Source organism: Scyliorhinus canicula, chromosome 14 (assembly GCF_902713615.1).
Source record: "Scyliorhinus canicula chromosome 14, sScyCan1.1, whole genome shotgun sequence".
NCBI classification, from domain to species: domain Eukaryota; kingdom Metazoa; phylum Chordata; class Chondrichthyes; order Carcharhiniformes; family Scyliorhinidae; genus Scyliorhinus; species Scyliorhinus canicula.
Genome location: NC_052159.1, coordinates 58280171 through 58352259, shown reverse-complemented (window position 1 = coordinate 58352259; position 72089 = coordinate 58280171). Strand labels below are relative to the sequence as shown.

Below are 72089 nucleotides of genomic sequence, written 5' to 3'. Positions count from 1 at the left end.
AGGACGCCATCTCCATCCTCTTCCATGCTGCCCCTTCCCCGTCCATTACCCACTTATGCACCATCGCTGCGTTGGCAGCCCAATAGTACCCACAGAGGTTGGGCAGCGCCAGCCCCCCCCCCATCCCTGCCCCGCTCCAAAAACACCCTTCTCACCCTCGGAGTCCCATGCGCCCATACAAATCCCGTAATACTCCTGTTAACTCTCCTAAAAAAGGCCTTCGGGATAAGGATGGGAAGGCACTGGAACAGGAACATAAACCTTGGGAGCACCATCATCTTGACGGACTGCACCCTACCCGCCAGCGACAGCGGTAACATATCCCACCTTTTAAACTCCTCCTCCATTTGCTCCACCAACCTTGTGAGGTTACGCTTATGCAGGGCCCCCCAGCTCCCCGCCACCTGGACTCCCAGGTACCTAAAGCTCCTCCCTGCCTGCTTCAGTGGGAGCCTACCAATCGCCTCCTCCTGATCCCCCGGGTGCGCAACGAACAGCTCGCTCTTACCCAGGTTGAGCTTATACCCAGAAAAGTCCCCAAATTCGCTGAGAATCCTCATCACCTCCGGCATTCCCCCCACCGGGTCCGCCACATACAGCAACAGGTCGTCCGCATAAAGCGACACTCGATGCTCCTCCCTACCCCGCACCAGGCCCCTCGAGTTCCCCGACTCCCTCAACGCCATGGCCAGGGGCTCAATTGCCAACGCAAAGAGCAAGGGGGACAGGGGACACCCCTGTCTCGTCCCCCGGTGCAGCCGAAAGTACTCCGACCTCCTCCTATTCGTCGCTTCACTCGCCATCGGGGCCTCATAAAGCAGCCTCACACAACGGACAAACCCCTCCTCAAACCCAAACCTTTCCAACACCTCCCACAGATACCCCCACTCAACCCTATCAAAGGCCTTCTCCACGTCTAATGCCACCACTATCTCCGCCTCCCCTTCCACAGCCGGCATCATAATGACATTCAGAAGCCTTTGTATGTTGGTATTCAACTGCCTTCCCTTTACAAACCCCGTCTGGTCCTCGTGAATGACCCCGGTACACAATCCTCTATCCTTGTAGCTAAGATCTTTGCCAACAGCTTGGCATCTACATTTAGCAGCGAGATCAGCCTATATGACCTGCACTGCAGGGGGTCCTTGTCCCGCTTAAGGATCAAGGAAATCAGCGCCCGTGACATAGTTGTGGGCATAGTTGATTATTATTATTATTGACTAATAGTTGATTATTATTATTATTGACTAATCACTATATTGATAATGTGAGAGAATTGTTTCCATAGGAGTTCATTAGTGGACTTTCATTGGTCCCAAGTTCCATGCCAATAAATGCCTGTGATCATCGAAGCAATTAACAGCAAGATGGAACCAAATGCTTCCAAACAATGAAAATGAACATACGTGAGTGCCAGGTGTACATACAATAGTTGTACACCCATGCCATCTATATGACTTCAAAGCTTCTTTATGTTTCTTTGTTATGTCTAGGAGCATCCCGGACATCCACAGCTGACTGTGGGCAGCACGGTAGCACAGTGGTTAGTACAGTTGCTTCACAGCTCCTGGGTCCCAGGTTCGATTCCCTGCTTGGGTCACTGTCTGTGTGGAGCACGTTCTCCCTATGTCTGCGAGGGTTTCCTCCGGGTGCTCCAGTTGCCGCCCACAGTCCAAAGATGCGCAGGTTAGGTGGATTGGCCATGATAAATTGCCCTTAAAGTTCAAAAAAAGATTATCTGGGGTTACTGGGATAGGGTGAAGGCGTGGGCTTAGGTAGGGTGCTCTTTCTAAGAGCTGGTGCAGACTCGATGGGCCGAATGACCTCCTTCTGCACTGTAAATTCTATGATTCTATGATTCTATGACTGTGGCAAGCGTTCTCTGGTGGGTCAAGGCCAAAAGGACCGCTGGCTGACTAAGGATCTCCTGTTCAGATGAAGGTACATCCTCCTCAGCCTGACCTGCTGAAGGTGATGGGGGAGGAGAAGTGGAGCCACAGGGCACCCTGGATTATCCTAGCATGAGACCCTTGGGGTGCCTTGCTGGCACTCTTCCTCCCTTTGGTGCCCAGAGGCACCTCCCTGTCTCTTTGAGGGGAACCTGGAGGAAAGTTGAAGTGCCTCATCCCCCTCTCACCTAGACCTTGCTGCCCTGCACTCACGGCTAGAGCAATGGAATGCAGCTCCAAATGCATATCCGGCAGCTACTGCATGTTGTGCTGAACCTGGATCTCTGAGGTAGTGTCATGATATGCAAACATGCAACCAATGAACACTCAGAATAGGACACAACCAATGGGCAGTCAGGACACTCAGAGGTGGCATCACCACAAGGGGGCATGACATAAACACTATAACAGGGATGAGGCACTCACACCCTACCTCTTTCCACAGACAGACATCCAGAGAGTTAGACAGGGTTGATCAGCAGCATCACAGTCCAGCACGTGGCTTAGAGCAAGCTGGTAAATTAGACTGAGTTACTACAGTTAGATTAGCAGAGAGTCAAACTCATTTGAGAACTGTGTTAATAGTTCAATAAACACATTGAACTCGCTTCAGAGTCTGGAGCATTCTTTAGTTAAGACTGCATCAAGTAGCAGCCTGTGTTATCCGAAGCAGGATAACACAACAGGTCGCTGCCACCCTTTCTACGAAGGCACCCAAGCGCTTGAGGTTTCTTTCGCCTCTGCATCCTGCGGATCGCGTTCTAGACGTGCTGGTTTTAGAGCGGATTCCATGCTTTACTTTGGCAGCTTCTTAAGTGTATTAAATTGATGGAACCATCAATTCAGCGAACACGTGTAGTTGGATCTGAACAGAGGCTTTAATACACTTACAATAGAGCCAGCCTATTCGTTGTTGAACTTCAGGTGAACTGGCAGGCTGGCTCGTAAGCACTCATCTTTATACATCGGTCCCAGGGGGAGGAGTCCTGGGCGGAGCCAAGGGAGGAGCCCAGTACAAACTCTCGCGTACTCCCAGAGCGACTCCCCTGGTGGTCGGATAGTGCAACTGCACTTACAATGGGTAGATAACGAACATATATACATGGAGTGATATTGGCAACTATATATAGTGTGAATCACATTCACCACAATGGTAACAGAAGTATTTCCATGGATATAATGATGAAGCAATATAGTTTTAATTAAAATTAAAAGGTAAAATTTAAACCTAGCCCTCTATCCAGCCCCACCACACCACTCCCTCCCCCTAACTGTGTAAATCTGATCCTTTTTCCAGTTCTCTCTAGCTTTCACAAGGAGTAATCCAGAAATGTTAGTTCCCTTCTCTCTCGTCGGATGCTGTCAGACCAGGGCAGCACGGTAGCACAGTGGGTAGTATTGTTGTTTCACAGCTCCAGGATCCCAGGTTTGATTCCCAGCTTGAGTCACTGTCTGTGCGGAGTCTGCATGTTCTCCTCTTGTCTGCGTGGGTTTCCTCCGGGTACTCCGGTTTCCTCCCACAAGTCCCAAAAGATGTGCCGTTAGGTAATTTGGACATTCTGAATTCTCCCTATGTGTACTCAAACAGGCGTCAGAATGTGGCAACTAGGGGCTTTTCAAATTAACTTCATTGCAGCTTTAACGTAAGCCTGTTTGTGACAATAAAGATTATTAGTATTGTTATTAGATTGTCCAGCATTTTCTGCTTTTTTTTAGTTTTAATTAAACTGATTTGATGATTTAAAAAATGTGAACATTTGCCAGTTGCTCATGCTGGTTAAGGTAATAAAGGGCTGAGCTATCTAGACCAGTAAATTCGGGGTTCAAAACCATCTAACGCCTGCTTAATCAGCTAACCTTGGCTTTGGCTGCAGATGGGTTTCTGCAACTGGTCCCGGGGATCCTGAGTTAAAGAGAAGAAAATTAGCCTGCGTTTCCATTCCTAATCCAACAGCCCTGCTGGAAATGTGCATCTGTCGACATTGGGTGGGGACAGGATCAGATGTGATTGAAATCCCACCCACCCAGCCCCACAATATCAAATAGCCTGCAGATATTTGAGCTTCTGCCTGAAGAATAACTACTTCAGCAAAGTTGGAAGGTATCTGTTGAATTATATCTCGGCAAAGAGTCAGCACATAGAAAAAAACATTTTTATTATGAACAGTATGTCATTATGCAAATGTTAAATAGGATGCTATAGGCTTCTAAGTTTGAAACAAGAACAAAGAACAATACAGCACAGGAACAGGCCCTTCAGCCTTCCAAAGAAGGCAATGCCTGGGTGGGAGGGATCTCTGATAATGCTAGTCTGCCTTCCTGAGGCAGCGGGAGGTGTATACAGAATCAATGTGAGGGTGGCAAGCTTGTGTGATGCTTTGGGCTGAGTTCACCACATTCTGCAGTTTCTTGCGGTCCTGGGCCGAGCAGTTGCCACACCAGGCTGTGATGCAGCCAGATAGGATGCTCTCTATCGCACATCTTTGTGAGCGCCGATGCAGACATACCAAATTTCTTTAGCTTCCGTAGGAAGTAGAGACATTGTTGGCCTTTCTTGACTGTTGGATCAACGTGAGTGGACCAGGACAGACTGTTGGTGATGGTGACCCCCAGGAACTTAAAGCTATCGACCATCTTCACTTCAGAGCCATTGATGCAGACGGGAGTGTGTGTCGTACTACGCTTCCTGAAGTCGATGATCAGTTCCTTGGTCTTTCTGACATTTACAGAGAGGTTATTTTCGGTACACCATGCAACCAAGTGATTTATCTCCCTCCTGTAGTCTGATTCGTCAATGTTCAAGATACGCAGTCGTTGCATCCGCAATTGAGTTGGAGTAAAATTTTGCCACACAGTCATGTGTGTATAGGTAGTACAGTAGAGGACTGAGCACACATCCTTGCGGGGCCCCGGTGTTGAAGACTATTGTGGAGGTGATGCTGTTCCTATCCTGACAGATTGCGGTCTGTTGGTGAGGAAGTCAAGGATCCAGCTGCACAGGGAGTGGTCAAGTCCAAGATTGCAGAGTTTGGTTTATTAGTCTTGTCGGGATAATGGTGTTGAATGCAGAGTTGTAGTTGATGAATAGCAGTTTTACATCGGTGTCCTTGTTGTCAAGGAGTTCAAGTGTTAATTGTAGAGCCAGGGAGATAGCATCTGCTGTGGACCGGTTGCGGTGATAGGCAAACTGCAGTGGATCGAGACTGTCTGGGAGGCTGGCAGTGATCCATCTCATGACTAGCTGCTCAAAGCATTTCATGATAACAGACGTCAAGGCCACCGGTCGGTAGTTGTTGAGACAGACTACCTTGTTCTTCCTTCGTACTGGTATTATGGTGGTCCTCTTGAAGGAGTTGGGGACCTCAGAGCAGAGGAATGAGGTGTTGAAGATATCTGCGAATACTCTCGCCAGCTGGTCTGCGCAGGCTCTGAGTGCTCGCGCAGGGACTCAGGGACTTCCCGCGGATTCACTTTCAAGAAGGCAGCTCGATAGCTCCTATACTCAAGAAGCTCAACACCATCAAGGCAAAGCAGCCCACTTGATTGGCACTCTATCTACAACTTTAAATATTCATTCTCTTTACCATTGATTCACAGTGGCTGCAATGCACATAACTTACCAGATACACTACAGCAATTTGTCAAGGCTTCTTCCGAACAACCTCCCAAATCTGTGCCTCGAAGGAAACGAGTAGCAGTGCATGGGAACATCTCTCCCTGCAAGTTCCCATCCAAGTTACCCACCATACTGACTTGAAACTAAATTGCTATTTCTTCTTCATTACTGGTGAACTCTTATTACTGTAGCAATATTGTCACTAGATACATTGCAGCAGTTATGAACTGCTACCTTATCAAGGGCCATTCGTGATGGGCAATAAATACTCACCTTGCAAAGCAGTGCTCATATCCCATGATTGATTAAAAACTGCATGAGAATGTTCTCCTCCATGAAGAGAAGGCTGATCCGAACTGGCAGCATTGTTAATTTCAAGTTGCATCTTCATGATACATTTGTATCCCTTATTGAGCTCTGGGCAGCACGATAGCATAGGGCAGCACGGTAGCATAGTGGTTAGCACAATTGTTTCACAGCTCCAAGGTCCCAGGTTCGATTCCCGGCTTGGGTCAATGTCTGTGCGGAGTTTACACGTTCTCCCCGTGTGTGCGTGGGTTTCCTCCGGGTGCTCCGGTTTCCTCCCACAGTCGAAAGATGTGCAGGTTAGGTGGATTGGCCATGATAAATTGCCCTTAGTGTCCAAAATTGCCCTTAGTGTTGGGTGTGGTTCCTGGATTATAGGATCGGGTGGAGGTCTGGGTTTGGGTAGGGTTCTCTTTCCAGGAGCCGGTACAGACCCGATGGGCCGAATGGCCTCCTTCTGCACTGTAAATTCTATGATTCTATTTATATCTGAATACATCAACTAGCATGACAGAATAATATTATGATCTGATCCACAAACAAAGCAGATGGAGCTAGCACAATTCAAAACTAAAAACTAAAAAGGCTGGAAATACTCATCGAAATTGCCAGCATCTGTGGAAATAGAAACAGAATTAATGTTTCAAATCAGTGGCCCTTCGTCAGAACTTAAAACATTAGAACAATTCAATACACCTTTATGTTTTTGGATTGGACCATTCCATCAAGGATGTATTCTGTCTTTCTCTGGTAAATGAAAATACAGATCTGTAAAAAATGGTTATTTGTACACGATGCTATGCTTATATAGCCTGAAACAGCATGTATTATTTTACAGCAGTATATTTTTCTGATCAATGGTCCAATAATACCAGATGTTTTTATTTTCTTTGTAGTCACACAAAGGGGCATCTTGAGGCAGAGTGCAGCGAGACTGAGTGCTTAAATCTGGGAATTTGGGAAGTAATATGACCATACAAATTAGGAGCAGGAATAGGCCACTCGGCCCCTCGAGCCTGCTTCACCATTCAATAGATCCATGGCTGATCTGATTGTAACCTTGGCCAGGATTTTTGCTCAATTGACTTTTTGGCTGTTCTCTAAATTTTCTTGCCTGTCCATGCCGATACCCGCTGCTGATAGAACTGGAAATTCTCACCCTTCAACCTCACATTCACACCTCCCCAGATAACCTTTCACTCCCTTACTTATCAAGAATGTATCTACCTCTGCCTTAAAACTATTCAAAGACTCTGCTCCTACTGCCTTTTGAGAAGGAGATGTAATGAACTCCAATTGGCTTTATTGGTTGGCCAATTGGAGTATGAGCTCCCTCAATGATAGCTCATTGAGGGGGCCCATATAATCACCTGTGTAGGCTTTGTGAGCAGTCTTAAGTTGACTGGACTGCTAGCAGCACTGTTTGTAGCTGCTCCTGTAATATCGTTATTGTAAATAAATATTGGTGTGGTGACGGAACTCCTGCCTCCCGTGGATTACTACAGTGGCGACGAGGTAAACTACGAATTTTGCGGAGACCAGCTGCCGCACTCGGAGGGTAAGCCTTGCCATTTTAAAAATGCCGTTTTTTGGGAGGTTAGAGGCATTCGACCCGGCTATTGAAGACTGGTCCCAGTATGTGGAGAGAATGTGTTACTTCTTCTGGGCAAATGATATACTGACGGACGAAAGGAGACGGCTTATCCTGCTGTTGTTGTGCGGACCCTCCGCTTTCGCCATTATACGTAGTCTGACTTATCCCGATGCGCCGGACACGAAAACTTTCCAAGAAGTAACGGAATTGGTGAAAGAGCACTACGACCCAAAACCACCCCTCATTTTGCGTAGGTACAGATTCTACACAGCGAAGTGGGAAGACAGGGAGTCAGTCACGTATTTCTTGACCCGCCTGAGAAGGCTGGCGGAAAAATGTGAGTTCGGCCCGACGCTAAATGAAATGTTTCGGGACCAGTTAGTGTGTGGTATAAACGATCTCACAATACAGAAACGCCTGTTGGCGGAAACGGAGCTAGACTGCAGGCAGGCGTTACAGCTCACACTGTCCCTAGAAAAGGCAGCAAGTGGGGCGCAGGAACTACAGGGCATGCCAATGGAGGTAGATACATGTGAGGGGGACTACCACAACGGGTCCTGCTACCAGATAGCCGCTCTCAGGAAAAACCTGAGGAATAGAGGGAAAAAGGAAAACCCCAGAACTGCCCCCAAGTCTGCCAGGACTAACTGGAAACAGAGGGACGTACCGGCTGAGGCTCCCCCAACAGAGAAGGACCGTTTCTGGCACCAGACAGAGTGGGGTAACAACGACAGAAACCCTAGAAGGAGGTGGCAAAAGAGGAATAGCAGGCGGGGACACAGGGAAGTACACAACCTAGACGCCCCATCCTCCTCCGAAGGGGAACAATTATATAATATTACAACGTAGAAAGCAGAATCCATTAGGATTACCCCACGGGTGAACGGGCGGCCGACAATAATGGAAATAGACACGGGTGCGGCCGTATCAGTAATGGGAGTGGCAGCATTTAGAAAAATCAAAGATGGACTCCAGCCACTAACCCTAACAAAAACATCGACGAAACTTAAAACCTACACGGGGGAACCCCTGGAAGTTCTAGGCACGACTCATGTACCTGTGGAATATGAGAAACAATTGCTCAGATTACCGTTGACGATAGTAGAGGGCTCCGGACCGAGCTTAATTGGACGGAACTGGCTGAAAGACCTGAAATTAGATTTTCCAGAGTGGAAGCGGGCAGTTGAGTGGAGTACTCCAAAAATACCCGGAGGTCTTCCAGGATAGTTTGGGGGAAATCATAGGCGCCAAAGCAACTTTGCACGTGGACCCAGAAGCCCTTCCAAAATTTTGTAAGGCCAGGCCGGTACCTTTTGCATTAAGGAAGAAAGTAGATGACGAAATAGAAAGGTTACGGCTTGACGGCATTATCAGACCAGTACAGTTCTCGGAATGGGCAGCACCGGTGGTACCAATTTTGAAGCCAGACGGCTCGATACGTCTCTGTGGAGATTTCAAACAGACAGTAAACAAATACGCACTGCTGGACAAATACCCAATCCCGAAAATAGACGACCTATATGCCAAATTGGCAGGTGGGCTTTTGTTCACGAAACTAGACATGAGCCACGCCTACCTGCAGTTAAAACTGGACAAGGGCTCCCAGAAGTTCGCTACGATCAACACCCTGAAGGGCCTTTTTCGTTATACTAGGCTACCTTTTGGAGTGTCATCAGCCTGCGCTATATTCCAGCGTACGATGGAAAATATTCTACAGGGACTACGGCAGGTGGCGATTTATTTGGACGATGTCTTAATCACGGGTAGGACAAACAGGGAACACTTAAGGAACCTGGAGGAAGTGCTCAGGCATTTCGCAAAGGCAGGCGTACGGCTAAAAAGGGAAAAATGTGTTTTTCTGGCCCCACAAATGATGTACCTGGGATATAAAGTAGACGAGTCAGGCTTACATCCATTAGAAGACAGAGTAAGGGCAATAAAAGAAGCCACAGCTCCCACCACGGTCCAGGAGTTATGATCATTTCTGGGTTGGTAACCTATTATGGAAAATTTATTGAAAATAGGGCGTCCATCCTAGAACCCCTCCACCAGCTACTAAAAAAGGGCAAGAATGGAAATGGTCCACCCGCCAAAACCGAGCATTTAGGGACATTAAGGAACAGCTGTCATCCGAAAATGTCCTAGAGCATTATGACCCAAGGAAGGAGTTGGTGGTCACTTGTGATGCATCCCCCTACAGGGTAGGAGCCGTCTTAGCCCATAGAGGAAGGAATGGGGAAGATAGGCTAATAGCTTATGCTTCGAGGACCTTGGCGATGGCTGAGAGGAAGTATGCCCAAATCGAGAAGGAAGGACTGCCGGTGATATTCGCAGTAAAAAAATTTCACCAGTATCTGTACGGGTGGAAATTCACCATAGTGACGGACCATAAGCCGTTATTAGGGTTATTAAAAGAAGACAAGTCAATACCCCCGATTGCATCAGCTAGAATCCAACGCTGGGCATTGCTACTGGCGGCATATAGATACGTTCTGGAGCACAGACCGGGAACGTGAGTAGAACATGCAGATGCTTTGAGCAGACTTCCCCTCCCGGACACTCCGCCGCAAATACCAAAAGTAGAGGAGACAATAATGACTCTAAATTTTTGGACACCCTACCAGTAGACGCAGAACATATTCGGTTGTGGACGCAAAAAGACCCAGTTTTAGCCAAGATTAAGCATTTACTGCTAACAGGGGAACTGGAAAGACCAGTGGAGCCCCAGATGCACCCATACTGGAGCAGAAGGGACCAAATAACCGTAGAAGATGGTATCCTATTATGGGGAGCCCGGGTAATAGTCCCAGCTCAGGGCCGTCAGGCAATCTTAACTGAGTTACATCACGGACACCCAGGGGTGTCTAAAATGAAGATGCTAGCTCGAAGCTACGTTTGGTGGCCAGGTTTGGACACAGACAAAGCAGCCTTGGTACGTCGGTGCCAGGAGTGCCAACAGGGGCAAAGAGTGCCACCAGCGGCGCCATTGCACCCGTGGGAATGGCCAGGCAGACCGTGGACCCGCCTGCATATTGACCACGCCGGCCCTTTCATGGGCTCAATGTTTTTGGTGAGAGTGGACGCCCACTCCAAATGGTTGGACGTCCACCGGGTAAAAACGGCAAGCACAGCATCGACAATTGAAAAGCTCAGGGCCTCGTTTGCAACACATGGACTTCGGGAGGTATTGGTGTCGGACAACGGAACGGCATTCACAAGTGGGGAATTTGGAAAATTCCTGAAGGAAAACGGAGTCCGTCACATCAAAACGGCCCCTTACCATCCAGCGACCAACGGCCTGGCAGAGAGAGCGGTCCAGACACTTAAAGCGGGACTCAAGAAGCAGCCGGCAGCATCAATAGACACAAAGCTCTCCCGCTGGCTGTTTGATTACAGGACCACACCGCATTCCACAATGGGCATACAGCCAGCTGAACTCTTAATGGGAAGGCGGCTGCGAACGAGGCTCAGTCTCCTTTTCCCAAATTTAACGGGGAAAGTGGAGAAACAACAGGAGGCCCAATGCAGGGGGCATGATAATAGTCGGCAGCAGAGACATTTCCAGGTGGGGCACTGGTTTGGGTCAAGAATTATGGGAATGGACCAACGTGGGTCAAAGGCACGGTAGAGTCCCAAACAGGGCCCATATCCTATGAGGTTTCAATAGGAGGTAAGGTGCTGAAGAAACACCTAGACCAAATAAGGGCAGCGGAACCACACCTGGACGCAGGCGAAGCAGGACCGCCTCAAGCTGGGATAGCCCAAACGGAAAGGATACCCACACCCCAGCCCCGAGCAATTTCCCCAGACCTCGTCATCCAGTCATCAGAGTCTGAGATGGACACACTCGACGAGGCCGCCGCGACACCTCTCCCCAAGGAGGAGGAAGAACAACTTCCAAGGAGGTCGTCAAGGAAAAGACGGGCACCTATAAGGTACACCCCGCCCACTTCGGAGAACGACCCGGCGAACGACACAGAGGTGACAGACCCAGACATGAGGAGCAGGAAGAAGCTCAGAGGAATGCCAGCTGGCAGGAATTCCTCGGACCTTGGGGGGGAGGGGTGTAATGAACTCCAATTGGCTTTATTGGTTGGCCAATTGGAGTATGAGCTCCCTCAATGATAGCTCATTGAGGGGGCCCATATAATCACCTGTGTAGGCTTTGTGAGCAGTCTTAAGTTGACTGGACTGCTAGCAGCACTGTTTGTAGCTGCTCCTGTAATATCGTTATTGTAAATAAATATTGGTGTGGTGACGGAACTCCTGCCTCCCGTGGATTACTACAGGAGACTTCCAAGGACTCACGACCATCTGAGAGAAAATATTCCTCCACATCTCTATCTTAAATGAGCGACACCTTATTTTTAAGCAGTGACACCTATTTCTAGAATCTCTCACAAGAGGAAACATCCTCTGCATATCCACCCTGCCAAGGCCCCTCGGAATCTTATATGTTTCCATTAAATCACCTCTTACTCTTCGAAACACCAGTGGATACAAGCCGAGCCTGTCTAACCTTTCCTCATAAGACAACCCTCCTATTCCAGCTATTAATCTAGTAACCCATCTTTGAACTGCTTCCAATGCATTTAGATCCTTCCTTAAATAAGGGGAACAATACTGCACACAGTACTCCAGATGTCATCTCATCAATGCCCTGTACAACTGAAGCATAACCACCCTACTTTAGAACCATAGAATTCCTACAGAAAGAGGGCATTTGGCCCATCAAATCTGCATTGTCTCTCTGAAAGAGCGTCCTAGCTAGGCCCACTCCCCCGTTCTATCCCCGTAACCTCATATCCTCACCTAACCTGTACATATTATGACACTAAGTGGCAATTTAGCATGGCTAATCCACCTAACCTGCACATTTTTGGACTGCACAACTTTGTAATCCCCTGGCAATAAATGATAACTTTCTATGAGTTTTGCTAATTACTTGCTGAACCTGCATACTAGCTTTTGGCAATTACTGTAATTGGACGAGTGTACGGACAAATGAGTTCACAGAGTTTTGGGTTGCACGGGGGACGAGGCAGCAGTGTCTGCTGTCATTGTTGTTATTCACACCGCCGATAGAGTCCTTGACGATGACCCTTAAGGATCAGTACAGTGGCTGGGGATTGTGAGGGGGAGTAGGGAACACCGGGTGTTGCTGTACGCAAATGACCTGTTGCTGTTTGTGTCGGACCCACTGGAGCGTATGGGCATATTGGAGAGGTTCAGAGCCTTCTCTGGTTATAAGTTGAATGCCGGATATAGTGAGGTATTTCACAGTGAGGAGAAATCCCCCACCAGTGTATGGAGCATTGGACTAGAAGTGGCCGTGTCAGGAGACATAGTCAAGCAAGGAAGACGCATGCAGAGCCCGCAGCGCAGGAAAACATGGCGGACGTGCAGGATCCTGGGGTGGTGGCACAGTGGTCGACAGTACAGCTGGTGAAGTTCTTTGAGGAGAGCTTCGCCAAGCTAAAGAAATATACGCTGGACCCGATTAAAGCATCGATTGATTGGGTGGAACAGGGTCTAGAAACCCACAGACGGACGATTCAGAAGATGGAGGAAAAGGTGTCTGAGCACTAGAACTATCTAACCGCTTTGGAGGCCAAGGTGGGGGTGATGAAGAACCACCAGAAAAGGTTGCAGGAGAAGTTGGAGGACTTGGAGAACAGGTCCAAGAGACAGAACTTGAGGATCGCGGCCTCCCTGGGGGCAGTAAGGGTTCGGACGCGAGGGCATATGTAGCAAGTATGCTGGAAAAGTTGATGGGAGATGGGGCATTTACGCGGCCCTTGGAAGTGGACAGAGCGCATGGAGCTCTTGCAAGGAAGTCGCAAGCTAATGAAGCGGCGAGGGCGATGGTGCAAATGCACCGGTGCCTGGACAAGGAACAGATATTGCGGTGGCCAAACAAATACGGGGCTGTGTGTGGGAGAGTTGCGCATCTACCAGGATCTGAGCGCGGAACTGGCCAGAAGGCGAGCTGGATTTAATAGGGCAAAATCGGCCCTCTTCAAGAAGGGAGTGAAATTCGGGATGTTGTAGCCAGCGCGTCTTTGGGTCACGTTTGAGGGCCAGGAATTTATTTTGAATCACCGGACGAAACAATGAACTTTATCAAGGACAAAATGCTAGCAGGGGATTAAGGTCACTGAACCCTGGGGGAGGACATTGCGGTGACGATTTGGTCAAAATCACTTCTGTGTTGTTTTGAATATGCCGTGCTCTCTGTAACAAGGGGTTTTTTTTTGTTTGCCCCTTCCTTTTCTCTTTGGATTTCGTTGTGATAAGATGTTTGAGCAGCTGCTCAGAATTATAAGGTAACTCTGTTCCGTTGGAAGTTGGGTGAAGGGATTTTTTCTACGGTTTGTTTACTGGGGGTTGTGGTGCTTTGAATATGTATGTCCAAACAGGGGGGGGGGGGGAACAATGGGGAGACAGGATGTCTCGTGCCATGGGAGGGAGCTACCAGGCTGGCTAGGTTAGCTAGCTCATGGAAGCACAGTGGGGGGTAAGCAGGTGATAGGTTTGGTATGGGGGGTTGGGTTTCTGGTGCTGTTACTATGGGGAGGGGTGGGGGGAGCTGCTCTGCTGACAGGGGAGGAACTGTTGCTAGGGTACAAAGGGGAGGTCGTGGACAGCAGATGCCCGAGGGCGGGCCCGAGGAGGTGAGGGACGCGAGCTGGCAGCTGGCCTAAGAAGGGTGATGGCTAATCGGCAAGGGGGCGGGAAGCCCCCCGACGAGGCTGATAACTTGGAATGTCAGAGGGCTAAATCAGCCGGTTAAGAGGGCTCGCGTGTTCGCACATCTGAGGTGATTGAAGGCGGACGTGGCAATGTTACAAGAGACACACCTAAAGGTTATAGACCAGATTGAGGAAGGGGTGCGTCGGCCAGGTATTTCATTCAGGGCTGAACTCTAAGACCGGGGGGGGTCACGATCCTGATTAACAAATGGTGGCATTTGAGGCAGGGAGAATCGTGTCAGATGCGGAGTGCAGGTACATTATGGTGAATGGGAAGCTTAAGGGGATGCGGGTGGTACTCGTGAATGTATATGCACCAAACTGGGATGATCCTGAATTTATGAGGCGGGAGTTAGGTAAGATCCTGATCATGGGGGGAGATTTCAATACAGTCATTGATTCAGGATTGGACTGGTCAAAATCTAGGACAGGGAGGGTGACAGCCATAGCGAAGGAATTAAAGCAATTTATAGAGCAGATCGTGGGAGTAAACCCATGGAGGTTCGGACGGCCAAGAGTGAAGGAGTTTTCTTTTTTCTCTCATATCCACAAAGTATATTCTCGATTCGACTTTTTTATCCTGAGCAGGGCTCTACTGCTGGGGATGGTTGATACCGAGAACTCAGCAATTATGGTGTTGAATCATGCCCTACATTGGGTGGATCTACGGGTTAGTATGGAGAGAGGGCAGCGCCCGTTATGGAGGCTGGATCTGGGACTATTAGCAGATGAGGGGGTGTGCGGGCAGGTGAGCAAATCCATCCAGAACTATTTGGTAATCAATGATACGGGGGAAGTCTCGGCAGCAACGGTGTGGGAAGCTCGGAAGGCAGTATTTAGAGGGGTGGTAATTTCGATATGGGCCCATAGGGAAAAGGTGGAACGAGCAGAGAGGGATAGGTTGGTTGGGCAGATACTCCAGGCGGATAGGAGATATACAGAAGCCCCGGATGTGGGGCTACTGAAGGAACGGCGGAGGTTACAGGTGGAGTTTGGGCTGTTATCTACAGGGAAGGCGGTGGAACAACTGAGGAAGGCAAGGGAAGCAGTGTATGAGTATGCGGAAAAGGCCAGTAGAATGCTAGCACACCAGATGAGGAAAAGGGAGGCGGCCAGGGAGATAGGGAGAGTAAAGCACAGGGGTGGGAATGCGGTCCTGGACCCAGTGGTGGTGAATGAGGTGTTTAAGGACTTTAATAGCAAGTTATATGAGTCGGAACCCCCAGCTGGGGTGGAGGGGAAGAGGCAGTTCTTGGGTAAGCTGAGGTTCCCAAGGGTGGAGGAAAAACTGGTGGAATGGCTGCGAGCCCCAATTGAAATTGAGGAAATAATGGAGAGGCTGGAGGTCATGCAGTCGGGCAAGGCCCCGGGCTGGACGGCTACCCGGTGGAATTGTACAAGACGTTCTCTTGAGATATTGGGCCCACTGCTGGTGAGGATATTTAATGAGGCAAGGGAGAGGGGAGCCCTTCCCCAACAATGTCGCAGGCCTCGATCTCATTGATTCTGAAGCGGGAGAAGGACCCTGAGCAATGCGGGTCATACAGGCCGATCTCACTATTGAATGTGGACGCCAAACTGCTGGCTAAGATATTGGCCACAAGGATAGAGGACTGTGTCCGGGGGGTGATAGGGGAAGAGCAGACGGGGTTTGTAAAGCTTACGGCCAATGTTAGAAGGCTCTTAAACGTTATCATGATGCCCTCAGAGCGGGGCGGGGGGAGATGGAGGTGGTGGTTGCGATGGATGTGGAGAAGGCCTTTGATCGGGTGGAGTGGAATTATTTTTGGGAGGTGTTAGGAAGGTTCGGGTTTGGTCAGGGCTTCATTCATTGGGTGTGGTTGCTGTATCAGGCACCAGTAGCAAGTGTGCGTATGGATTAGCTGATGTCGGGCAATTTTAAATTGCACCGAGGGACAAGGCAAGGGTGTCCCCTCTCCCCACTGTTGTTTTCTCTGGCCAAAGAGCCATTCGCTATGGCGTTAACAGCTTCCAGGAACTGGAAAGGGATGGTCCGGGGGGGGAGGGGGTTGGAGCATCGGGTCTAGCTTTGCGCAGCCGACCTGTTCCTGTGCATTACGGACCCGATAGAGGGAATGGGGGAGATTATGCAGATCTTAGAGGAATTTGGCAGGTTTTCGGGGTAGAAATTGAATATGGGGAAAAGCGAGATGTTTGTGATCAGGCGATGGGCATTAGAGGAGACTGGGAGAGCTGCTGTTTAGAATGGTAGGAAGGAGCTTACGCTATCTGGGAATCCAGGTGGCCCGGGAATGGGAGATACTGCACAAGTTAAACTTGTCCCAGCTTGTAGAACAAATGAAGGAGGACTTTAGGAGATGGGACATGCTCCCGCTGTCACTGGCGAGGAGGGTACAGACCATGAAAATGATGGTCCTCCCCAGATTTCTGTCTGTCTTTCAGTGTCTCCCCATCTTTTTCCCGAGGGCCTTTTTTAAACTGGTGATTACAGTGATTTTGGGCTTTGTGTCGGCGGGTAAAGCCCCGTGAGTGAAGGAAGTGTTGTTGGAGCGTAGTTGGGGGGAGGGTGGGTTGGCACTGCCAAACTTTTGTAATTATTACTGGGCAGCTAATATAGCCATGATTAGGAAGTGAGTAGCGGGGGGGGGGGGGGGGGGGGGGGGGGGCGGGAGGGGTGTTCTTGCTGGCCTGGTACTCCACAAGCCCTGTGGTAGTGGCGGCTCAGAGAGTCTGGGGACAGTGGAGGAAATATAGGAGAGCGGAGGGAGCATCGGTCTGGGCCCCGATTTACAACACCCATCGGTTTGTGTCGGGAAGACTGGATGGAGGGTTTCAGAGATGGCAAAGAGTAGGAATTGAAAGGATGGGAGATCTATTTATGGACGGGAACTTCCCTAGCTTGAAGGATTTGGAGGAGAAATTTGAACTGCCAGCAGTGAATGGGTTTAGATATCTGCAGGTACGGGATTTTCTGAGAAGGCAGGTTCTGACCTTCCTGCATCTGCCACCACGGGGGACACAGAACAGGGTAGTTTCCAGAACATGGGTGGGAGAGGGGAAGGTATCGGATATCTACAAAGAACTTATGGAGGCGGAGGAAACTCAGATAGAGGAACTAAAGGGCAAGTGGGAAGATGAGCTGGGGGAGAGATAGAGGCGGGTCAGTGAGCGAATGCCTTAAGCATGATTAACACATCCTCATCATGTGCCAGGCGTAGCCTGATGCAATTTAAGGTAGTCCACCGGGCACACATGACGGTGGCCCGGATGAGCAAGTTTTTGGGGTAGAGGACAGGTGTGCAAGGTGGGCGGGAGGTCCAGCAAATCATGTCCACATGTTTTGGGCATGCCCGAAGTTTAGAGGGTTTTGCTAAGGCTATGTCCACGGTACTTAAAACACGTGTGGTGCCAAGTCCAGAGGTGGCGATCCTTGGAGCGTGAGAAGAGCCGGGAGTCCGGGGGCGAGAGAGGCTGATGTTTTGGCCTTTGCCTCCCTGGTAGCCCAGAGATGAATTCTGTTAATGTGGAGGGAATCGAAGCCCACAAAATTAGAGACCTGGGTTAATGACATGGCTGGGTTTCTCAGTCTCGAGAAAATAAAGTTCGCCCTAAGAGGGTCAATGTTAGGGTTCGTCCGGAGGTGGCAGCCATTCGTCGACTTTCTCTGAGAAAATTTAAATGTCAGCAGAGGCAGAAATCTAGGAGGGATAGGGGGTGGGGAGGGGGTATTAGGCTATTGTTTCATTGTTGGGGGTCCAAAGAACGTGATCGGGATAGAAATGTTTTATGTACCATATTTATGTTGCTGTCCTCGTTATTCTTATAAAAACTACAAATACCCTAATAAAATGTTTTTTTTTTAAAGTGAGGTGTTTCTTGTGAATGCAATGGGTTGGGGTGCCAGTCTGGAAGTGTTGACATTTAGGGTAGCCACTGACAGGTTCAGGCATTTCGGGGTTCAGGTGACTGGGGAGTGGTTGACGATGCACAAGTGGAACCTGACAATGTTAGTGGAGGTGGTTAGGGGTAATTTTAGGAGATAGGATATGTTACACCTGATATTGGCAGGGAGGCTCCAGATGGTAAAGATGAATGTTCTGCTGAGGATCCTGTTTGTATTCCAGATCCTCCCGATCTTCATCCCTGAAGATCTTTTTCCAGGAACTGGATATAGTGATCTCGGAGTTAATATGAGTGGGGAAGGTACCTCGAGTAATGAGGGCCCTGTTACAGAGGCAGAGACAGAAAGGGAGGTTGACGCTACCAAACCTGCTTCATTACTACTGGGCGGAGAACATGGAGAAGGTGAGACGGTGGTGGGAAGGAGAGGGGTTAGAGTGGATTAAGATAGAGGAAGAATCCTGTAGAGGCTCCAACCTGAGGGCCATGGTGTTGTCTATGATTAGGGTGTGGAACCAGTTGAGCAGACACTTTAGGATGAATGGGATGTCGCTGCTGACACCACTGTGTGGGAACCATGGGTTTAAACCGGGGAGATGAATGGCAAGTATAGGAAGTGGAAGGAGGTGGGGCTGGTGAGGGCGAGGAATTTGTACCTGGAGGAGCAGTTTGCCGGCCTGGAAGAGCTGAGGGAAGGGGTGAGCTGCCGAAGGGAAGCAAATTCAGGTATAAGCAAGTGAGGGACTTTGCGCGAAACATCCAAGAATGACAATCCTGTAGATCACTCTTGAGAAATTAAAGAAACCTCCAAACTAGGTAATCATCACAAGATCTGGGCATACCAGCAGATAACCTTTATACTTTAGAGACTCATAGGTTCATCTGTTAAATACAGTTATGTACTGGTAACTAACCATGAACACTGAAATCAAAATAGTTATACTTCTTTGGAAGGGGGGTGGTGAGGAATGTTGTAATATGCCTGGAAGAGATAGATATCAATATGAGATCACCAAAAGGAAATGTATCATGTGATTCAATCTTAGTTTCACTTTTGCTTTCAGCTGAACACACAGAGCTCTGATGTCTTCATGCTTCATATCCTTGTTTAACTATTCTCATGTGCCTAATCATAGAGTGTCAAGAGATTGTACAGCATGGAAAGTGGCCCATCAGATTCTACCCAGCCATCGAGCATTCATCCACTCCAAAAACATTTTCAGCACTTGGTCTGCGGCTTAATAAATGAACCCACAATATGTTTACCAAGTCCCTTGAGTGATTGGTGCCTTGTGTCTTGTACAGTAAATAAGCACAAGGTATTTTATCATTATAATAGTACAAGTATCAACCTGCAAGCCCTTTCAACACAAGTCAAAAGTAGGCAGAAAGACAGCAACCAGGTCAGCAACATAGAATCATAGAATCTACAGTGCAGAAGGAGGCCATTTGGCCCATTTTGTCTGCACTGGCCCTTGGAAAAAACACCCTACTTAAAACCACACCTCCACCTTATCCCCAGTAATCCCACCGAACCTTTTTGGACACTAAGGGCAATTTAAAATGGCCAATCCAGCTAACCTGCACACCTTTGGACTGTGGGAGGAAACCGAAGCACCCAGTCAAGATCCTCTACCTCACTATCCATAGTTCCAGACTAAGACATGGCACAGAAACTTGAACTCCGACTGAAATGTAATAACGCATACCACCACCAACCCAACAGGAGGGAGGCCCGATTATATAGACATTACTTTCACATGTTCTAATTTGAGAAGCTAAAGCTACAAAGCAGCAACTGGAGTGGTTCTCAACGTCACATTCTTCAGCTTTGCAGCCCCTGTCCCATCCAAGGTCCCTTTCCCCGCCCCCCCCCCCCCCCCGCCTGCGCAGGCCCCGCGCCCCGTCTGCTCAAGCCCCGCCCCCACCTGCTCCGGCCCCGCCTACTGCTCCCGTCCCGCCCTGTCCCCGCCCTGTCCCCGCCCCCGCCCCCAACTACTCCCGCCCCGCCCTATCCCCACTCCGTCCTACTCCCGCCCCGCCCTTTCTCAGCCCCCGCCTGCCCAGGCCCGCCCTCTACTCCCGACCCGCCCAGTCCCCGCCCCCTCCTTCTCCGGCCCCGCCCTATGCCCGCCCCTTCTATTCCGGCCCCGCCCTTTCTCCGCCTCCGCCTGCTCAGGCGCCGCCCAATCCCCGCCCCCTCCTACTCCGGCCCCGCCCCCTCCTACTCCGGCCCCGCCCTATCCCCGCGCCCCCTGCTGTAGCCCCGCCCGTTACCCGTCCCCTCCTGCTTCAGCCCCGCCCTTTTTGCCCCGCCCCTGCCCCAAGCCGGCCTCTCCAGGTCCCGCCCCTTTACCAAGCCCCGTCCTCAAAGTCCCGCCCCTCCCTTTGCCCCGCCCCCTCGCTGGCCCACCCTCCAGGACGCGCGCGGCCAGTGACGTCACCACAGGCAGGTGGGCGCGCGGCCAGGCCAGCGGAAACAAGTTTCAAACGGCGTCAAAGTGAGCGGTCCGGTCATGGCGGTCACGGCTACTCGGCGATTTCTGCTGACTTCCCAAAGTGCGGTGTTCAAGCGTTTGCGGCACCATGATTGTTCTCGGTACTGGGGCCCGAGGAGTTGCCGGGGAGAGGACGGGCTGTCTTTCTGTGGCAGAGTGGGTGCGAGCAGCAGGGAGACGTGGGGCCGACATTTACTGAGCACGGCCGCCCGGCTACAGAGGTGAGAGGCACCGGGGCGGGGCAGTGCAGTACCCAGAGGGGCTGTGCTCATTTCTGCTGAAATGGATGTGGTAACAGATGACTGTGTAATGTGCAATAAAGGAACTTTAACCTATTGATGATTGTCAGATCACATGACATTGCCCAGGTGGGCTGAGGGCTTTCTCAGAGGAGTGTCATGACAGGAAAGTCACGGGGGGCAGAAGCGGATATGAAGAGTTGGTATTAAACCGAGGCTGTGTGTTTGCCTTCGAGCTGGACGTAAACATCCTATGGCACTTACTCTAACAGCAAGGCATATCTCCAATATCGGCTTGCCCTTTAACAAAGATTAAAGTTGATTCTGAGGCTTTTGATCCCATTGCCTTTAGCGCGACCTCGCAGTGTGCACTTTGGGCGGTTCCCCATAGTCCAACAGTAAACAGCATACTGTATCAAGAAATACAGGTATTGGGTAAATGTGATTTATTTTTGATTAGAATTGAGATAGACATTCCAACTTGTGCATCTCTTCCAAGATTCCTGTAAGTATATCTTCAACTATCCTGAGAGTTGGCATGGAGGAAATGTATTTGAAGATTGTATTAGGATTTGAAGAGGTCAAAACGCTTCATAAAACTGTTATAGTTAGCTATAATTTAAAATAATTAGATTGTTAGAACTTTGAATATGTTGAAGTTTTTCATGTGCTCAGGACAAGTACAAGAATGCATATTTCAAATGATCACTGCAGATTATACTACAGGACAGATGGGTGCTGATTGACAAGTCAACTTTGTTTGGCTGAGGCATTACCCTGTTTAAGATAATTAGTCAAGTTTGTAATGTGGCTCATTTTACGTTTGCTGGATACATTGATACACAGGGACCAATTTTCTTCAAGCAAAGGAATATATTTGAGCCTTTTTTGAATTACTCGGCAGCTTGAGGAGCCTGTTGTTCCCTCTTGATTTTGCCATGCCAACATTCAGCCAATAAAATGTGATTGTTTTAAATTTGACATTCTTGCATTTGTTCTGATTGAGTTAAAAAGCTTCCACAAGATGTTCTCTTTTCATCAATCAGATTCAACATTTTATTATTTTGTTTGATAACTTGTGAGTAACTGGGAGTTTTTAAAAGTATATGCAGATTTGGATCCTTCAGCCTCTTTTCGCTCTGTGTTGTCCACCATGTTGTTACGAGCCAAATGGGCCTAATTGGGAATCTAGAGCAAGTTAATTACATTTCTGGTTAGTAAAAAAATCTGCCAGTTCCCCTTTATCCACCTTGAATGTTACTTCATCAAAAAACTATTGGATTAGTTAAGTATGATTTCTTTTTCACAAAGCTCTGTTGTCTCTGCCTGATCACATCGTGACTTTCTAAGTATCCTGCTGTAACTTCCTCAATAATGAATGCTAGCACTTACCCTATGACAGATGTTAGGCTAACTGACCTATAGTTTCCTGCTTTCTGCCTCCTTTCTTGAATAAGGGTGCTACAGATTTCCAATCTGCTGGAACCCTTCCAGATTCTAAGGAAGTTTGGAAGATCAGAGCCAATGCATCTGTGCCACCACTAAGACCTAATCCTGGGGACTTAGTCAGCCTTCAAGTCAAATTGTTTTCAGAGCATTTTCTCCCTTGTAACGTTGATTGTATTAAGTTCATCCCTCACTATCAGTTTGATTTTCAGTTATTTTTGGGAAGTTTTCCAAGTCTTCTACTGTGAGCACAGATACGGAATACCTGTTCAATGCTTCTGCCGTTTTGTTTTCCATTATCGATTTCCCCGTACTCTTTAGGGGATCAACTTGAGTTACACTTTTGCTACTCAAATACTGGTAAAAATGCTCACTCTGTTTTTATATTGCTAGCTAACTTTCTCTCATACTCTGCTTTCTGACCCTTTATTATCTTTGTAATCATTCTTTGCTGGTTCTTCGAGCCTGTCCAATCCTCTGACTTAGACCTATTCTTTGCAATTTAATACTAGCTTTGACTTCCTTATTTCGCCATAGATAATGCATCCTCCTCAAAGAACCGTTCTTTTTCAGTGGGATAAGTCTTTGCTGAGAGATAAGACCATAAGACATAGGAGTGGAAGTAAGGCCATTCGGCCCATCGAGTCCACTCCACCATTCAATCATGATTGATTTCAACTCCATTTACCCGCTCTCTCACCATAGCCCTTAATTCCTCGAGAAATCAAGAATTTATCAATTTCTGTCTTAAAGACTCTCAATGTCCCGGCCTCCACCGCCCTCTGTGGCAATGAATTCCACAGACCTACCACTCTCTGGCTGAAGAAATTTCTCCTCATCTCTGTTCTAAAGTGACTCCCTTTTATTCTAAGGCTGTGCCCCCGCGTCCTAGTCTCCCCTGCTAATGGAAACAACTTCCCTATGTCCATCCTATCCAAGCCATTCATTATCTTGTACGTTTCTATTAGATGTCCCCTCAACCTCATAAGATATTAAATATCTTCTTAAACGACTGCCACTCTGTCTCCTGGCCTACGTTTTAACATAGATTCCCAGTTCACATCTGCCTTCATACCCTCATAGTTGGCTTCATTTAGGTTTAAAACACTAGTCATGAACCCAGACGTCTCGCTTTCAAACTGAACCTGAAATTCTATCATGTTGTGATTGCTGTCACTTAGTGGCCCTTCACTGATGTCAACCAGCCTGCTCCTTGTTTGGGTCTTGAATGTGAATGTACTGTTGTAAGCAATTGCTCCCAAAACATAGAATCATAGATTATCATAGAATTTACAGTGCAGAAGGAGGCCATTCGGCCCATCGAGTCTGCACCGGCTCTTGGAAAGAACACCCTACCCAAGGTCAACACCTCCACCCTATCCCCATAACCCAGTAACCCCACCCAACACTAAGGGCAATTTTGGACACTAAGGGCAATTTATCATGGACAATCCACCTAACCTGCACATCTTTTGACTGTGGGAGGAAACCGGAGGAAACCCACGCACACACTGGGAGGATGTGCAGACTCCGCACAGACAGTGACCCAAGCCGGAATCGAACCTGGAGCTGTGAAGCAATTGTGCTATCCACAATGCTACCGTGCTACCCATGAATACATTCTATGAATACATTTTCCGGCTACCTTTGGAAATCTGATTCTCCCAATATATAGATGATTATTGCAGTGCCTTCTTGTCTCATTTTGATTACTTCCTGTCCTACTGTGTAGCAAACTCCCAATCCAGAACAATGTGATTGACTTGTATCGGCCCTCTGTGTTGAGGAAAGAATAAGCCTGAATCCAACCTGTAACTCGACGGTTTTATTTCCAAGCTTGCAGAGTAAAGACATGGATTCTTCCAATGCCCCCAACACCCAGTAGAAACACCATTTTACACTCTTGTAATGAAGCCCCAATGCTTCGCCAAGTAGGGACAGCTGCTCTTGGTTACCAATTTAAAGCATGTACTCTATTGCAAAGATCAAGCTTCAGATTAAGCCCAAGATGAGGTGCAATGCCTTTTCTTGTCAGGTTGGATCTTGTATGACTCTTGTGGAGACCTTGAATTTTTCAATTTGAATTGTTTTTTAGTGCAAGCAAGGAGATGGGCTAAGATATTACCCTGTCCACACTTTACATTGGCTTTGTAACTTTGAGAATAGAATAAAAAATAAACAAACTCTGAAATGGGCCAGCAAGCTGCTATCAATTGTACCAAGCCTGAAAAGTTGAATAAGAATAAAATAAAAGAATAAAACCTCTCGCGCTGCAGGAAAGGATGTCCTGAAGCGTGGTACATTGGCAAGACCATGCAGACACTGCGACAACGAATGAACGGGCATCGTGCGACAATCACCAGGCAGGAATGTTCCCTTCCAGTCGGGGAACACTTCAGCAGTCAAGGGCATTCAGCCTCTGATCTCCGGGTAAGCGTTCTCCAAGGTGGTCTTCAGGACACGCGACAACGCAGAATTGCCGAGCAAAAACTTGTAGCTAAGTTCCGCACGCTTGAGTGCGGCCTCAACAGGGATCTTGGATTCATGTCGCATTACACCCCCCCCCCCCCCCCCCCCATCTGGCCTGGACTTGCAAAATCCCACCAACTGTTCTGGCTTGAGACAATTCACACCTCTTTAACCTGTGATTATCCCTCTCCCTGGATCTGTAATGATTTGATTACCTGCAAATGCTCGCATTCCAAGCATTGTCCAGCATCTCTGACTTTGTCTATATAAATGTTTCTGGAACATACCTCGCCATTCACCTGAGGAAGGAGCTGCGCTCCGAAAGCTCGTGTTTGAAACAAACCTGTTGGACTTAACCTGGTGTTGTAAGACTTCTTACTGTGCTCACCCCAGTCCAACGCCGGCATCTCCACATCAAGAATAAAATCAGGTATACCACCTGGCATTGACCTATGTATCTGACTTGACAAAGGCAGACTCTGCTGAGTCAGTCCTGTAAACTCCACTATCATCTGAGAACTTGTGCCAAAATTGGGAAAACTGTCCCATGACTAGTCAAACAGCAGCTTGACATAGTCATACTCACATGGTCAGTGTCCCAGACTCCTCCAATCACAGTCTGACCCGTCAGGACTGATCCACTAGCGATGGCAGCACTGTGGTTTACAGTTGGGAGGGATGACTTCGAGCCCAATGAAACTTCATGGCATCAGGTCAAACATAAGCAGAGAAATCTTTTGCTGGTTACTGTCTACTCCCCTCCCTCAACTGGTGAGTCATTGCTCCTCCATGTTGAACACCACTTGGAAGAAACACTTCAGGTAACAAAAGCAAAGAATGTGCTCTTGTCGGTTGCCCATTACCAAAACTGACTGAGCTGGCTGAGTCCTGAAGGACATATTTTGCCAGAGTATGCCTGCAGCAGGTGGTGAGAGAACCAGCTTGAGTGAGAAACCTACTTGACCTTGTTCTCCACGATCTATTTGTCCCAGATGTATCTGTTTGTGACAATATTGTTAGGAGTAACCTTATGGAGACAAGATCCCATCATCACACTGAGGACACCATCCATCGTGTTGTATGGCACTATATGCAATGGATAGATTCAGAGCAGATCTAGCAGCTCAAAATTGGAAACCCATGAGATTCTGTGCGTCACAAATAATAGGATATATTTCGCCACAATCTGTAACCTCATGGCTGGGGGTGGGATCAACCCCTGGATCAGTGAGGAGTGCAGGAGAACATACTAGGAGCAATTATAGCTAAAAATGAGATGTCAGCCTGGTGAAGCTACAACGCAGGGCTGCATGCCAAAAGATGGGAGGGAGCAGCAAGTGGTAAGCAATCCCACAATTAAGAGATCAGAGTAAAGCCCTGCCCTCCTGCCACATCAGTTATGAATGATGTCAGGCAATTAAACCACCACCTGAGGAGGAGTCTCCTCAAACATCTTCCTAAATGCTGGTAGAGCCCAGCACGGCAGTGCAAAAGACAAGGCTGAAGCATTTGCAACCATCTTAACCAGAAATACTGAGTAGGTCATCCATGTATGCCTCCTCCTGCAGTCCCCAGCATTGCAGATGCCAGTCTTCAGTCAATTTGATTTACTGCACATGATATGAATAAATGGCTGACGGCGCTGGAGCTAATAAATGGGCCCTGACAACATTAAAGCCATAGTACCGAAAGCTTGTTCTCAGAACTAGCTACTCCCCTAGTTCAGTCCTTCCAATACTGGCACCTACCTGGCAATCTGGAAAAATGCCCAGGAAATTCCTTTTTCCAAAAAGCAGGACAAATCCAATCCAGCCAATTAATGCTCCATCAGCCTACTCTGAATCATCTGCAAAAAGATGGAAGCAAGCAATCATTTGCAATTCTATCAAGTTGCACCTGGTCTGTAATAGCTGCTTACTGATGCTCAGATCGGATTCTGCCAGTTTCGCTCTATTCATGATCTCATTATGCCATTGGTGCAAATGTGGAAAAAAAATAACACAATTCCACAGGTAAGGTGTCTATGATACCAAGGCAGTAGTTGACTTGTGTGGCATCAGGGCGCTGAAGCAAAATTGGAAGCCGGTGAGATTCCAGGCATTCCTTTAATTCATTGGTGTCACACGTAGCACAAAGGAAGATGGTTGTGCTGTGATGGCCAATCATCTTAGCCTCAGGACATTGCTGCAGAAGCAAGATAGTGTCCTCGGCCCAACCACCTTCAGCTACTTCATCAATAATCTTCCCTCCAACATAAGTTCAGAAGTGGGGAGGTTCACTGATAATTCCAAAGTGTTGAATATCTTTTGCACTTCTCACATCCTAAAGCAGTAGCATGCAGCAAGACCTGAACAATATTCAGGCTTGGGCTGATGGGTGACAAGTCGTAATCCTGCCACACGAGTGCCAGACCATCTCCAACAAAAGTGAATCAAATCTCTTTAAACTAAGACACTTGCTTGGGCACACTACCGTCTCCCAATCCCCCACCATCAACAACCTGAGCGTGAGTCACTATGGAACAGAAACTGAGCTAGACCAGCCATATAAATATAGTGGCTAGAATAGTTGGCCAGAGGCGGGGACTATTGCTGCTAGTAACTCACCTCCATAGTTCTCAAAGCCTGTTTAACATTAGTTAGGCACGAGTCAGGAGTATGATGGAATACGTTGCACTTGGCCTGTGTGAGTGCAGCTCTAATAATACTGAAGAAGCTCGTCACTATCCAGGACAAAGCCCATTTGATTGACAATGAATCAACAACCTTCTCCCTCCACCGCTGGCGCGCACTGCAGTGTGTACCATATACAAGATGCACTGCAGCAACCTGCCAAGGTTCCTTCGACAGCACTTTCCAAATCCAGCCCTAGAAAGACATGGACAGCAGGTGCCAGGGAACACCACCACCTGCAAAACCCCTGCAAGTCACACAACATCTGTCTTGGAACTAAATTGTTGTCCCTTCATTGCTGCTGGATCAAAATCCTCAACCTCCCTCCTTAACAACGCTCTGATTGTACCTACCCCATTTGGACGGCAGCGGTTCAAGAAGACAGCTTACCACCACTTTGTTGAGAGCAATTGGGGACGGACAATAAATGCTGGCTTAGCCAGCAATGTCCACATCCTATGAATGAATTTTTTAAAGTTATTTTGCCTCCGTCTCCAAACAGGGTAATTATTTTTTTCAAATTGTTTACAAATCCATTTTAATCCTTTGTTGTAGATGGATGCCTGTTGCTATCCAGTGAAAGAAAGCCGACAAAAAGATTCTTTGTTTTACATTCCACAGCAATGCTTTATCCCTTTACATGTTTTCGTTTACTATACGTGCATGCGTCAGCACAGATTTTAATTACTTGTTGCATATCTAGTACATTCACCATTACCATTTCACCTCCTGCGTCTTTGTTGATTCAATAATAGTTACTTACCATCCTAAAATAATTAGGCTTGGTTTAGTGATCACCCTAAATCGGAAAGCATGGGCTCAATCCAGAGATTTGAATAGATGGTATTGGTTGGCACTTCTGTGGAACACTGAAGGAGTGTTGCATTGTTGGGTATGTTTTTTTGATGAAATGTTATACCTTTCGGACAGTAGCGTGATTATTAATTCAGAAGCCCAGGCTAATACTCTGGGGACATGGGTTCAAATCCCACCTTGACAGCTGGTGGAATTTAAATTCTGTTAATAAATTTGGAATATAAAACTAGTCTCACTAATGGTGACTATGACAACTATCACTGTCGTAAAAACCCATCTGGCTCACTAATGCCCTTCAGGGAAAGAAATCTCCCATCCTTACAGCAGTGTGGTTGACTCTTATTGACCCCTTTGAAATGGCCTACCAAGCGACTCTTCAAGGATAATTAGGGTAGGCAACAAATACTGACTTTGCCACGATGCCCAGATCCCATGAAAGAATAAAGGTTTTTCTTTTCTATTAGATGGATGGCAGTTAAAGATCTAATAGTTCTTTTTGGAGAAGAGTGTGAATGTTCACCTTGTGTGCTGGTGATCATTATCCCCCAAATAGCAGGATATCTGGTCATTTGCAATACGATTTCAGCAGTCTGAAGCTCTCACCAATCGGAATTCTCCATGAAACAGAATTCTGGGCTCTAAACTTTTATAAATTACTGGTTAGGCTTCAACTGGAGTATTGTGCTCAATTTCCCAAACTATTTATTTGGAATTAATTTTAATTCATCTAGGATTTAATATTGGGCAAGCAATCTGAGGTGATTATACAGTTGAGGTAAGTGAGGGGTTGGTAGAGTTGGATGCCATCAGCATGCTTGTGGAACCTGACCCCATGCTCACAGATTCTGTTGCACTGGAGGGGAGAGGGAGGGGGGGGGTGGGGGGGGGCACATAGCTGCATGAGGAGAAGACCTCCAAAGAGAGGTTATTAAAGAACATCATAATTGATGGTGTAGGAGGAAAAGCTATTGCTGGTGATGTGCTTTACACAGGTTAGAAATGAGACTGCTTTTTCGGCACTGGAGGAAGAAAGTTTGGTTAACTTTTTTTTAAATGCTGCTAAAATAAATTGGAGATGTTTGAGGAGCAATAATGCACAGTCTCTCATTCAGATATCTGGCAATGTAATCTTGGTGCTTTTTATTGTCAGAAGAAAATGAGAAAATACAACATAATAGAAAGGGAAAATATATACAGTCCAACATACACAGAGCTAGTGAAAAATGAAAATATGTTTCAAGTTCCTGACTGCATGTCGTCTTGTATTTGTCTTTAAATGAACTCGCTATGAAGGTGCACAATTTAAAAATCTGATCCATTTACTAATTATTTACATGGCCACTCGTGTATGGGGAACATGTCTCTGGGATTTAATTTGAAAAGGGCTAGTAATTTTCAAATAATGATCTGAAGACAGAATTCTCAAGATAAGGATTGCATTTCTGTGTTGTTTTAAAATATAGTCCATATTTAAGTGTATTTAAATCATGGCAGTAAGTGCTACTGCTGGGTTTAGTGATTTAAACTGAACTCTCAACTGTTGTTGGTTACTACTGATGTGTATGTACAGCAAATAATATTAGGTAAATTGTACTGCAACCTTGTTTGTTTCATCTTACCTGTCTGATACAATTCAATCTCAACATTATTTCCATTTTCTTGGGAAAGTTCTGACAATCATATATATTCTTTATATACACTTTCAGCCATAAAAGGACCATAGAATTACATCAACTTTCAGCCCAACTGGTCTGTCAGTGTTTATGCTCTTCAAGCTTCTTCCTATCTTTCTTCTTTTGACTCTATCAGCATTTCTCTTAAAGTTTCAGAATTCCCCTAAATATAAATTAGTGACAGCAGTGGTGCCAACAGAAATCTATGTGGTACTCAGTAATTCTCCTCTGCTTGTTGCCACTTACTTGTCAACCAACTTCTTATCCATTTCCAAAGTATACGCTCGCATGCTTAATAAACAGCAATTATGTCTGTCATTTCACACTTCTCCACATTTGCAATTTGCAAAAAAGCAGCCAACATCGATGAAATACGATATGTCCATGTGGCCATTGCACAGGTGGTGTACTCTGCAAGACCCACACCTTATTTCCTTTTCCTAACAAGCAATTTGGTAGTTGGAATGGGATTTCTGTTCACTGTCACTGTTCATCTGGAACTTGTATCTGCGAGAGTTCATAGACGAATCAGCATAAATGTTCTTCCTGGTCCCACAAATTACATTTTTCTATTCGTTCATGGGATGTGGGTATCACTGAGCAAGCCAACATTTATTGCCCATTACTAATTTCCCCTGAGAAGGTGGTGGTGAGCTGCCTCCTTGATCTGCTGCAGTTCCTGTGGTGGAGGTACACCCACAGTGACGTTAGGAAGTGAGTTCCAGGATATTGACCTAACAACAGTGAAGGAATGGAGATGTATTTCCAAGCCAGGATAGTGAGTGGCTTGGAGGGAATTTGTAGGTGATGGTGTTCCCATGTGTCTGATTCTGATCCTTCTGGATGGTAGCGGTCATGGGCTTGGAAGGTGCTGTCTAAGGTGCCTTGATGAGTTCTTGCAGCACATTTTGTAGTTGGTGTACACTGTTGCCACTGTGCATTGTTGTTGGGGTGAGTGAATGTTTGCGGATGGGGTGCCAAACAACCTGGCTGGCGTTGAGCTTTGTGAGTGTTGTTGGAGCTGTACTCATCCAGGCAGGTGGAGAGTATTCCATTACACTCCTAGCTTGTGCCTCGTAGATGGTGGACAGGTTTTTGGCCACAGGATACCTACTCACTGAACTGCTCTTCTATCCACATTAATTATTTGGCTAGTCTAGTTCAGTTTCACCCAGCATGTTGCTTGTGTGGGATTCAGCGATGGTAATGTCATTGAATGCCATGGGGCGATGGTTAGATTCTCTGTTGTTGGAGATGGACATTGTGTGGCACTTGTGTGGTGAGTGTTACTTGCCATTTGTCAGCCCAAACCTAGATATTGTCCAGGCCTTTCTGCATTTGGACATGGACTGCTTCAGTATCTGAAGAGCTGCAAATGATTCTGAACATTGTGCAATATCAGCCAACATCCTCACTTTTGACCTTATTATGGAAGGAAGGTAATTGATGAAGCAGCTGAAGAACCTTAATAAAAATAACTTCAGACGCATCATGCAGCTGTCCTTTTGTGGACCGTAAGCAGAGGTGTTTTAAATTTCGAAATAGGCTGCCACGTTTCCTCAAACACTCTTTAAAATATGTGACATCTATTTTAAAGCTACTTGCAGCAAACTCTCTTTAGGGTTCAATCAGAAGTATTGTTTATTCATACATTTGAACATGGGGGATAGTCGTTACAGCTGCATACACACACAAGCACAGAAGAAGGAATTTAGAAAGAAAGAGTTTTACAACTAGGAATAATATTTAAAAAAAAAGAAAAGAACCAAAAAAATGAATGTTAATTCATGTGAATGTCAGTTCAGTAAGGATGTCTTCATGTAGGTGTTAAAGTTCAGACAGGTTCAGCAAGCTGAAAGCAGGAATTGCCAAATTCCTTTTAAAATTGGTGATGTTGCAGCAAAATGAGGTTGGTATCCAGAGACCTGGTCCGATCCACAGGCAAAGGCAGGAATCTTCCAGAAAACCCGGCTTCAATGAGGTTTAGACTTGAGGCAGGCTTGGTTGTGAGCCTGGAATCCGGCTTTGGTGTTGATAGCCTAAATGGGAGTCCAGGAATGTAACATGAAAAATTTCCTAGGGCTGCATGGTAGCACAGTGGTTAGCACAGTTGCTTCACAGCTCCAGGGTCCCAGGTTCGATTCCCGGCTTGGGTGACTGTCTGTGTGGAATCTGCACGTTCTCCCCATTCTGCGTGGGTTTCCTCCGGGTGCTCTGGTTTCCTCCCACAGTCGAAAGATGTGCAGGTTAGGTGGATTGGCCATGCTAAATTGCCCTTAGTGTCCAAAATGGTTGGGTAGGTTACTGGGTTATGGGGATAGGGTAGAGGTGTGGGCTTGGGTAGGGTGCTCTTTCCAAGGGCGGGTGCAGACTCAATGGGCCGACTGGCCTCCTGCACTGCAAACTCTATGAACCCAAAGATGTGCAGGTTAGCTGGGCTGACCACGCTAAATTGCCTGTTAATTGGGAAAAAAAAATTGGGTACTCTAAATTTGTTTTAAAAATGAAAATGTTCAAACCCCAAGGGAGCTTAGAACATGTGATGTTGACTATTGATGAGTTAGTTTCAGGTAAGCATTCAGTTGCTATGTCTTAGGTCAAAATCTGTTGTTTACCTTCAGAGATAGATGGTGGCTATTCGCGCAACCACAAGTATAAAAGTTTTGATAGCTGTCTCTTTGTTACAGTGATGTGGAAATGCCTGTGTTGAACTGGGGTGGGCATAGTAAGAAGTCTGACAACACTAGCTTGAGTCCTGATGAAGGAGCTGCACTCCGAAAGCTAGTGATTTCAAATAAACCTGTTAGACTTTAACCTGGTGTTGTAAGACTTTCTTTGTTACAGGTCAAGGCTGGGGTAGTCAGACTGGTTGCTGCTCTCCTTGTTGTAATGTGTCCCCATAATGATAGGTGTGCGATTCCACAAGGATGAAGGTTGAACTTTGTTCTGCTGTTGCAAGTTTCCAGAACCACAGCCAACTTGCAAATCTTGTGACCTGTAGCAACCATGTTTTTGGTCCAGCAAAGTCCATATTTTAAATAAGCAGAAAGTCAGGTCTGAGTTAAATAGTTTAAGATCACTTTCATGTCTTATGGGCATGACAGTATGTTATAGAGTACTACCTAAGATACAAGAATTATTCTGCAGCATGAAACAAATGGGTGCATGTATTTAGTAATACCAAACAAAATGGCAGTGGTGGGACCAAGCTGCAACCCCTGTCATGTTGAGTGAATGGACTTAATATTGTTGTGATATTTATTCCTTAGAACATAATCTAGTGTAACAATCATAGAATCCCTGCAGTCCAGAAGGAGGCCATTTGGCCCATTGAGTCTTCACTGTTGCTCCGAAAGAGCACTCTACCTGGGTCCATTCCTCCGCCCATCCCACCCTATCCCTGTAACCTAACCTGCACATGCCTGGACACTAAAGGGCAATTTAGCATGGTCAATACACCTAACCTGCACATCTCTGGACTGTGGGAGAAAACTGGAGCACCAGAAGGAAACCCGCAAAGACACTGGGAGAACGTGCAACCCCACACAGACAGTTACCCATGACCGGAATTGAACCTGGGCCTCTTTAAGAGCTGTGAGACAACAGCCCTAACCACTGTGCCATTGTGCTGCCTGGAATCCTGGAAAGATTTCCCAACTTTTCTCCCTGCCACTGTTTTTCTGGAAACTTCGAGTCAATTTTCTGATAGTTGATCTGTGGTATTTTATTCAAGTGGTTATTATTTGTGTATTCAATCACAATGAGTGTCAGAATACTATTTTCACACAGTATTTCAGCACAGCCTGATATTTTCCCTCTCTGACATGTGTACGCGGTCTTCCCATAAGGATTGCTTTTTCCTGTTATGGGTAGCATTCAATAATGCAAAACTCCTTTACTAGTTTTACTCATCTATCCAGTAACACTACTGTTTTTCTAAAACTCCAAGGTAATATGTTGAAATTCTGCAGAGGGTTTTATGATTTATTGGTGAAATCTACCATGAGGAACTTTATCTTCAAAATTCTTTGAATTGTTCAAAGTACTATGGTCTTATGAAAAGAAAGAATGTGCAAGGTTACAGGGATGAGGTAGGGGAGTGACTCTAGGTATAATGCTCTTCCAGAGAAACAGTGCGGACTCGATGGGCCAAATGGCCCCCTCCTGCACTGCAAAGATTTTGATTATTCATATTGGTTTAATGCTCTTTAATCACTAAAACCTCCAATATAATACGCGCATTCTTTCAGTTGGTACATGTCAACATCTTTTCACTTCATTCACCTTTAGACAGCAAAACAAATGTACCTATCATGTACTTGTTCTCATTTTGCAGTTCTAAAGATAAAATAACAGTCGATTTTATTAACCGTGATGGAGAGAAACTTACAGCAGACGGAAATTTAGGCGATTCTCTTTTAGATGTTGTCGTTGATAATAACTTGGATATCGATGGCTTTGGTAAGTTCTATTTTTAATTCATTGATAACTTGGATATTGATGGCTTTGGTAAGTTCTGTTTTTAATTCATAACTTGGATATTGATGGCTTTGGTAAGTTCTGTTTTTAACTCAACAGTATGAATCAATCATTATCTGAAAAACATAGTTATATGGAGTGGCACAGTGGCTAGCATTGCTGCCTCACAGCTCCAGGGACCCTGGTTGAATTCTGACCTCGGGTGACCTATCTATGTGGAGTTTGCACATTCTCCCCGTCTCTGCGTGAGTTTCCTCCGGGTGATCAGGTTTCCTCCCACAGTCCAAAGACGTGCAGGTTAGGTGAATTGGCCATGATAAATTGCCCTTGGTGTTCAAAAGGGTTAGGTGAGGTTACTGGGTTATGGGGATAGGGTGGAGGTGTGGGCTTAATTAGAGTGCTCTTTCCAAGGGCCAATGCAGACATGATGGGCCAAATGGCCTCCTGCACTATACATTCGATCATTCTAGGATTCTAATTCACAATATACAATTCAAATTGAAGAAATATCTTTGTTAAATATATTGCAACATTGATATTGAGAACTAAATGTGTCTTTTGTCAAAAGTATACTTTAGACAGTATATTCTCGGGGCAAAAAATTCCCGCGAAAAGCAAATTTATAATGTAAATTTATTCCTTTTGATTTCCCTTTGTTCCCATTTCTTTTCTTTTATCTTTATTGATTTTTTTGGTCCCGAGATCATTAGCTAAGACTTTAAGTCAAGTGGGAGAAGTACAGAATTCAAAGTTTCAAATAGCTTGACCACTGGAACACTATGTTCTCAAGTTTTTTATTTGGGAAAAGAAATCCCAGATTTCCTGGCACCCAGGAAATTGGCCGGATTCTGTTTGGTTGGTTGGCAGCCATTGGGTTGGCCAGGGACAGTGATTGGTTCCTGCCTGTCAACAAACAGTGATTGGTTCCTCCCAGGTGAGGTTTTCAGAGAGAACCCAGCAGAAGACATGAGATCCTCGAACTAAGAAGGTGTGTCTGGGGCTGGAATTGACCACACACTAGCCCAAGGTATCGTGACAATAACCACTATACGATAGTTTGAATCTAACTTGAAATTAATTCAAGGTGATTACTTTTCTCTTTCAGTGTTTCAATTATTTATATAATCAAACATAATATCCTAATTTTATTTGTCCTGATTTATTCAACTTCGGACACTTCAGTACTACTTCCATGTAAAATTGCTTTTCATGTTAAAACTATTTTTGTAACTACAACTAGCTTCTTCAGTAGAGAAAAAACTTGATTATAATTAACTGTTGGAATGAAAATAAACGTTGCAGTCAGTTGTGCGGTGATTTTTGCCCTCTGAAATGTGACTGTGAATGTTAATTTTTTGCTTGCTTATTTTTCTTACACTATTTTTCTCAGTGTATAAACATTGGAGCTTTGTATATACATATGCGACCAAATAGGATTCACACAGATTGCAGCATAATACAAACTACCATAGGTTAATACCATTTCCGCAATAGTACTTGTGCTTTACAGGCTTCCAGATTTAACATTGAGTTCAACATTTTCAAATTGTAATCGCTGTCTCCATTCTCTTTATGGCAGCTATTGATGATGATTCTACTATTCCCATGTGCACCACCTCTAGACCCATCTTTTGTTTCTTTTTTACCAGTTCCTTTTTGCCTTACAGCACCATTCCTTTTGATTAATTTGTCCAGCTTTAAACCCTATCATAGACTTTCAATTTTGTTCTCCCCTCTCCCTGCCCTACCTCTGTACTTGCATATCTCTTGCCTGTACATCTCTTAACATTTTCAAGTTCTGGAAAGAGATCACCAACCTGACACTTTAACTCCTGTTTCTCTCTCCATAGATGCTCCCTGACTTATTGAGTAATCCCAGAAATCTCTGTTTGTATTGGTACCTCCAATGTATGATATAAATATGATGTATAGCAGGGAATAATGATTAATCAAAGTCATTCCTTTCCTTGGCTTGCCACTTCGCCATGCAGGAGAGGCTTGAATGTTCCAGAAATCAATGCTGTCTGGAGTCTTAAGCGGGGAGGAACCAGACAAAGCGCACTCCAAAACAAGTCTTGAATGGCGGACCAGGCGGACGTTACTCGTATTGTATCAGCGGCTGGGATGGCAGATGAAGTTTGCAACAGGAGGGATAACCCCAGTTGTCGAGGTTCCCTTGCCACTAGAATTGGACCTACCCTCTCTCAAGGACCATGTGTCTGCTGATGTGCAATGGCATACCCACATTAAAAGGTGTCCTGCATCAGGTGTCTACCTCACAGAAACCAGCGCACTCCCAGTGGAGTGGACATTATCTAAAGAATGGAAAGAGAACTTTTCACCTTGACTGGTTGAAATCTAAGAAGAAACCAATGCCACATCGCCCGTGAAACTTCAGTATATGAATGACAGGGCCATCTCCACTCTCTCAGAAGAGAATCGCCATGCCTGACACATTCGCAGAAGCATATCAAGGAATCAATCTCAAATTCAAGAATACTCTAATCCTTACCAATCAACCCCAGGGCAAGGTTCTGTCTCTCCCTCAGTCAAGATCAACTGAGAAAGCCTGCCAAATATGGAACGGTTTCATACCTGGGGAGCCACCTCTCCTCTAAGGCTGACATTGATGCAAAGTTCCAACATTGATGGTACCAATACTAGTATTCCTTAGATAGAAACCGGTTTTTGGAATTAATCTGCAAGTCAGGCAGTATCCGCGAGCACCTCCTTCGAACACCCAAGGTTGAGAGTCTTTGATGACCGCAGCATCCGTGCTGAAGCCAAGGTACTTGTGTACAAGGTGGTCATCCTCCCAACTCTTGTATACAGCTCAAACTTGGACTATGCACAGATGCCACCTCAAGGCCCTGGAGAGGTAGCATAACTCTGTATGAGACGGATTCGCCACATCAGCTGGGAGGACAGGTGTTCCAGCATCAGTGCCCTTGAAGGAGCCAGGAGCCAAGAGCACCTGCAACAAGGCCATAATCATCCAACACACACTCTGCTGGTCAGCCATGTGTCTGGTCGGCCATTTGCTTAGGATGTCAGAGAGTTCTGACTGCCAAAGTAAATCATCTTCACCCAGCTCAAGGAAGGCTTCCGAATAAGAGAGGGACAATGAAAGTGCTTCAAAGACAGCCTCAAGAAATGCAACATAGATATCAACACCTGGGAGACTCTTGCTCAGAAGAGATCTACTGTGAGGAACCTCCTGATTGAAGGGACAAAGTTCTTTGCAGACGCCCGATACAAAGAGGAAGCCCAGAAAAGGAGCCCAAGAAAGTTAATACCAGCAACCACAAGTCCAAGGACCGATGCCACCACCTGGAAACCCCTGTAAAGTGTGCTGTCGAAGATGCAGCTCTAGGATCGGGCTCATCAGCCATGCAAGACCCCACAGAGCCCATGACTAGTAACAGGGAGTTTCTTAGGTGGACAATCGGACTCATTAGTCAGTGATTGCCGAAAGAACCTGTCTTTGATAAATTTTCCAAGTTCATCTTTGTCATAAAAATAAAATGTAATTAAGTCAGCATTTGAAAAACAATACGTTACTAGCATTATAGTCTGCTGCTATCAGAAAGCGGACCTTAAGTGGTGCAGCCTGATGAGCAATGCTTTCTGCTGCCGGTGCCATTGAAGGTGACCGCAACCCTGAATATTTCTAGGAAGTCATTAGGTTGTCTGTGAGGACCTCCATAAAATTAGTTAACTAGCTACACATTGCTTTGTTTGAGGAAGCCAATTTATCATTTTATCCATGGCCAACTGCAGAACCCTGCATTTATACTGAGTAATAGGATTCCCAAAATCCAAGGTGGCATAGAGATTGTATTCTTGTTGTATTATGTATTCTCTCTATTAAGTTCATCACCGTGCCTAATGTCTAGCTTGTTTGAAACCAGTAGCATCAGATCAAACTTTCATCTTGGTGATTTCACTTTTGTCAAACTTTTTTAAATGAAAAAGTGTGTGGTTGCTTAGAAGGTCGTCTGCCCTTAGTCATGGCTAATGACACATGTGTCTTCTGCAGCGACACTTAGAAAACACATTTGGAATTTTCTGAATGCATCTCAGATGTTTGGAATAATTTTGTGATATTCTGCAATATAGTCTGGCTCGAGTTTCCGAGATGGTAACTTGTTCGATCTTAGGATTTTCCAAAACATTGATTTTTAAATGATCAATTAGTGTATTTACAACTACATTGACAATGTAATGAAACATTATAATACAGGTACAGTATCATCTGCGATCGGAAATCAGTATCATCAAAAATTGCACATTCTTATGAGCTACCATGTAGAATAATTTACTGGCTAGGTGATATATTGGTACTGTGGCGCGCTGGGCTAGTTATTGGCTTTGCATGCCAATCTTTTCCTGTGCTCTTGAGTGGTTCAATCGAACCTTGATGCCACTCATCTTGGTTCTCTGGTAGCTTGTCGAGCACACATGCATTTAAATCAAACACCGCCTTTAAGGCAGTCTTACTGTATTTTTTTTTCTGAATGTTATATATTCACTATTATGTATTCTTGCAAGCTTTAATAAAAAATAAACTTAATTTCACATGTCCCTTGTTAATTTAATTAAGGTTACAATTTTAACTCAGTCCCAAGGTTGATGGTTTTGAGATACTGTGCCTATGGAACTTTGAATTTTTCAAATAGAAAAACTCCCATCATGTATATACTTAGTTATTCAAAGGCCTAGTTTATCCCGTAAACTATTTTAAAAAAAATTTGCATTTTCCAAAGGCACAGGAAATGTGATAACCGAGTAGACGATTGTAATTTGTTTGTCTGACCACAAACTAAGGAGTATTGGGGTTTGAAAAGCAGCTGTAATCTGACTTATGTAAATTTTCTGCTTTTTAATATTTTCTATATTATGAATGCTTTCATGTATTAGCTTTTCCCTGAATTAAATAAGTAATTCTGATCAATAGTATGTATGTCATTTTAGTTAGGGTAAAACATTTGCACAGTTTGACATAAAAGGATTTAACGTAAGAACAGGAGTTACATTTTTATCCCATTTCTCTCTTTTTCCAATCTCTATCCTTGAGGCCCCCCCCCCCCCCCCCCCCCACATACTTTTATGCACTACTGAGAAAAGGCAACATGTGCCCTAAACTCCGGCAAAAAACAATTAAATGAGTGTATTCCGGGTCTACTTGCTCTTCCTGTGGCGCAATGACTAGTCTCCATTTAATCCTCTTCCTGATAACAAGATTAGAATAAACACCAAGGAGAACAAGTTTAAATTCTTGTTCATTCCTACTGTGTTCCAGGTTGCAGAGGTTTAAATCTGTGATTATCTGAGAAAATGCTTTCGTGCTTCAGTGGCTAGGTTATGCTGCATCCAGATCACTTCCCATTTCTAGAAAAGAAAGCTGCTCCTTTTCAAAATGCATGCAATGTCATTAATATGTTGTATTCAAATTTATCAGACTATTTTTAAAGCATTACTAACTTTATCTTGTGTACAAATAAAGATTGGTCCGCACCAAATACAGAATTCTAGTTAAACTCTTGGGCCAAGATTTTCACTCCTGGGTTGGGATCACAGAGACGGGATATTTTCTAGCTCCACCAAGCCAACCCAAGAGAAAGAGGCTCAGAAGGTCATTTCATGGGGACAGGCTAGATTAGTGTGGAAGCTGCCAGGTGTGGAGGTGGGCTGGTTGGTCTTCTGTGCTCTGGACTTTGTTGAACTTATTTGTAAAAAATTAAAACAAAAAATATCCCTGTAGATCTCAACCCTTCCACCCTGCCCCTGCCAAACTCCCTATGGCTCATCCATGCCAACTGATGCTGCCTCTTGGCCGCTCAACTACTATGCCACTCTATTCTTCTACCCACCGGTTCCAATGAGCTTTGGCAGTTCCAGAGAATCTATGCTCTTTTTACACAGTCATGTCTACTTTAAAAAAAAAAAAAAAAAAATCTCAAAGGGCACCAGTCATACCCCAAAGGGTGCCTTGCCTCTTCCGAAGAAGTACCTTGCCTCTCCAAAAGGGCACCCGAGCAATCCAAATTAATCCCAAGGTTCACACCTCCTACCAGGTCTAATAATTTGTGTTTCAGACACCTAGCACACCAAAATCACACAAGTGGGCGCAGCTACTGATTTATATGGGCAGAAACTGCTGAACCACTGATGTGCGATTAATTACCTGCCACCCACCCCTGCAAAAATGGCAGCGGTCAGTTTTTGGGGCGACATTTTCTGTTTTGGATCTCTGCCGGCATTTCCTCGCAGATGGAGGGCATCTCCGTCTGAGCGAAAACTCTGGTCTTAATTTTACTTTAGGTTTGCAGACTTAAGCCGTTGATGTCCCTGGCATCAGGAAAATAATGGGAAATCAAAGTTTTACTTCTAGGAGGCCTGCGAGCCATTGGCTTAATACCTTAGAGAAAATGCTGGAAAATGTCAGCAGGTCAGGCAGCATCTATAGGGAGAGAAAAGAGCTAATTTTTCGAGTCCAGATGACCCTTTGTCAAAGCTCGACAGAGGGCCATTTGGACTCGAAACGTTAGCTCTTTTCTCTCCCTCCAGATGCTGCCAGACCTGCTGATATTTTCCAGCATTTTCTCTTTGGTTTCAGATTCTAGCGTCCACAGTGGTTTAATACCTTGTTCCTTTATAGACAGTCTTAGCACAGATTGCCCGAGAACATTTTGACCTGGAACATTGGCCCATGCTGGCTACTAAAGCCGAAATAACTACATGTCTTGGTGTTTCTTACTTCATCTGTTTTCAAGCTAAAACAATCATAATGCCTCTTGGGTAAGTTTGTTTTGGAATTCTCCTTAATTCAGGAAATTGCTTCCTCCTGTCATGGATCCCAAAGGGGAATAGTTTCCACTGTCAAAACCTGTATCTGATAAGATATAGATTATAATAGCCCTGTTTGGCAGGGTTCACAGACAACCTGGACTTGGTATGTTTTGAAATTATGTAGGCAGCAAGACTGGAATGAACTGCTCTATTCCAAAACCTAGCTGCACACAGTTGACTGCAACACTGGTGTGTGCTATTTGTGCTCCAGTCAAAACTCCTGTTGCATTATCTTATTTCATGGTGATACAGTGTCAGTAATTACATACTGTTTATTATGTAGATGTTCCACAACTGAGTTGAACCAGGGCATGTATTTAGCTGTGGAAAATTTGACTCTTTAGCATTTAGATAATCTTTTATAAGTCATCTTGTGCTGCAAGGAAGAATCATTGGGAGCAAATGGGAGAGATTTTTGTCCTTGTTGGATCCAGTTGTACCCTGTTAGTATAATTATGTAATGTGTAAAATATATTTTTACAAATGAAAACCTTTCTGGAAGCATAGATATGTGTAATCTATTCTTAATTTAAACATCTTGCATGCCTGTAGATATTGGGAACAGAGATTCTGATGCTTGTCCACAGATGAACAGCCTGTCAAACCATGCTGTCTCGACTTGTTCAAGTAGCCACTTGGGTGAGATACCATTCAGACGAGGTGCCATGTGCCTGTGAGACTTCCTAGGACAAGACAGTGCCTTTAGAAAAAGCAAATGGAAAGATGATACCTTGTTGCATGACTGGTAACTTTGCATCATTTGTGGAGATTTAACTGTTCTAAACTAGACCATCAGATTTTTTAAATCCCATCCTGTTCACTCAGAACCATTTAAGATGACGACTGAGGTGTAAATACAAGAATACTAAATCTTTTCATCCACAATTTTAAATCTAAGATATAGGGAAGTTACTATAAACATTAGATAGAATTAAACCTAATTTGTTTGAATGTCAGCTAAGGTGAAAAATTTAACCTGCTAGGTTCTATCTAGGGAGGTGGTCTTACAACTCATCGGATCCCACCCAGGGAAATGTGACCTTCAATTTGCACTGCTAAAAGGTCTGATAACCAAGGACGTCTGAGGTTGGGATAAGCAGCCCTGTTTAGCTCTAACTTTTTCTCCGCTTTTGGGGTTTATTTTACTGTTTGCCACTAGGTGCTGCTGTAATAACACACAGTGAGAGCAATTAGTTCCTGGTCAACTGACTAAGGTATATTTGCTGTTGGTTTTGGTTAGTGCTATAAACGATGTGGAGCTTGGCAACCTCAACTGTTCTACATGAATTTAGAGATGGCACCATTGTTTAAAATTTCTGTTACTGCCATTAGTTTACCCATCAGCTCTGAATATAAATAACATGAAAACGTTAATGTTTGTCATATTAATGAGGCTACGGATTCCCTAGGATTGTGCTCGGTCTGAGAAAATACAAAGAAAGACTTGAAAAATTGATAACTCAGATTAAGGAACCAGATGATTTTTTTTAAATTATTCGTTCATGGGCAGTTAAGAGTCAACCCACATTGCTATGGACCTGGAGTCACATGAAGGCCAGACCAGATAAGGACGGCACATTTCCATCCCTAAACTACATTAGTGAATAGATGGGTTTTTACCACAATCGACAATGGTTTCATGGTCATCATTAGATTTTTAATTCCAGATTTTGATTGAATTCAAATTTCGGCATCTGCAATGGCGGGATTTAAACCTGGGTCCCCTGAGCATTATTCTGGGTCTCTGGTTTACTAGTCCAGTGACAATATCACTGCTACTGCCTCCCTGTGTTAGTGTTTAAAATTATACAAGTATGGGATTGCAAGGATAGAAGCAACTGTCTCCATTATCAAGAATCAGGAGCCTTAAATACAAAATTAAATGTAAAATATATTGAACAGAGAGTAGGAGAACTTTTTTGAGGCTGTAGAATTTACTTCCAAGGTCAATGGTTGAGATAGAAGCTATCAACTTTCGACTTCCGGTAGTGGCATGTAGGTGGAAGTCGCATGTTGGATAGCTCCTGCTCGAGGCTCAGTTTTTTTGGAATTTCATGCCCAGTCCCAGGGGCAATGTTTGGATGAGCAGCTACAGGAGGGGGATGCCTAAAAACCAGAAGAAAACCGTCAGGAAGAAGGGGGAAAGCGAAGATTTGCTGTCGAGCAATGGGTCAGCTCTGTAGCAGGAAAGATGGTGGAGGCTGGATCGCTGGGTGGGGCTGTGCCCTTCACAGCAGAGAAGATGATCAAGGTGATGGACAGGGAGTTTGAGAATCAGTTTGCCAAACACATGGAGGTGATGAGGAAGAAAATGATGACGGCAATGAAGGTACTGGTGGAGGAGGTGATTGCCCTGATGAAGGCATCGCCAAGGTGTGGGAGCAAGGGAGTGGAGGTGGCTTTGGCGCAGCACAGTGACCAGTTCACCTCAATGGGTGGGGAGCTGCGGAGGATGGTGGAAGCCAACAAAGGACTGAACGCGAAGGTGGAGGACCTGGAGAATAGATCTAGGTGGCAGAACGCAAGAATTGTGGGTCTGCCTGTGGGGGTGGAGGGCCCGAGGCTGACTTTACCAAGATTTTGGCAGAGTTAGGGAAGGGGGAAGATCCCTCCCGGTATGAACTGGATAGGGCTCATCGGTCGTTGAGGCCTAAACCAACGACAAATGAACCACCAAGGGTGGTAATAATTTGTTTTCACAGGAACCATATGAAGGGGAAGGTCCAGAGTTTGGCAAAACAGAAACGGGAGGTGCAATAGACAGGAGCTGGTATACATATACACCAGGACGTAATTGTGTAGCTGGAGAGCAGGCAGAAGGCTTTCGGCCGAGTGAAGGCGGCACTGTACAGCGGTGATGTGAGGTTTGGCGTGGTGTATACAGCAAAGTTTGAGGGTGACCTACAACTCTAAGGACTTTTACTTCAAGGCGGTGGAAGCAGCAGAGGCCTTTACGAAGGCTGAAGGACTGGGGCAGAAATGGGATTGGGCTCTGGTCTTGCACTGAGGGTAGGATGGTGGAAGGTTGTATATGTTTTGTTTCTCGTTTTTTATTCGTGGTTCAAGGGTGTTAAGTTGCCTGTTTGGGAAGGGTAGGAATTGGGATTTTTCGCGATGTCAGTTTTCTGGGGTTTGTGTCTGAACTTCGCTTCTCAGAGACTGGGCATGAGGCGGGAAGTGGGAAGACGGGGGCCTGGGCAGGGGCCTCCACACTAGCCAACGTAAGGTATGCGATGTTGGGCAAGAGGGTGAGGTTTCAAATGGCGATGGTAGTAATGGACCAGAGGGTAGATATGTGATTGTAACGAGGGCATTGGAGGGGAGGACACTTGAGCTAATGAACAAAGGAGGTTGAGTGGTGACCTGATGGAGGTCTACAAAATTATGAGGGGCACAGACAGAGTGGATAGTCAGAGGCTTTTTCCCAGGGTTGAGGCGTCAATTACTAAGGGGCATAAGTTTAAGATGCGAGGGGCAAGGTTTAGAGAAGATGTACGAGGCAAGTTTATTTACACAAGATATTGGGTGCCTGGAACTCACTGCCGGAGGAGGTGGTGGAAGCATAGACAATAGTGACGTTTAAGGGGAATCTTGACAAATACATGAATAGAGGGATACGGACCCCAGAAGTGTGGAAGATTTTAGTTTAGACAGGCAGCATGGTCATCGCAGGCTTGTAGGGTCGAAGGGCCTGTTCCTGTGCTGTACTTTTCTTTGTTTTTTGTTCTTAATAGCAGGGGTGATTGGAATATGGTGCGAGGATGGACCAGGTCACAACCGCACAGAGGCGCTGACTGAGTGAGATGGGAGGAGTGGAGGTTTATGCATCCGAGGGGCAGCACAGTTGCTTCACAGCTCCAGGGTCCCAGGTTCAATTCCCGGCTTGGGTCACGGTCTGTGCTCTCCCTCTGTCTTGGGTTTCCTCAGGGTGCTCCAGTCCAAAGATGTGCAGGTTAGATGGATTGGCCGTGATAAATTGCCCTTAGTGTCCAAAAAGGTTGGTTGGGGTTACTGGGTTATGGGGTTACTGGGTTATGGGGTTACGGGGCTAGGGCAGAGGTGTGTGCTTAAGTGGGGTGCTCTTTCCAAGGGCTGGTGCTGACTCGATGGGCCAAATGGCCTCTTTCTGCACTGTAAATTTTACGATTCTATGAAACTAGATATAGTCTCAAGAAGAAAACAAAGGATATCCAAAACTACACAAATAAAAGATAACGAGATTAAAATGAAACCGGCAAAGGGAGCTCATGATAAATAGCAAATTGAATGCAAAATACAGGGAGAACTGAAAAAGAAGTATAAGGGACAAAGCGAGTGAATGAAAATAGTTTAATGGGTAACATGAATGGAACCTAAAAGTATTTTGTAAAAATAAAAGGTAGGGTGTGGCCAATTGAGACCCAAAAGGATCTTCGAAAAAAAGACATGCATTTCATATAGTTGCCTTATGTGTGTAATTTTGTGTAATTATTTGTTTTGAATATGTACTGATTCTTTATTATTGGCTTGCTTAAATATCTGACCATATTACATGGGCCAGTCTGAAAATAAGTAGCTTTACTGAGAAATATGCGATTGCAACCTACATAAGGAAACATATTCTTACACATAAAGTTCTGATGTATAGACAGTGTAACTTTGATAGTTCACGGCTGCTGAGCTTTGTTTTTAATCTTTCCGAGTGCAATGTTTTAATTTGATAGTGAAAGCTGCACCACAAGAGAGTCAACACAAGGAGGAACAACAAAGGACTTGCTGATGGACAGATTCTGTACTGACAGGAAAAGATTTATGTATACTGTATTGCTCTTGTCTTCGCTGCTCGCCAACAGCATCTAAAAATTGGAAGAAAACTAGCAGATAAAAAATGGGAAGCATGTTAAATCTCTTTACCCACGCACAAGATGCATGGCAGCAACCTGCTGGACAGAATCTGGAAACAAACTGTAGCCTTAAATGCAGGCAGTTTGCCAGAGTAAGCTACCTTGATCCGATATGCATTTCAGCAGCTCATATCTAATTCCATGAACGTAAATCACCCTATTTAAGCTGTAGAATTTTCTGATCAAATTCCCAAAAAAAAGCTGGAATGGAGTGTCTGGGTCTTTAAAATAAAACAAAATGGGTAAGGATGATCATTTATAGAAGAGCAAATAAATATTTGGATAAAGAGGGGAATGTTGACAGGTTTTGAAGATGCAGGTTTGCACAGCGTTACATGTCAGTTACACATATCCAGAATTCAGGTGGATGATAGAATAAAATCATTAGATTGCAGGACTTCCGGTGGCGTCTGCGAGCGGAGTGGCCGCGTTTGGAAGAAGCTCCCGCCGGTCTGCGATATCGCTGTCTTTTTCGGGGGTTCTCCGCAAAGTTTTTTTTGGGGGGGGAGAATAAATAAACCTCTCTGGGGTCGGCCCTACCTCCCTCGCCCTGTGACAGCATCGAAGCTCCGTTTCTCGGTGTTGGGGGGTTGAAAAGGCGGGAGTGGAGAGACTGGTCCCGGCGGGTTCAGCTCCTCCTCCATGTTGGGCTGCACATGGAGGAGGAGCGGGGATCGTGACCTGGTTCCCCAAGGAGCAGCCTGAAAGTTGAAGGCCTCAAAGTCCACGAGCTGAAAAGAGATTTTTTTCTGTTTTTACTCTCCGAAAACTGGAAGGTAGCGGCGGGGGCGGGGCCATGGCGCGATGTAGGTGAGATGTCACACATCAGATGGCTCCCGCCTAGAATGTGGTAAGAAGACTGAGTCTGGTCTCGGGGAAATTCTGGAGAGATACAAAGAAAAGGGAGATTGAAGAAGGAAGGAAGGGTGAGAAAAAGGAAAAATAATAAGCCGTTAAAGGATGCGAAAAGCAGCGTCGAGGAAGGGAGGAAATGAAGTGCTGACAAGATGGCGGAGGCTGGGCCGCATGGTCTCACTATTTACAGTAGAGATGACCGATGTGATGGCAGTGGAGCTGGAAAAGCAGTTTGCAAGGCACATGGAGGCTTTGAGGAAGGAGATAGTGGTCACATTGAAGTCATTGGTGGAGGAGGTAATCACCCCGGTGAGAGTAGCTGTGGCAAAGACATCGGCCGAGATGAGAGAGCTTGGGCGAGAAGATGAAGGAAGTGGAGGAGGCTGCGCGCTGCACAGTGACCAGCTCACCTCTATGGGGGAACGAGCTGCGAAGGGTGGTGGCAACCAACAGAGGGCTCCGAGCAAAGCTTAAGGACTTGGTGAACGGCTCGAGGCGGCACAATCTAAGAATTGTGGGCTTGCCCGAAGGGATAAATGGTCTAAGGCCGACAGAGAACTTCGCTAAGAAGTTGGTGGAGCTGATGGGAGAGGGGGAGAACCCCTCTCGATACGAACTGGGCTGAGCTCATCGGTTGTCAAGGCCGAAGCCCAAAGTGAATAAGCCGCCAAGAGCAGTAATCATCTGTTTCCATAAGTACTGCATGAAGGAGAAGCGCGAGGTGCAGTGGGATGGTGCCGGAGTTCGGATCTACCAGGACTTGACGGTGGAGCTGACAAAGACACGAGTGGCTTTCGGGCAAGTGAAAGCAGCACTGTGCAAGATAGTGGGGGGGAGGGGGCTGGAACTTGGTGCAGGAGCCAATGTTGGGCAGGTCATGGCCGCGCTCGTTGGCCCCATCAGGGGGGTGAAGGTATTAGCTGGGCTAATGGTGGAAATGGGAGGGGTGGACTCTTGGAGGTTTCTGCACCCGAGGGAATGGGAGGACTCCTTTTTCTCAGCAGTCCATAAGGTATACTCGCGGATCGACTTTTTCGTGGTGGGGAAGGCTTTGCTGGCTGGGGTTAAGGGGTCGGAATACTCGGCAATTGCAGTGTCAGATCATGCTCCGCATTGGGTGGATATGGTGCTGGAGAAGGGGGTAACGCAGAGACCAGGGTGGAAATTAAGAGGTGGGACTTTTGGGGGACCAAGTGTTCTGTGACAAAATTGAAAAGGTAATTAAGGAATATTAAGGTTTCAACTGTACGGGTGAGTTGTCGAAGGTGGTCGTCTGGGAGGCTTTAAAGGCGGTGCTGAGAGGGGTGAGTTGATCTTGTTTAAGGCCAGGGTGGACAAGGAGGAGAGGTTGGAGCAGCAGAGGGTAATAGATGAGATGTTGGAGGTAGATAGGAGTTATGCAGAGGATGGGGACCCAGCAAAGCTGGAAACTAGGAAGGAACTACAGGCGAGCTTTGACCGACTATCTACCAGGAAGGCGGTGCGCCAACTGAGGCGAGCAAGGGGTACAGTTTACGAACATAAAGTGGGGTGTCTGTGAGCAGGTCCGCTCCGGAGGGAAGCAGCGGCAAGGGAAATTGTACAGGTGAGGGATAGGGCAGGGAAGTTGGTGGTGGTGCCAGATCTGATTAACAAGGTTTTGAGGAGTTTTAGGAGAGGTTGTACAGGTCAGAGCCACCCGGGGGAGACCGTGAGATGCAGGAATTTCTAGATGGGTTGGAGTACCCGAGGTTAGGGGAGGGGGACAAAGCTACATTAGAAGGAGCGATAGTGGAGCAGGAGATAAAGGATGCGATTGGGAGGATGCAGTTGGGAAATGTGGCAGGGCCGGATGGGTTTCCAGTAGAATGTTACAAAAAATTCAAGGATAAGCTGGCACCCCTGATGGTGGGGATGTTTGAAGAGGCGATAGAGAAGGGGGTGTTGCCACAAACCTTGGGGCAGACATCGATCTCCCTGTTGCTGAAAAACGATAAGAATCCGACGGAGTGTGGGTCGTAGAGGCCCATATCACTTCTGAACGTGGACGCAAAAATATTGGTGACGGTAGTGGCGGGTAGGCTGGAGGAGTGCCTCCCGAAGGTGATAGGTGAAGATCAGACAGGGTTCATGAGAGGGAGGCAACTCTTTTCAAACATCAGAAGGGTATTGAATGTCATTATGGCATTGGCAGAGGGGAAGGAAACAGGTGGTTGTGACATTGGACGCTGAGAAGACGTTCGGGTAGAATGGGGGTACTTGATGGCAGTTCTGGAGTGGTTTGGTATTGAACCAAGATTTGTGAATTGGGTAAAGCAACTATATAAGGAGCCGAGGGCGAGTGTCCGCACAAACAACATCAGCTCGAGATACTTTTCTCTCCACCGTCGGATGTCCTATGTCCCCCCTGCTGTTTGCATTCGCGATTGAGCCGTTGGCCATCGCATTAAGAAGTTTGGGGGTATAGAAAGGAATAGCACGGGGGGGATAGAGCATAGGATGTCCTTATATGCCGATGACTTGCTGTTGTACGTGTCGGAACCGAGTGTGTTGATAGGGGGAATATTGGAGCTTCGAGTGTTTGGGTTTTTCTCTGGGTACACACTGAATCTAGACAAGAGTGAGTATTTTGTGGTATCTCGGCCAGGTGGGGGGGATGCCATTCCGTAGGGCAGGGACTCACTTTAGGTATTTGGGGGTGCAGGTTGCCCGGGAGTTGGGGGGGCTCAGCAGGTACAACATTTCTAGTTTGGTGGGGAGAGTGAAAGCGGATCTGGCAATGTGGGGATGGTCTCCCTCTGTCACTGCGGGTTGGGTACAGGCGGTTAAAATGAACGTGTTGCCAGGATTTATGTTTATTTTTCAATGCCTGTCTATTTACCTGCCAACGGCATTTTTCAGAGAGATTGAGGGAAGGATTACGTCGTTCATCTGGGGAGGGAAGGTGGCTAGAGTTAGAAAGGTGCTACTCCAGAGGGGAAGGCAGGCAAGGGGTTTGGGTCTTCCGAACCTGATATTACTACTGGGCAGCGAATGTGGAGAAGGTGCGGAGCTGGGTCAGAGAGGTTGATTCCCAGTGGGTCAGAATGGAGGAGAGTTTGTGCAGGGGGTCAGGATTGAAAGCACTAGCAACAGCGCCGCTCCCGATAGCCCCAGGGAAGTACTCGGAGAGTCCGGTAATAATAGCTTCGTTGAAAATTTGGAGGCAGTTCATCCAACACTTCTGGTTGGGGGCAGGGTCAAGGGAAATGCTGATTCGGGGGGAACCACCAATTTGAGCTAGGGAGGTGGGATGGAAATTTTCGGAAATGGGAGGAGAAGGAGATTATGACGCTAAAAGATTTGTTTGTTAGGGGTCGGTTTGCAGGATTGAGGGAGGTGGAAGCGAAGTATGGGCTGGAGCAGGAGGAAATGTTTGGATATATGCAGGTTCGAGATTTTGCTAGAAAGGAGATACAGAACTTCTCGGAGGAGCCGATCTCCATATTGCTGGAGAAGGTGCTGACGAAGGGGGCTGGAGAAGGGGGTTGTATCAGTGTCTATGGAGCTATTTTGGAGGAGGAGAAGGCACCGCTGGTAGGGATCAAAGCAAAGTGGGAAGAAGAGTTGGGAGAGGATATGGAGGAGGGGTTCTGGTGTGAGGTCCTCCGGAGAGTAAATGCCTCCACCTTGTGCGCGAGGTTCGAGCTGATACAGCTGAAGGTGGTATAAAGTATACAGAGCACACCTCAGGGCGAGGATGAGCCGATTCTTTGAAGGAGTAGAAGATGTGTGGGGGGGGCACTAACCACATTCATATGTTTTGGTCCTGTCCCAAGCTAGAGGATGACTGGAAGGAGGTTTTTAGGATAATTTCTAAAGTGGTGCACGCGAGACTGGACCCGGGCCCCCGGGAGGCCATGTTTGGGGTGTCGGACCAGCCAGGGTTGGAAACGGGTGCGGAGGCAGATGTTGTAGCCTTTGCCTCGTTGATCGCCCGAAGGCGGATCCTGATGGGTTGGAGAGCAGCCTCTCCACGCTGTGCCCTGGCGTGGCGGGGGGATCTGTTGGAATTCTTGACTCTTGAGAAGGTTAAGTTTGAACTGAGGGGAAGGACAGAGGGGTTCTCCATTTCATGGGAATTATTCATTATGCACTTTCAAGAACTAGATAACATCGAACATTAGTTTGGGTGGGAGATTTGGGGGGAGGGGGCGATCGGTGTTAATTGGGGCTATGGGGGATTCCTGATTCCTTTTTGTCAGTTTATGTGAACATGTGGGTGAATGTTTTGGGTTTGGTGGGAGGATGGGATTGTTGTTAATGATATGGAGATTGACATATTTGTTACTGATTATTGTTTATTGTTGGTGGGTGTAAATTGGGGAGAAAATGCGAAAAAGGAGGAGAATAAAAATTGCAAGTAACAGCTTTAATTAGTTACCTCTATGGGTTTCATGGAATTCTGTTATTTTATTATTACTAACTGCTTTCCCATTAAACTTAAACCACATGCTTTTTGCAAGAAGCCAAGCTGTGGTAATGTGTAATGCTGTTATATCGGGTTTTAATCACATTTAAAGTTTAGAATTTTTGAAGTCAAATTGCACAAGTATTTTGAAGAGAAATCCATCTCTTATAATTGCTGAGGCAGAATGAAGGTGTGATAGATGAACCTATAGATCTTTTTGATATGGAGTAGTATTTTATGCTTCTATTGAATCTTTAACATAAAGTGTTCACTTCACAGAAGTGTTATAAAACAAAATGTCACATCAAGCCATGGTGGGAAATATTAGATTAGATGACCAAAAGCTTGGTTAAAAGGATAGGTTTTAGAGAGTGTCATAATGAAGGAAAGTGAGCCCTGTGTCTGCATGGGTCTCATCCCCACAACCCAAAGATGTGCAAGTTAGATGGATTGGCCACGCTAAATTGTCCCTTAATTAGAAAATTTCTTTAAAATAACACATTTTGAAAAAGGAGGTAAGTGAGGTAGAGAAGCAAAGAGGTGTCAGAAGGGTATTCCGTATCTTGAGGTTGAGGCAGCTTGGTTAAAATTTGGAATGCTCAAGAGCAGCGCAGATATCTTGAGGTAGTGGAGAGGGAGATTACAGAGCGGGGTGGGTGGATGTCTGATTCGAATGTCTGTCAGGGGGAATCTGCAAGCAAGGATAAAAATTCTGAAATCAAGTTGTTGCTTAACCGGGATCTAGGTCAACTAGCACAGGGTTGGTAGGGGAACAGGCCTTGTGGCAAGTTAAGTCACAGCAGCAGAGCTTTGGATGACCTCAGGTTTATGTGGGTATAGAATGTGAGAGACTGGGAATGCATTGGATTGATCAAATCAAGAGGCAACAGTTATTGAGGATTTTGGATGATAAGCTGAGGCTGACAAAGTTGAACCATGTTACAGAGATGATAGTAGTGTAAATATGAGGTTAGAAGTTCATCCCTGGGCCAGATAGGTTGTGAACACAGTAGCTTAATCTCACTGTTGCCAGGGAGAGGGATAGAATAATTTAATAGAACATACAGTGCAGAAGAAGGCCATTCAGCCCATCGAGTCTGCACCGACCCACTTAAGCCCTCACTTCCTATCCCTGTAATCCAATAACCCCTCCTAACCTGTCCACCTAATCTGCACGTCTTTGGACTGTGGGAGGAAACCGGAGCACCCAGAGGAAACCCACGCAGACACGGGGAGAAATTGCAGACTGTACACAGACCGTGACCCAGTGGGGAATCGAACCTGGGACCCTATAGGGAATGGAGTTTACCACAGGGAGCTTTGGTCTTTCCCAGTGTTTAATTGGAGGACATTTCTGAACAGCCAGTGTTGAATGTTGGGTAACAACCAGATTATTTAGCAACAGTGGAGGAATCGCGAGAGGTGGTGGTGCAGTAGAACTGGGTGGCCCAGTATATGAAAACTAATGCTGGACTTTCAGATGATGTAATTGAAGAGGAGCATGTAGATGCAAACTAGCAGGTGGCCTAGGATTGATCTTTGGGGAAGCCAGATATAATACTGCAGGAGCTAGAAGAGAAACCATTACAAGCAAATCTCTGGCTATGACTGAATAGATCAGAAATGAATCAAGTGAGAGGAATTCCACCCAGCTGAATGACAGTGGAGAAGCTTTGGTGGTGGATGGTGTGGTCAATCAGGTCAAAGGCTATTGTAAAAGGAAAAGTTTATCTTTGGTCGCAGTCATATACAATACCATTTGTTACTTGGATAAGAGCTAATTTGGCACTATGTCAGGGGTTGCAGCCTTACTGGAGAGATTTAGATGGAAGTGTTGTGAGAAAGGTGAATACTGATTTGAGAGGCAGCACCACATTTGACAAAATAGGAAAGGGAGGGTGGAAATGGGTCACTACTTTGCAATGATGGTTGGGTCAAGGAAACCTTTTGAGGAGAAGGGTGTAGTCAACAGATGTAAAGGAGAGAGGGACGGCACCTGAAAAGAACTGTTAACCATATTGGCTAACGCAGGAAATAATGGGGAAGTTGGATAGTCAGCAGTGGGAATAGGATCAAGGGAGTGGGAGATGGATCTCATGGACAAAAAATGCTCAGGAGGGCATAAGAAATAGGAGAGAAATTAGGAGAAATATGAGGTCAGGGCTCTTACAGGGAGGAGCATTAAAGGAAGTTTGGTAAAATGCACTAATGAAAGGGAAGGAATTGAGTGAGGCAACTGATCAGATGGCCTCTATCTTGGTGAAAAGAGGTCCATGAGTCATTTGCACTTGCTGGAGGTGAGGGTCAGGGGAGAGGGGTTTATAATGGTTCACCGTAAAGAAGCAAGGACATTTTTGTTTTGTATGATCAGCACTTTGTTGTATCTCAAGCTGTAAATGTTTGTAGAATGACAGCAGGTGTGTATAGTCTGCTTGTGTTACAACCTGATTTTCCATGACATCTCCTTATTGCTTCTAATTTCCTTTCTTCAAATGTTGTACTTTATCCAGCAGCAAGTTTTAAATTTGGGGTAGGTTGAGGTTGCTCCTTATGCTGCACGTTCGCTCACTCAGAATCATTTTTTTGTGTGTGCCTAGAAGTACTGCCCAAGTTACCCCCCTATAAATAACTCTTTTCCAGATAGTCTTCTGGTTGTCATCAGTTCTTGAATGATCTGTGTTCCTTCTGCTACTACTTCTGTGTAAACTGTCACAAACCTAGTGGTAGCATCAGAGTTTCCATCCCGATAGGTGCTTGTCTAGTTCCAGCGAAGTTACATAAATGAACTAATCTGGGAAACTTTCTAGCTTCAGTGGTGAGTTAATCTGGTTCATATCACTGCACTTATGGAGTACGCCATTAGGAAATACAAGTCATGTAGAACTGTATTGAGTATGATATCACTAGCTATTCTGCAGTAATGGACTAGTTATGATACTGGTGAATTTTCTTAGCCTGCTGCAACAAAAATATTATGGTACAATTTTTTAACCCTGTAATTAAAATCCGTTTGTCTGTAGCCTCGCAACATTTAATATTTTCCAAAATATAGTTGCAGTAATGTAATTGTAAGTCTAGCAAATACAGCTGACAGTGTATTTGCCTCACTCACTCAGGTGCATGTGAAGGAACCTTGGCATGCTCCACATGTCATCTAATCTTTGAACAGTCCATATACAAGAAATTGGACAGCATCACTGATGAAGAAATGGATATGTTGGACCTGGCCTATGGTCTCAAGGAAACGTAAGCTATTCTGTTTATTTTGCATTAATATAAATCCCAATATTAATATATTTAAATCAAATTAGAAAAACTGCAGTTTTATTTTAGGTATAGCCTCAAGATAGGTCCCAAGGAGGAGGAGAGAGTTGGAAATATGACTGGGAATTTGTTGAAAGGGATCAGTCTTGTAAAAGTGCTTTACAAGTAATGAGAGAGAGAGAGAAAGACAGACCGACAGAGGAGTTTGAAGAGGGAGTTGCAGATATAGTTTTCTTTGCAGAATGGTATGTGGAGGGATTTGTAGACTGGGACAGTTTTTGTAAATGATGTAGATGTGGCAGACGGAGTGATGAGCAACTACTGTTGTGACAGAGGATACATGCAGCACCGTTGGTCAAGGTTATGGGCAGTGAAAGATGGGAGACCAAGATAGTGGGTAATAGCATAATTTAGACTGAAGTTAACAAAAGCATGTATAGGGGCTTCAATATCAACGGTAGGCAGTATTTCAGAAATGGAAATAAGGAGTCTTTGTGATAGGAAATTGGGTTTAAAGCATAGCTTAGGTTTGAATAGGACATCTATATGTTTTTACTTAAACTAGATATGAGCAACAATAAATTGAACACTCAGGTTCACCATCTGGAGTAATTTGAAGACTTAACTTGGAGTTTTGGATTGGATTTCTAAATATTAACTTGAATTTAGCTTTCAAATATGAGTTATTTTTGGGTCTTTTACAAAACACAAATTATGTATGGGTATAAAATTGTTTACAAATTGTTGCATTACAGTGGTTTCATTCGGAAGTATTAGAGCAGCAAATGTTGAGAAAGGGTTGGTTGTACTATATATACACTGTCAATGCGTTGCATTCTGACAACCAGAAATTCCTGTTAAACGCAATTTCAGACTCTTTCAATTCTTGTGTGGAGAAGGAATGGAAGTGTTTTGTTAATGTTTGATTTTTGAAAATCTTTTCTTGGGATGTGGGTCAAAGCAGTAGGAACATATTGCCCATTGCCAGTTACCCTGGGAAGATGGGAGTAGGCCTTCTCCATTAACTGCTGCAGTCATTGTGCTAATTGTGCTCCGACAATGGTGTGAGGTCGGAAAATTGGTGATCTGCTACATTGCATCCTAAACAGAAATTGCCATCCTAGTTGTATTCTTAAAAGTGCAACAGGAGTTTTACGCAAATCAGATTTTGCCATAAGAAAGTTTTACACAGTCAGTTTCTCTTGATCGGCAGCAGATTTTTCCACAGACCACCCTCACTGTGCCCAATCCCCAAGTGCGTGTGTGTGCTCTCTCTCTCACTCTCTCTCTCTCTCTCTCTCTCTCTCTCTCTCTCTCTCTCTCTCTCGCATTAGGTGGATTTGCCATGCTAAATTGCCCTTAAGTGTCCAAAAAGGTTAAGTGGGGGTTACGGAGATAGGGTAGACATGTGGGCTTGAGTAGGGTTCCAAGGGCTGTACACCTCAGAGCCCTCAACGGGGAATCTGGGATGAAACGGTTCCTTGATGGACGGGATATACCAGTCGTGGGGGAAGGCAGGAAATGGGGTCGGGAGAGATCATGGACAGCATTAGCTCCATGCAGATGGGGAAGGTGCCGGACCAGACGGGTTCCTGGCGGACTTCTACAAAAATTTGTGACAGAACTGGCCCAGCATCTGCGATAAATGTTCACAGACTCGCTGGCTAGGGGCACATTGCCACCTACGCTAGCACAGGCCTCAATCTCGCTGTTATCCAACGGAATGTGGGTCATAGAGGCCCATCACACTGAACGCAGATGCCAAAATCCTAACTGCATTCCAGAAGTGGTCGCAGAGGACCAGATGGGCTTTGTCAAAGGTAGGCAGCTAACCTCAAACATCAGAGATGGAGGAAGAGAAAAGACAAGAGACTAGGTTGTTTGAGGCCATTTAGCTGTCATTTCGGAGCAGCAGTTTGGTTTAAATAGGTGCAGAAGGCAAGGAGAACTGAAAATTAAGCCCTGGGAGAAAATTTGAAGTTTGGGATGTATTCCGTAACCTGAAGCAACTGAATCAATATGTCAGGAGCTTGTTTCAGTCGCAAACTCGAAAGTAAAACTGTAAATTTTATTGAGGTGCATTTTATAATTACTTCAGGTATTTGAATATTGAATTAGACTAATTAGTCAGTTTCTATTTTTGCTCCACGTGTCTATTAAATTATTCTCATCCTACTTATGCCCCTTGTATCAGTTTTCATACCAAATACTTTGTTTTCTAAAAGATCGACCTATTTCTTGGAACTAAAAATGCACTGAGGATTTGTTTAGGCTAACAACTACATGAAACAAATACCATCTGTATGTGAAATTAAACTGTTTAATTTAAGTGAATTATGATTGCCTCAGGAATGACCATTCTTATCTATCAAGGTAGACTGAGGCAAATTCTGTTTTCTTAACGTACATGGAGAAATACCAGTCATAAATGGAAAATGACATGAAACCTTTCAACTTGAAGATAATTTATTGGTTTTGTTGGTCGTGCCCAGTCATCCTGTGCTATAGCCGCATTTATCTTTTCAGTTTGGGACAGATCTGTAGTCTCAACTTTAAATAGTCTCCTAACTTTAAAGGAAAATTAGTGGATGTTCTGAACATCAAAGTTATTTGTCCAAACACTTGTATAATTTTTTTAAGACACAATTAGTAAATGTTTGAAGATTGAGTGTTTGGAGATTGAGTGTTGATTTTTTTACGTTTGCTGGAATTATGAATTTTCCTGCAATAAGGGAAGGCATTGCATATATCATTAGAATTATTATGACAGTATATTACTTGACTAATCAGCAACTTGGAAAATCTCCCAAAATAACACTTTGCAATAAGCCAGAAAGATATTTTATTACATAAAGTACTGACGTAGATGCTTATCTAAAGATTCTTTAGCGTTGCTTTAAAATATAATTGAATTTGATTTTCAGGTCTCGTTTGGGTTGCCAGATCTGCCTTAAGAAGTGGATGGATGGGATGACTGTGGAAGTACCAAATGATGTTGCTGATGCTAGACAAGCCAAGGACTTTGGTTCAGGCTCCTGAAGGAAATGATCTAAATTACAAAATCCACATGGCTAAAGAAAAGTCCAGTTTTCTTTTATACAAAATAAAATTTTCAGTATAACTGGGTTACTTAATATTGAATGTATCAATAATTTCTCATTATTTTAATTTCTTGGTGGAGAAAAGACACCAACAGCATTAATTCCGAGAAGGACATTAATAAACTGCTTAACAGAACAACTGTTGTATACAATATATATATATATATATATACTCTTAAAGAAAGCAATTTTATTGTTTGAAGAAGAGGTTTGTAAATACTCTGGAAGTATTAAATGCTGGAATTCGAAGGACTATTGTTGAACATTTTTGGGATCCTGTCCAGTTTTGGCTTGCTTCAGATGGAAGTGGCGAGCATTCCTGAAATGCCAAACAAATTCCATTAGTTGCAACATACATGATATATTTCAATTACATTCGCAGTTTTTGAGAGATTAATTGATAAACACATTGAATATATTTACAGTCATAACTTTCATGGATTAATTTCTTGTGCTATACTTTGAAAATGTTGCAACATTGGGAATATCTTAATTTTTTAATCTGAGTGGCACAGTGGCTAGCACTGCTGCCTCATAGCCCCAGGTTCCATTCCAACCTTGGGTGACTGGAGTTTTCACTGTCTTCCCGTGTTAAATGGGTTTCCTCCAGTTGCTCTGGTTTCCTCCCACATGCCAACGGTGTGCAGGTTAGGTGGATTAGCCATACTAAATTGCCGCTTAGTGATCAATGGTTAGGTGGGATTATGGAAGTGGGCTTGGGTGGGGTGCTCTTTAGGTGTGTTGGTGCAGACTCGATGGAATGGCCTCCTTCTGCACTGTAGTGGGGTTACGGAGATTGGTGGTTAGAATGCCACCACATTCAGTAGTTGAGGCACATAGTTGCATTTAAGTGGACCAACAACAACGTTACCATCTTGTATTCATACAGTGTCTTTAACATAGTAAACTGTCCAAAAATGCTTCACAGGAGCATTGTTAAACAGAATTTGACACCAGTCTACACAAGGGGATATTAGGACAGTAAATCAAAAGCTTGGTTCTAGAGGTATGAGACACAGAGAGGAAAGGGATTTAGTGAGGGAATTCTAAAGCTTAGGCCCTTTGGCTCCCAGGTAAGCAACATCTCTATTTTAAGCCCGTGTCTTCAGTTGCAATGTAGGTCAGTGACCCAAGGAGCAATGGATGTACAAGTCTCAGTGCGAGTTAGGAAATGGGGCGCAGGTTTCGGGGGCGGGATTCTGAGCCCCGCACCGGGCTGGAGAATCGGCGTATACGTGCCACGCCGCCGGCACGCAATTCTCCGAGGAGCAGAGAATCGGTGCCATTTGCGGCGGCACATTTGGAGCAGTTGCGGGCAGCTGACCGCGGCCGGGCCACCAATTCTCCGGCCTAGATGGGCCGAGTGGCCACGCGGAAACGGCAGAGTCCTGCCGGCGCAGTCCACACCTGCTGACAGCCAGCGGGAACTCTGCGCGCAGGGTTGGGGGGTGGCCTGTGTGGGGGACCTCCAATGGTGTCTGACCCACGATCGGGGCCCACTGATTGGCGGGCCAACCTCTCCAGCCCCAGCCCTATTTTGTTACGCAGCCGGCCCCTGAACCCCTGCGCCATGGTGCGTTGGGACTGGTGCGTTGAGGAAGTCCCCTGCGCCCAGTTCCATGCTGGCCCCTAGTGGGGGCCAGAATCGGTAGTGCCCACGCCCGTTTCGTGCCGTTGTGAAACGCAACAGCGTTCATGACGGCGCGAACACTCTGCCTGTATTTCGGAGAATCCCGCCCAGGATATCCTCAAGCTTATAGAAAATAGAAAGTAGCAGGCTGACTGGGATGTGTTTGAATTGTCAAATCTGGAGGTAACAAAGGTATGGATGAGGGTTTAAGCAGTAGATGAATGATAAAGAACGTTAGGATGACCGAAATAGAAAGATATACTGATGGGGTTAGATTAATTACAACCGGGGGAGACTTGCATAGAATTTACAGTGCAGAAGGAGGCCATTCGGCCCATCGAGTCTGCACCGGCTCTTGGAAAGAGCATCCTACCCAAGGTCAACACCTCCACCCTATCCCCACAACCCAGTAACCCTACCCAACACTACGGGCAATTCTGGACACTAAGGGCAATTTAACATGGCCAATCCACCTAACCTGCACATCTTTGGACTGTGGGAGGAAACCCACGCACACACGGGGAGGATGTGCAGACTCCGCACAGACAGTGACCCAAGCCGGAATCGAACCTGGGACCCTGGAGCTGTGAAGCGATTGTGCTATCCACAATGCTACTGTGCTGCCCGTGTGCGGAGTATAAACACCTGCATAGACCAGTTAGACTGATTGATCTGTTTTTGTGCTACAAATTGCAATATTTTCTCTTGTTGGACAATGCAAAAGAGAAGACTGCGATTATAAGACTTTAATCTGAAAAATACCAAATTCCTTATTTTCCATTTTATTGCAAGGAGTATTACAGCCATATAATTGTGATGCGAGGATATATTGTGTCGTGCATTTTTAAATCTTGCTTATTCCCTCCTACTCTTTTTTTCCTCCATATCTCTCCATTGCTTGACTTTAATTTTTATTAATGTCACAAGTAGGCTTACATTAACACTGCAATGAAGTTACTGTGAAAATCCCCTAGTCGCCACACTAGGACCCCTGTTTGGGTACACGGAGGGAGAATTCAGAATGTCCATTTCACCTAACAAACACGTCTTTCGGGACTTGTGGGAGGAAACCGGAGCACCCGGAGTAAACCTATGCAGACAAGGGAAGAACGTTCAGACTCCGCACAGTCGCCCAAGCCAGGAATCAAACCTGGGACCCAGGCGCTGTGAAGCAACAGTGCTAACCACTGTACTACCGTGCAGCACCTTGAGACATCCAGTGGTCATGAAAAGTGCTCAATAAATGCAAGTCTTTCTTTATTATGTCCTGCACACCCATTTCCAGGCTATTAACTTGCATAACATAAGAACTAGGAGCAGGAGTAGGCCATCTGGCCCCTCGAGCCTGCTCCGCCATTCAATTAGATCATGGCTGATCTTTTGTGGACTCAGCTCCACTTTCCGGCCCGAACACCATAACCCTTAATCCCTTTATTCTTCAAAAAACAAAAGACCTCCAGTCTAAAAACTAGCTGTTTATCACATGTCTACTTTCTGTCACAACCAATTTTTTATCCATGTTGCCACTGACCCTTTAATCCCTTAGGCTTTAATTTTGCTAACAAATCTATTGGTACTTCATCAAAAGCCTTTGCATGTCCATATATTAATCAACCATACTATCCTTGTCAATCCTCTGTTAATTCATCAAAAAATAAATTGGATTAACAATTATGCTAGTTAAATCTATGGATAAGGATATTAATATAATATGAATTCATTGGCTTTACCCTCTTAAATAATTCCTTTAATTCAGTATGATTCATATTAGGAACAGTATAGAATGAGTAGTTGAATATACCTTCCTATTCCCTGGGACTCTATTTGTGCTCTAATACATAGTACAAGTAAGTCATCCATGCTAACTATTTCTGACAAATAGGCGTTAGTTCCCTGTAAATGTATATTATTAATGTGGGGCTGTTTGAACTGCCATAAGTTATATATTTCTTAGTGCTTTCAGCACATGGAATATATTTAAAATAGACAGGATTACTGGAATATATGTCTAATTATCCCAACTGAATATGATTTGCTGTAGCAACATTGGAGGTAATTTTCTACATTTCACTCTGAAGTAAAGAAAACAGTCGATGGACTGTAATAGTTAATATAATACCTGTATTCATGCTGTAGACCAGTGCTTCTCAAAGTGTGGTACGCGTACCGGTGCCGGTACGCGAGCCATCGTCTGCCGGTACGTGGAGTGTTTCCAGAAAAGAAAGAGACAGTAATCCTGGATTGGCTTGTTTCGCTCACCGGTCCCTGGCACGTTGAAAAAAAAAACTGCCGCTCCGCCACATCAGATAGTTTGAGAAGCACTGCTCTAGACTATTTAGATTTTGAAATGTAAAATAAAAGTGCTCTTATCCATTTCTCAAAAGAATCCTTTGATAAAATTGCCCCAATTAATAATCAGTATGTCTGATGATATCCATTTATTATATTTAATATGTTGCTGAATTTTGTGTCAAAATCTTCAGAGGAATTTAGGTTCCACATATGAACTTCATTAATGAAATGCCATACATTCTGGTACGGATAAATGCAGCTAATTCTCACAAATGTAAACAGACGGTTGGGTTGTTTTCAAATTTTGAATAATCATTATTAATCAATAATTCTATTTAGACAGATTTTACATTGGAGAACTTTCACATTTCTCTGAGAAAGTCGGACGCCTATGGTCCCCTGATTGGACATGAAAACAGTGTTCTGTGTCTAAGATGGCAGCTTTGATTGGAGAAGCATGCCTTAGCCAGAGCAATGATCATCAAGAGCCCCTATGATATCTAGATAAGCAGTTGGATTGCCAGTATCTGACGAGTCCAAAAGACAGAAAGGAGAGGAACAAAGAAGCTTGTGGTGGTGTATACCCTCGGGTCAAAGCTTGCGGAGCTAGTAGTGACCCCACTGAGTGTCCTTAGAATTGCACAAGAACAGAATGTCTCTTACCCTTTATCAAGAGTTTCTGATTCTCAATCATAATTTGAATATTTCAGTAAATGTTATTTAACTTCTTACTCACACTTTAAAATATATATATTGTAATGTAAAATTGAATGATCCATTATTAAATGGAATTTTAAAAATATGTTTTGAATGAAAGTTGTCACAGAGTAGGTGCCATAACCCTTTTGCCCATTATCCTGTAAGTCTGCACCCTCAATAACAAAGCTAAAAGTTTCTGTCACTTAACACATTTTTGCTGAGGTTCATACAGATTGTGACATTGGGGAAACAAAATAAAACCATTCATTCCCGAGCACCAATATCCCAGCAGAAAATTCACGGAAAACGTTTTTTAAAAACTCCAATAGAATGTTAAAATGATCCAAGTATTTTATTTTTTTACTGAAAATTTCATCTTCACTTCTTGCAAAAGTCTTAAAAAGAAATATACAAATAAATTAAAAACAAAACAGCACTGCATAATCAAGACTAAACAATAGTCTTTTAATTCATTGCTTGACCTGGACGGCACCACCCTTGGGCAGTAGAATGTAACAAATCTAGTCAAAACAGCAATGCTGAAGCTTGGGAAGTTTCCATATACAAGATGTGTATACCGAGCGGTTCTTGTCCTTCATTTACAGCCTCTGTTTACTAATAAAATGTTAGGTATCCACACTCCTGTGTCATTGTTTTTTTGTTAGTCCTATCTACAAGTCAGATGATACCATTTTTTTCCAAAATTGTGTTTTAAAAGTATTTTCAACTTTGTTTAGGTGATGAATTTCTATTCCATTGCATATTATGTGAAATTGTTCTGTCTTTACAACTTCATGAAATTTGGATGCAATATGACAGAAATAGCATGGAATTCCTTGTCAAATTTACTTCAGCGTAAAGTTGTAATTTAGATTTAAAGAAAATGTTAGCTGGACATTGCCAGATATTTCTCACATTACTAATATTGCTTATATGATAACAGGAACACTTTACATTGATGTGTTTTTCCACCAACAATTTATTAAAACCCCAATAGAATTTTAAAGATTCATTATGTTCAGAGACGCTGAGCATTGGGACACTAGCGCAAATAACCGAATGGAGGAACATAGACTGCTGTCCCCATGCGACTTAGTTCCCACCCATCTCTGCTGTATTGGGTGGCACTAGACTAGAAATCAAGTGTAGCAAATTCGATTGAGGAACTTAGGTGTATTACAAAGATCGTGGAAAAGAATATTGTTACACTCTAGAATTCATTTGAGTAAACATCTTATTATGCACCGTCTCGCTATTGCTGTGATAAGTCATGACCTCTGGTATAACATTGCTCATGGCTCCCACTCTTATTATTGACACCACATGAGACTTTGTCTATGAATGACCCTCATTATAAATGTTTTGTGTGATTTCTGAATAGTGGATTGCATATTTCAATTTAGATTTTTCTTGCTTAGGAATTGCTTCTCAGTACATTCTGTTGCACATGACAGCATAGTGCTTTCTCAGTACAACTGCAATTTAATTTCCTATTTTTGTTACCCTCTGTTCTCCTGCCACAATCCTGTTTATTTAAAACTAGCAGGAGAACTTCCTACATCCTTAAAGTGAATCATTTTGATGGTTGTTCGAACAAACCTTCACTGCAAACAACTAAACAATTTGTAGTTGAACTTTTTTGGATAGAAAATAATAGTCCAATTAGAATATTGCAATTCCCAATTAATTATTTAAAAGCATGATCTATAGTTTTGATTACTTGGTACTGAAAACCCCGAATCAAGAAGACCTCTGATTCAATTATTGATCAGAGTGGGGTCAGTTGATCTTATTAGCAAGAGGTAATGAGAACTGGTCAAAGTGCTTCAGGGTGGGGAAGGAAAAGTTAATTATGATTGCTGATCTCAATTGCAAACCATCCGACCCTACTTAAAAATCCACATGTAAAATTCAAGTAATAATTGGACTTTGCTTGGTCCAACATCTGCTGAATAGATGTTGACCATTTCTAGAATCATTTGGGTGAGGTCATTAGAGGGCAGCAGCTCCCAGTGTAGCAATACTATATCTTCCGAGTCACTGCTTTGTGAAAAGGAAATAAAGTACAGAGATATCTAGGGATTTGGAGTAAAAGGAATGAAGTAAAAATGGAGTTATGTACAGATTAACTGAGATTTAAGTGAATAGCAGGACAGGCTTGAGTTATCAATGGCTTTCAGTGTCCCTTTGTGTTTATTGTGAATTTTTATGAAAGCGAACTACCATGCTCTGCTACATCAGGAACCCAGAGCTTTCTAGGCTACCCAGTCCAGCTTATTTTCAAAATTGGTTGAAGCAAGTACTTTGTTACTTAACGGGAGATCCCTTGGACACAATGCATTTTTCACCTAGAGCTGGCTTTTTAAAGGTGAAACTCTAATTAGCAAGCACACTTGTCATTTTACAAATGACCAATGCCAATTACTCTTGTGATGAATATGAAAAGGGGCTGGCCATGGAATTCTGATGCAAGTGGGTTTGATATCACCATCAAAGAGACATGGATAGAAGCGATCAAAGTTAAGGAATAAATATTCCACAGAATCCCTACAGTGCAGAAGGAAGCCATTCAGCCCATTGAGTGACCAGCATGCCAAAAGAGCATCTGAGCATCCTACCCCAAACCCCCTCCCTGTAACCGCACCAAACCGGCACATCATTAGAATGGCCAACCTACCAAACCGGCACATCTTTGGACTGTGGGAGGAAACCCACACAGACACCAGGCGAACATGTAGACTCCACATAATCACCCAAAGCTGGAATCAAACCTGGGTCCCCGGCGCTGTAAGGCAGCAGCGCTAATCACTGTGCCTCCAGGGTATATAAAATTTTGGAAAAGCAGAATGGGAAAGGAGGTAGCTGTGATAATAAAGCATGATTTAAGGCAAAGAGAAAGAAAGGATCTTGGGTCAGAAGATCAAGAAATAGAATCAGGTGGAAATTAGGAATAAACAATGGTCAGAAAACATTGGTGGATGCAGTTGAAATACCACACCTCTCCCAGAGAATCATTATACTGTTGGGCAGAGCAATGAGCAGGAAATAATTGGAGCTTGTAGCAAAGGCAAATATAATAATCATCAGGGACTTTGATCTGGACATATCAAATTGCAAAGGTAGCCTGGAAGATGAGTTTGTAGAATGCTTTGATGATAGCTTCCTAACAAAGGACATTGTGGAACTAACTGGGGACATACTGTTTTAGAGCCTGTATTTTGTAATGAGATAAGGTTAATGCCTAATCTTAATAAAAGATCAGCTATGAAAAAATGATAACACAACTAAATTCCCAATTATGTTTGAAAGTGACAGATTTGAGCCCAAAGCAAGAATCTTAAACAGAAACTAGGTTAATTATGGTAAATATGACTGAGGATGCTGGAGAAGGGGATGGTGGGCTCTCTCTTCTGGTGTTAGTTACACAACCCCTGAGCGACATTCTACTGTTGAGAGTCCACAGCTGGGAGCCATGAGAGGGGAGAGAGAGAAGATGATTGATCTGAATCTTTTGCACTGGTGACTGTTTAATGTCTGGAGGATGTGTGTTTGTTTACTGCAGCCTCATTGCTTTTACTGAGGGTGGAGGGCAACAGACAGTGAGGGTGGCAGGCAGAACTGATACCAGGAGAGAGGTGATAACTTACCCGTGGAGCTCGGTGGAGGTCATTGGTCTTTTTCCTACATTGGTTGGCAGTCCTCGTCATGCTGCCTGAACTGACAACCGCTGCCACAACCTCCCAGGCGGCATTGGTGATTCTGCTGTTGGGGGAACAGGATGTCCCGTCTTGCATTCAGAACGTTGAGAAGCCTAGCCAGGTTGGCCTCCCCAAAGTGAGGAGTAAGTCTGTGCGCTGCCATGCTTGTGTGTTGACTGGGAGTGAGTAGTGAGGGAGCGTTTAAAAGCAGCTTTCCCTTGTGAGTGACGAGATGCTGAGGCGCGGGGTCTGGCAAGTCAGACAGTGAGACAGCCAACAATGGTGAGAAGCTCAAGAGGGCTCACTTCCGTCACTAAGTGCTGTTAAACATGGGCCACGATCTCGCCAACACAACCATTGAGAAAGACACCGCCAATCGTGCCTTTTTCCGTTAAATTGCACCCATTGAGTACAATTTACATATCTTCTATTTCTAGAAAGAGTGAGAAACTTAAAATAATTAATTCAGTATAAACAAAACGTTTTTTGAGAAACTTGAGGGAATAAAAGCCGACACAGCCCCAGGACCTGATGCCCTACATTCTTTTCCATCTTAATTTCTACATTCTTAAATAGCCCTGAAGATCCTCTGCAGGCACATCTTATTTCGCATTAGGGCCAATGAGTGTAACTTACTGAATGAAAGTTTGGGATCATTATATGGGCATGAATAATTTCACTACTCAGCAATATGTTCATTCTTTTCAATTAAGTTTTAAAAATCATAATTTATTGCATTGAAAAAAATCAGATCTAAAAGGTCAAGCTATCATATGTTTCATGCTCAATGTCAATAGTGACCTATTTTCTGGCTGTGAATCCTCAATTAGTAAGCCTGTTCAGCACACCAAAATGAAAATTGTTAAGGACCTTTCCAGCCCATGGGCAAAACATGCATCAACCTGTTGCAGTGTGTGCAAGTCTGTTAGTTATATCAATAGGGAAAGGGGGAAAAAACCCATCGTTTTTATAATTAAACGTAGAAAATGCTGGAAATACTCAGTGGGTTAAGCAGCATCAATGGAGTGGGAAACCGAGCTAAAATGTCATGTTGATGACCTTTCATCAGAACTTTGTAAAATTTCCAATAGCTGCAGTATTCTGCCCTTTTACTTTCACCATGAAGAGTCTCCAAGCCAAACTACTGCAAACTTACTCCTGAGAAAGGATGTGCAGCATCTCCCTGCAAAGACAAGCCATAACTCCAGAGACCATACAAGCAGAAACACTGGTCAATCAACTGGTTGTGATACTCAATGCGTGAGGATACAAACACACCCTGTCCTTCCAGAGCCTTTCACTAAATTCCCACAATATTTAAGATCAATCCCATCTCCCAAGTGTTACCTTTTTTTAATAAACATTTTATTGAGGTATTTTTGATATAGTAACAACAACAAAATAAACAATATACATGAAACCATAAACATAGTGCAAAAGACCTCTTGTACAGGTCCCACCCCCCGTCTGCTGATGATTAATTTCCCGCAAAGAAGTCGACGAATGGTTGCCACCTCCGGGCGAACCCTAACAGTGACCCTCTCAAGGTAAACTTGATTTCCTCCAAACAGAGAAAGCTAGCCATGTCCGATAGCCATGTCTCTGACTTCGGGGGGTTTGAGTCCCTCCAAGCTAATAGTATCCGTTCCGGGCTACCAAGGAAGCAAAGGCCAGAACGTCCCGGGTCTTCTGACACCCCAAAAATCGCCACCTCTGGACTAAGCGACACCCTTGTTTTTAACACCGTGGACATGACATCCACAAACCCCTGCCAAAATCCCCTAAGCTTTGGACATGTCCAAAACATGTGGACATGGTTTGCTAGTCCTCCCACACATTTTTTTTTTTGGAAATGTTTTTTATTGAGTTTTCATATTTTATATCCAACAAATTACAAATTATTAGAAAAAAAAACACGCAAAAATTAACATATATATTTACAGGCAAGCATCTTCATAATAACAACTGTGGCCACCCCCTTTAACCGGCATACATATTTTACATTCCCCAATATGGCCGAGACACATGTTTATAGGCATTTATTTACAATTTGGTTTTGGGCCTTAGCTTGCCATCAGACTGTTGCTTGCGGCTTTGTCCTTCCTTTTTTTTGGAATAATTTTTATTCAAGTTTTCAACAACAAATTTTATCGCAACAGAGAAAAACAGTAACCCCGCCCCTCCAATACAAAAACAATAAATTAACAAGAAAAAGAAATAAGCATAAAACCATGAGAACAAACCCCCATATCGAACCCGTAGCCCCCCCCCCCCCCACCCCAGCTACCTTCCCCCGATTCCCGTCCATTTTCCCCTGAATCTTGGCCACCCGACTATTCTTCCTCTTGTTCGTTGGCCACAAACAGGTCCCGGAATAATTGCATGAATGACTCCCACATTCTGTGGAAGCCGTCATCTGACCCTTGGACGCCGAATTTGATTTTCTCCATTTGGAGAGATTCCGAGAGGTCGGACAGCCAGTCTGCAGCTCTGGGTGGTGCTGCTGACCGCCAGCCAAACAGGATTCTACGGCGGGCGATTAGGGAGGCAAAGTCAAGGGCGTCCGCCCTCCTCCCCAGGAATAGATCTGGCTGGTCTGAAACCCCGAAGACCGCCACAATCGGGCATGGCTCCACCCTCACCCCCACCACTTTGGACATAGCCTCGAAGAAGGCTGTCCAGTACTCCACAAGTCTGGGGCAAGACCAGAACATGTGGGCGTGGTTGGCCGGGCCTCTTTGGCACCGTTCACATCTGTCCTCCACCTCCGGGAAGAACCTACTCATACGGTTTCTTGTTAAGTGGGCTTAAGCATCCAGTACCTTACGTTCCAGGTGATTATCCTGGTGGGGGGCTTCTGCCCCCTCGTTCCTGTGGGATTAACCATATTTATCTGGTGGACGCGCCCCTGCCCTACGGGGTTTCCCTCTGTTAGGGGGCCGTCCAGGATGACCGCTGTCACTGCTCTCCCCATGCGGTCGGGTCTCCCTTGTCCCGGGGGCACCCGCCATGGCCGTCCACTGTGTGTCCGCCACGCGGGTAGTCCCCTGCACTCTGGGGGCCACCTTCGCCCACAGACCGTACTGGGTGGGTGCTTGCAGCGATTCCTTGTTTCGAGATCTTGGTTGTGGCACTTGGTTGCCCTGTTCCTTTTCTGGCCTCTTTTGTCCCTCCGTCCCTGCATTTCCCCTCCCCGGTCTCTCGCTCCCTGTGTCCCCCCCCCCCCCTGTGTCCCCCCCCCCCCCCCCCCCCCCCGTCTCTCCCTTTTCCCTCCTCCCCCGTATACCCCTCCTTTGCCCCTCTATCCCCTATTCCTGTCCCCGTTTGTTCTCCCGACTTTGATGGGCGTCCCCCCCCCCCCCCCCCCCCGGGCCTGGCGCCTTCCCCCCTGTTGGGGGTGCGCTGCGGCCCTGCTTTATTGCGTGCCCCCGGGGCTCTATGTAGCACTTTTAGTTGCGTCAGGCTGAGCCTTGCGCACGTGGAGGTGGAGTTGACCCTATGCAGTGCTTCGCTCCAGAGTCCCCACCCTATCTCAATCCCCAGGTCATCCTCCCATTTCTTTCTTGTTGCGTCCAGTACGGTGTTGGCCCTTTCTACCAGTCGGTCATACATGTCGCTACAGTTCCCTTTATCTAGGATAATTGCGTCCAGTAGGTCTTCCAGTAGTGTCTGCCGTGGCGGTTGTGGGTACGTCCTTGTCTCCTTCCGTAAGACGTTTCTGAGCTGCAGATACCGTAGCTCGTTCCCCCTGGCTAGCCAAAATTTCTCTGCCAGTTCGTCCAGTGTTGCGATCCTGCCGTCCGTGTATAGGTCCCTGACTGTCAGTGTCCCTCCGTCCTGCCTCCACCTTTTGAAGGTGGCGTCAGTCAGTGTTGGTGTGAACCTATGGTTGTTGCAGATGGGAGCCTTGTCCGACATTTTGGTCAGGCCAAATTGCTGCCGCAGTTGGTTCCAGGATTGGAGGGTGGCTGTCACTACTGGGCTGCTGGAGTGTTTTTTGGGTGGGGATGGGAGTGCTGCCGTGGCGAGGGCCCGGAGGGAGGTCCCCATGCAGGAGGCCTCCTCCGCACGCACCCACTCGGCCTCTGGCTCCTAGATCCGTCCCCTTACTCGCTTGGCTGTTGCCGCCCAGTGGTAGAATTGTAGGTTTGGGAGGGCTAGCCCCCCCCCCCCCCCCCCCCCCCGGATTTTGTTTTTTGTAGGACCTTCTTTGGGATCCTAGCATTTTTACCCCCCCATACGAACGCCATGATTAGTTTGTCCAGCGCTTGCGGGTGTACTGGGAAGATCTCGCTTTTGCTCATGTTGAGTTTGTAGCCCGAGAAGGCTCCAAACTCTTTCAGGAGCGCAATGATTCCGTCCATGCTGCTCTCTGGGTCTGAGATGTAGAGGAGCAGGTCATCTGCATAGAGTGAGACTCTGTGCTCTCTGCCTCCCCTTCGGATCCCCCTCCAATTTTTTGCTGCCCTGAGCGCGATTGCTAGCGGTTCGATTGCTAGTGCGAACAGCAGCGAGGACAGTGGGCATCCTTGTCTGGTGCCCCTGTGCAGCTGGAAGTATTGGGAGTTGGTATTGTTGGTCCGTACACTCGCCATGGGAGCGTTGTATAGGAGCTTTACCCAAGCGGTGATCCCTGTTCCAAGCCCGAACCGCTCCAGTACCTCTATGAGGTATTTCCATTCGACTCTGTCGAAGGCCTTTTCTGCGTCCAGGGAGACGATCACCTCTTGTGTTTTCTCCCCGGAGGGGGTCATTATCACGTTCAGCAGGCGCCTGATATTCGAGGTAAGCTGTCTACCTTTGACGAACCCGTCTGGTCCTCTGCGACCACTTCGGGTACACAGTCTTCTAGCCTTTTGGCTAGGATTTTGGCCAGTATTTTGCCGTCTGCATTCAGCAGAGAGATGGGTGTGTATGACCCACATTCCGTTGGGTCTTTGTCTTTCTTAGGTATCAGCGAGATTGAGGCCTGTGCTAACGTGGGTGGCAGTGTGCCCCTAGCTAGCGAGTCTGTGAACATCTCCCGCAGGTGCGGGGCCAGTGCTGTCGCAAACTTTTTGTAGAAGTCCGCCGGGAATCCATCCGGTCCCGGTGCCTTCCCCATCTGCATGGAGCTAATGCTGTCCATGATCTTCCCAGTGCTAGTGGTGCTTCGAGGTCCCATTTTCTGCCCTCTCCCACGACTGGTATGTCCAGTCCATCAAGGAACCGGTTCATCCCAGCCTTCCCCGTTGGGGGCTCTGAGGTGTACAGCTCTTGGTAGAAGGCCTTGAAAGTTTTGTTAATCCTCTCTGGTTCTGTTTCCAACGTGCCTCCGGTACCCCTGATTGCGCAATTTCTCTGGTGGCTGCCTGCTTTCTCAGCTGGTGTGCCAACAGGTGGCTGGCTTTGTCTCCGTGTTCGTGCAGGGTCCCGCGTGCCTGGCAGAGTTGGTGCACTGCTGTCCTGGTGGAGAGCAGGTCAAAGTTCCTTTGTAGTTCTTTCCTCTCTGCCAGGAGCTCTACGGTCGGGGCCTCGGAGTATTTACGGTCTACCTCCAGTATGGAGTCGACCAGCTTCTGCCTAGCCACCCTTTCCTCCCTATCTCTTTGCGCTTTGAAGGCAATGATTTCCCCTCTTAGTACGGCCTTAAGCGCTTCCCAGAACGTGGAGGGTGAGACCTCCCCGTTTTGGTTGTTCTCCGTGTACTCCGCTATGGCCCGCGCTATCCTTTCGCTGAAGGCCTTGTCAGCTAGTAAGGCACCGTCCAACTTCCATGTGGGGCGCTGGGCCCTTCCCGTCTCTAGCCGCACGTCCATGTAGTGTGGAGCGTGGTCTGATATCACAATTGCGGAGTATTCCACTTTGTCTATCCCTGGAAGCACCGTTTTCCCCACCACAAAGAAGTCAATTCTGGTGTCCACGTTGTGTACTGGGGAGAAGAAGGAGAATTCTTTCTCCCCCGGGTGGGCGAACCTCCAGGGGTCCACTGCTCCCATCTGCTCCATAAAGTGAC

The 72089-nt window shown here is 45.5% G+C and overlaps 1 protein-coding gene across 1 annotated transcript; it reads left to right on the top strand.

The window, feature by feature from the left end:
• Nucleotides 1–20526: 20526 nt before the first annotated feature.
• On the top strand, nt 20527–58024 carry LOC119977439 (adrenodoxin-like). The gene is made up of 4 exons (XM_038818348.1): nt 20527–20818; nt 34249–34373; nt 54527–54656; nt 57599–58024. Exons 1-4 carry the CDS (start codon nt 20616–20618, stop codon nt 57711–57713), a joined length of 573 nt encoding a protein of 190 aa, XP_038674276.1. The 5' UTR covers nt 20527–20615; the 3' UTR covers nt 57714–58024.
• Nucleotides 58025–72089: the final 14065 nt, after the last annotated feature.

Excerpts from the sequence above, each read along its gene's own strand:
- LOC119977439 (XM_038818348.1), top strand. The coding sequence starts at position 20,616 with ATGGCGGTCACGGCTACTCGGCGATTTCTGCTGACTTCCCAAAGTGCG. Across the intron at positions 20,819-34,248 it reads ACGGCCGCCCGGCTACAGAG|TTCTAAAGATAAAATAACAG; the intron begins GTGAGAGGCACC and ends CTCATTTTGCAG. Across the intron at positions 54,657-57,598 it reads GCCTATGGTCTCAAGGAAAC|GTCTCGTTTGGGTTGCCAGA; the intron begins GTAAGCTATTCT and ends TTTGATTTTCAG.